Source organism: Rhipicephalus sanguineus, chromosome 11, assembly GCF_013339695.2.
Source record: "Rhipicephalus sanguineus isolate Rsan-2018 chromosome 11, BIME_Rsan_1.4, whole genome shotgun sequence".
Taxonomy (NCBI): Eukaryota; Metazoa; Arthropoda; class Arachnida; order Ixodida; family Ixodidae; genus Rhipicephalus; species Rhipicephalus sanguineus.
Window position 1 is genome coordinate 127,322,419 of NC_051186.1, and position 71,883 is coordinate 127,394,301.

Here is a 71,883-nt window from a genome sequence, read left to right on the forward strand (position 1 = left end):
GTAGACTCCACCAATGTCACCCTCAAGGCAATGCCTGACCTCGCGTCTGTGCACCTACAGCCAAACAGTTTCGAGAAAATGATGGTGTTCATCCCCTTTCGGCTGTTTGGAGACCGCGTGATGAATGGCCTTCTGTTTTATCGAGGCAGCCTGGAGGCATCTTGGGGCGAAATTGAAGCAACGGTACAATTCTTCAGGTAAGCTTATAAAATAATTTGGTGCGAAAATCTTGATTTCTTTACATTACTGGTGAACAAGAATAAAGTGCTCGGCAAGAGGCTACCTTGGGTCAACAACTTATTGCTACCTTAGCAAAGCGACTGTCCTCGTGCACCAAGAGGGTATTTTATCCCGTTTGTGTTGGCGTTTTATATCCCTTCTATCATTGTTGAAAATTGGTGCTTTGAGCACTTATGGTTTTTGCGCTATTTCAGAAGAATCAACCGTCTGATCAAGATAATAATAATATCTGGGGTTTAACGTCCCAAAACCACGATACGATTATGAGAGACGCCGTAGTGGAAGGCTCCGGAAATTTCGACCATCCTGGCGTTCTTTAATGTGCACCTAAATGTAAGTACACGGGCCTCAAACATTTTCGCCTTCATCTAAAATTCTGCCGCCGCGGCCGCGATTCGATCTCGCCACCTTCGGGTCAGCAGCCGAGCGCCGTAACCTTTAGACCACCGTGGCGGGGCATGATCAAGATTGTGACTTCTACATTCCCGGCTACAGCTCTCCGACAAGGCTCCAGAAGCGTGCGTCTGCGCGCTTCTGGAGCCTGGCCGGATTTCCTTGACTTCATGGTAATCTCGTCCTCAAGGATTTCCTGTACTTCATGTCCTGCCGGGAACGCCATACAGATGGAGTTGGCGGATTCCCGAGTGCCTCGACAGCCGATGGACTTAGGGTCACAATTTCAAGCACGTTAGCTCTACCGCATCATCTAAAGCAGCACAATTTCAAATATCTGATGACGGCCAGGATCAATTAGCATTCGCTAGAAATCTTTTTCGTGATAGTGAGACAACCATGGGGATCAAACGATCATCCCACACCAACGCCATTTTTGATCGTTGCAAACTGCTTGTCATTTTACAACCTCGCAAAAGCAGTCAGCTCGGGCAATGCAGAGCTTGGGGTAAAAATGAGTTCTCTTCTTGAACCTTGTCATGGCTCCACCCGAGAAGCCAAAGTTAACGATTTGGACAATGCTGTTGAAACAGAGAACCTGCACTTGGCATACCGCATACTCCAGAGGATTTCATCTTATCATAAAGAATACGTGGAGCAGAAAAGTGATGATCGGCTCGTATATTATATGGCCGGTTATGTGGCAGAAAAGTTCCTAAAACGAAACGACTGCACAACGTGTAGGAACCTTCTTTTGCTCACCACAACCGGCACAAAATTGTGAGTTCACCGGGATTTGTGACACAGCTGAGCTTCTCTACCCTTCTCATGCCCTATTTTATGCAGTCAAGAAACTAGAGGGTATATTTACTGCCTTTTTCAGCAAGGAAGAGCTGTGCAGCAACAGCGTCGTTGATGTGATGCTGCTTGCAAAAAAACACTTTGACTGTACCACTGCCAGCACGCAGACCTACTGACGGCGGCAGTGGTAAAGTTCTATGTGCTGACACGACTTCATTTTTTTGCCAAGAGTGTCAACCAGTTTTGAGAGGCAAACCGAAAAAAAAAAAAGCTGCACGCAAAAATCAGTCGGTGTTCATAAAGGTGCCACAGCGACCAATTTATTATGAACTAATAACTCTTCGGAATGACGACGAATTCGATCAGTGTTTCTGCTCTTTGCAGTATTCGCACACATCTGTAAATAAACAGTTTGATCCTACAATCCGGTTATCGTGCCCTGTGATGTTTGCTTTGACTGTACAGTCGAGCGCGATTTGAAGGTGATCGCGCAAGGGTCGACCGAGAACTACAACAGCGCCACGTCCCAGAATCCTCTTTCGAGGAGAGGGAAGTATCAGGCAAGCTTCACTCACTCTCTTTGCTGGTCCTCAAGCTGTTGTCCTCAAGTTCGTCGCGGGGGCAATTGTTGTAGCATGGAACAGCCAACGAGGGAGAGACGAATGCATAATCTTGATTTTCACTATTCCGAAACGTGCCGCTAGGTCCCTGGTATGCTAGGCCGGTCGACGCTCGCGCGATAACCTTCATATCGACAGTACAATGCAAAATCCAGGTCACGGCGGCCGCATTTCGGCGGGCGCGGAATGCAAAAACACCCGTGTTATTAGATTTAGGTGCACGTTAAATGACCCAACGTGGTCACAATTATTCCCGAATCTTCCACTACGGCATGCCTCACAGTCAAGGCAGTTTTGGCACCTAAGCCACACAATTACTTTTGCATGAGGCAACTATCGACGAAACGTTGCCGGGCGCGTAACGAACAAAGTCGAAGCTGTCGCAGGGTGCAGGCTACGACTCATTATAGCAGTATTTTATGAAGGACGTTTAGCGTTCATAGATCCTCCTTTGATCCATCGATCTCCTTTCTTTTTCTTTTTTGTCGTTCATCGACCGAGTTGTAAAGAAGCTGCATGGAGTTTTGTTTCCCCAGCTTTGCTTCGTGGTCATATATATTCTTGTCCCGGCTTTTTCATTCGAACAGTGCGTAGCAGCTTTATTGCAGTTTGTTTTGTTTGGTATGCATATCCGACCACACCTATTCAGAACGCTTGTCGCTGACGAGTATGCAATTAAAAACATGATTATTAAGCGCGACGTATCGAAGCACCGAAGCGCATCGGGAGCGATGCGTGATGTGACAGCCCATGCTGTGGTGGCGCCATGTCACGGCTTTCGATATCAACTGCGGCAGCCTTGGCTCCTCCCTGAACACACTACCCCATATTCTAGTACACTACCACCAGGCCCCGGAATGTCTCAAGTTTCAGCGATCGCCGCAGAGGGCGAAAAAATCAAGCGTGGCGAGTTCCGGCTTGAACCACCGGGAGTGGATCTACTAATCTCTGCGTCAGGGTCGCATGGGCGCCGCCATTCGCGCTATTGCGCTTTTTACGTAGGGGCGCCCTCGACGGGACCAGACTTGAAATCAAAATATTCTTGAAATAACGGAGTTTATTTGTTTGCTTACTGTTACATTTCAATAAAACAAATTGCTGTTTATACGATGTCGCCTTGCCTTGCCAGGTACCGCGTCATCAATCTTTTGTAATAGTTTTTGCTCCAGCTGACTCGTAGTTGTCAGCAGCCTATCAGTATCGTTATCTTCATTTCAAAATATACGGCGGCAGATGCGGCGCAACGGCAGGTAATGGTTCGCGGTGCATTCGGATGGGTCTCGCGCTGTTTCGTTTTGCTGTAAATGTTTCGAGCCACTGCCGGCCGACACACTCGCTTTCGTTCTGTTTGTTTTGACCCGTTAAAATGCTTTCGCGAAGTGCATTCAGCTAACTTCAGGGGAACGAAGGAATCGTTGAAGCTTTCACCGGCTGACACTCGTTTGAAGCCCGAGAATATACGGACCGACGAGTAAAAACCCAATGCTTCAGTTATTTTTTACCAATGGCTTTGTGTGGGTGTCACACGGAGGCGACGCACTACAATATTCAATTTTTCAGCGTGATGCTCTGTCGATGAGAAAACGTGCGTTCCTTCGGCGTGGCTTCACGTGGGAGAGAGTTGCTGAGTTTATCGTTCGGTTTACATTAACTAGGCCGCTGCAATAAAGAAAGGCAACTGCATCATTAACGCCTCTCATGTATCTTCGTAACTAGACCGTATATCAGTGCAAAAAACATGCGAGTCATAGTTTGCCGCAGTCCCATTTGAGAAGCCAGGTTTAGAGATCTCACTTCTCCTGTTGTCAGTTTAGGTTATTTTTGCTACACATTTAGTGCAACAAAAGATTCACATAACTATGAGTGTACTTAACACCGTCACTATATTCAGAAACATTTTTGTTCTTGTTTTTTTTTCTGCCATAGCCTCCTGGCCTGACAAGGACCCAGCTGTGTGCAATGGGCAAGGCACCTGTTACATGACATGCCTTGTAAAGAAGCTAGCCCGAGTGATACAACATGCATTATAAGGTACGTTTACATATATGTATAACAAACCGCTGTTTATTTGTCCACTATGTTTATATCATAATCCACTTTACTTCCAACACACTTGTTGGGGGTCCCCTCAGGCAAAAAGCTGTGCAAAAACAGCTTGACAGGACCTGGGGGCCTATAGAGGGCAGCACATGCAGTGGATTTCACACAGATGTACACTTGTAAGCAAAACAAACAGCATAATACAAAGAAAATATAAAATTCACTATATATGCATTTAACATCAGAACACTCTTTCTGTATGACGCACAGAACATGAAATATTTAGTTTTGAGCAAAGAAAAATATTTATGGCTTCATAAATAATCACGCACATTTGATTTGAACACACGGAATGGGGCACTAAAATTAATATGGGTTTTTAAGCAGTTTTAAAGTGCTGGTATGCAATATTCAAGTCTGGCTCTACCGTAGTTTGTGCGAGTATGTGGTATTGGTATTTTCTAGAGGTGTGCGAATATTCGAAAGTTTCGAATATTCGTCGAATATTACAATCGAAATATTCGTATTCGATTCGAAAATCGTGTATTCGAATAGTTTCGAATATTCGATAACTTCGAATATTCGAAAAATTCGAATATGCGATTCGATTATCATGCATAAAATAACTCGTCTTCCACATTTCTGCTGCGTTCGTATAGCTAAAAACGTTGCCGAGAGGAGCAATAAATATCGTAAGTACACGGAAGCACGATATCTGCCTGCGACGAACGCCCCAATAAGTATGATTTATTGCTGGTGGATCTCCGACGTGCAGCGCTGTTGGCGATCATGTAACCGTACATTTTCAATATTATGTGGCCGTAACGTGCCGCACTACCACTCGTTCACTATGCGGGACCACTTCTGAAGAAAGACAGTGACCCATTTGACTGGTGGCGGACTGTAGGCACCTTCAGATACCCCAGTCTGGCAAAACTTTGCCCCATGTACCTCCCTATACCAGCCACTTCTTTTCCAAGCGAGCGTGCCTTTTCAGTGGCAGGGGGGGGGGTGGCGTGTCTCTGTTAGAAGGGAGCGCCTGCTGCCTGATCATGTGGAGCAACTCATATTTCTTCATGATAACATCTATTCATTACTTTCATTGTGCCGTGATATTTGCTTGTGTTGTGATGTGCATTGTGCTAGCCTGGACATTGTGTTCTCGAGATAGCAGTGTATGTTGTGTGGCCATTTAGGCTGTTAACGTTTTTTTTTTTTTCATATAGCTACATGTAAATAAAATATTGTTACTGTGGAGGCATTTTACCTTTGATATTCGATATTCGATTCGATATTCGAAGGTGGATATTCGTATTCGATTCGTATTCGAAAAATTTGATATTCGCACACCCCTAGTATTTTCCTGTTACGTATGCTGTAGTCATGACGGGTGTGTTCTTCGTCTTTTGGAAGCTTGTTTTTATACATATAAAGAGACAGTTTATAGTGGTGAAGCTTGGAAGCTTTTAGCATATTATGTTTAATGAAGAGGGGAGCAGTGGGTAGTAGGCTCGGGTGTCCACTGAAATTCTCAAATATTCTTAACACCTTCTTTTGCAGCTGTTCTAGTTTATTATAGTTAGTAGTAGTTGTTGTACCCCAGACTAAGCTACAATATGAAAGATGTGAATAAAAATTTGCACATTATATAGCACTTTTTAAACTTAAAGGGACTACTTCTCTAAGTTTGTAGAGACATCCCACTACTTTGCCCAATTCAACCGTTAGCTTGTTGACATGCGTGTTCCAAGACATTGTATCTTCGAACCAAACACCTAGAAACTTTTCTGATGAAACACGCTGAAGGACCGTTCCTTGAAAATTAAGGGCGAGTTCAGAGTCACTTTTTTTGTTGAGTGGTTTAATTATATTATATTTTGTCTTCTTAACATTTAGAGTTAATCTGTGAGAGTCCAGCCATTGTTCAAGTTTAATTAAGTAATTGTTTATTGTAGATCACTTTTTTGTTGAGTGGTCTAAATATATTATATTTTGTCTTCTTAACATTTAGAGTTAATCTGTGAGAGTCCAGCCATTGTTCAAGTTTAATTAAGTAATTGATTACTGTCGTGTTTAAGCTTTTTTTTGCAAATTTTTTTTTGCAAAATTTCATATTCATTGATTATGCTTATCCATATGTGGTGATGTCATTACTTGTTTTTTCCAGGATTGCCAGGAAACGACAGGATGACTACCCCCGAATGTCCACTCTGCAAGTGCGGTGATAGACGAAGAATAAAAAACAGCGCTATACACGGGACGAGAAGAGGACACATACACGGCGCTGAACTGGTTTAGTTAGGTTAGTTCAGCGCCGTCTATGTGTCCTCTTCTCGTCCCGTGTTTAGCGCTGTTTTTTTATTCTTCGTGTACCATGCAGCACCAACCAGCCCAATCAAGCCCAATCAAGCCCAATCAAGTGCGGTGAAACGTGTGAACGTCTGCTACAACAGGTCACCTTGAACCTCACGCTTGCAATGCTGTATTTGAGAATGGTTTACCAGGCATCTCATGGAGAGGTGCTTACAATCGTCCACAAGCATTAGCTGTCTACTGTGTCATGCAATGTACACCGCAATAGCGTTTAAATTGAACATAGCTCCGTGCATGAGTTACATCACGTGGCACTGCTGAGCTCAACGACGCAGGTTTTATTCCCAGCCACGGTGGTCACATTTCAATGGGGGCGAAATGCAAGGACACTCGTGTGCTTAGATTTGCGTCTGAAGTACAGGGAAAGACGAAAGCTTGAAGAGACGAAAAATTTGTGAACATGAGGTGTCACTGGAGCAAATGTTTCGACAAGCACTCTCGTCTTATTCAAGGCTACAACTGCGTTTGTTTAACTCCAGGCAATTAGAATCAATCTAAAGTTGCCCACTACTGTATGACGCATAATCATATCATGGTTTGCATGTGAATCATAAGAAATTATCAATTTAAAGGCAAACATATTCGACAGAAGTCTGTCTGGCGGGGCAAGATTATAAGAATAAAAGTACTCTCCAGCCACGTTTAGTCATTAGTCTTCTTAATTTAAACAAACTAAAAGACCGAACGGGTCTCGAAACGTAGGGTCAGTTTTTTTTAATTATAAATTACATTACAAAACGAACATCACGGCAGTGAGGGGAATTAAAGTCTTTCGAACATTTAATAATATCTGGGGCTTAACGTCTCAAAACCACGATATGATTATGAGGGACGCCGTAGTGGAGGACTCCGGAAATTTCGACGACCTGGGGTTCTTTAACGTGCACCTAAATCTAAGTACACGGGTCTCAAACATTTTCGCCTCCATCGAAAATGCAGCCGCCGCGCAACATAAATGCAACATTTAGTTGTGCCTTATGAGACAGTTTACAAACTACGCTCAAAACTCTTTTGCCTTAAAAATCAGTGCTGGGCAGTATCGAAGATACATGTATCTTAGATACCATCTTAGATACTCTATGGGTACCTTGTATCTGTACCGCGATACTTCTCGAAAGACGAGTATCTGTATCTGTATTTCCGATACATTCGATAATGTATCGGGTATCTTAAGATACAAGATACTTCTATCGCAACACAACCGTGCGAAACAATAATCGCTGGCCAAGCTCCGCTTCTCAAGCTGGTACTGGTGCCACTAAGCCATCTGAATAAGTCTTAGGCCAGTGACGCAATTTTATTTTTCCGCCAGAGTACCCCAGTGAGGGCAGAAGATGAGGAAGACAAGCGCGCGGACGTCTACGCCCAGCCCACGTACCTTTTGTTTGCTCGATTTCTTTCCTTTTTAGTTGCGTCAATGCCGCGACACTTGCTCTTAGCCACTGTACTGCGGTGCGTCTATCGCACAAATTCTGATGTTACTACAATGTCGTTATTGAAGATTCTGTTGCGTCTTGCGTCTTGCTCCGTAACGAAATGTGATGCGTGCAAGAATGGGGTTCCCTTGCGGCGTCGCGTCGATTTCACATATCAGCGATTTGAAGGATCTCGTGGATGTAAATTTGATTTGCATGCCATGAATTAACTTATATGCAAATAAGAATCTAACGACGTTAGCACCACAGGGACTGATGCTGGATCTAAAAGAGCAAGCGCTTAACAGAAAATATCTTGGCGTACCGTATTTTTCACTTCTTGCTACATGTATTCAAATAATTTATGAAATCATAATTTGATTTATCACCAGTGTTTTCTTAGCTGTCATTTTGCATCCCTTACATTACCTAAGTCTCTGCACTGTTTTTCCGGTCTGGTCACTGCAGTATGTCTTTTGTAACGCGCTCCCAAAATAAGATCGATCTCTGCTTTATTCTCCCGTCTACTTTATTTCTACTACTGTTTATACATTTACACGTTGCCAAGGCCATTTTGAGAACAAATGTATAATTATGTGGGCATATTTTGAGTAAGCAGTACAAAACATTCTGCTTACCGCTTAGGAAAATAGCGAAATTGAGTTTGCATTATAATAATGGAACTTATTTGGAGCCATCTTAAAGGTGTTAGGAAGGGTATTCGAGAAACTTTATTTTACTGAATGCTCTGTTTTGCTCATGAGCGTCCCAACGAGCCGTTTCAGGCCAAGTTTCCATAGGCACCGAATTTTCTATTGTCTCAACAGGTAAGTTGACAATACTTCTTGCTCATAGCTATTCAGGGTGCCATCTGTATTGTGTTTCTGTACTCATTCAATGTGAATGTTTGATACACAACCACCTCTCTATTTTACTTATGTTTGCTTTCCTGTTTCAGGCTTTCTTAAATATTTTTTGCATTACTAATCGCCACGTAATGGGAGCTATAAGTGGCAATAACGCGAATAGCGGCGGCGTCCTGCGACGCTTTATGGAACTATACGTCTGAGACGTTTCTGTGTTACACATGTTCTCTCGTTGAAGAATAATTGCTAAAAAGATTGCACGTTAGTGAGTATATCAACAAAGAATCATTTACGCCAGCACATAAGTGGAATAGTATGACAATTCATTGCAGTTTTACGTCATCTTCGTATACACCAGGGCTCTCAAACTGAGCTTGTAGCCAGCGGGCCGCAGTCGCGAAATTTAGTTGCAAGCAGGGGCGTAGCCAGAAATTTTTTTCGGGGGGGGGGCACCTCCTTGATCTGAGGTGGGGGTAGGGCAGGCATATGTGATCGAGTGTCATTTTGAGCTCTCTATGTCAAGGCAAAAAAAATTCGGGGGGGGGGGGGGAACATGGGCCCGGTGTGCCCCCCCCCCCCGGCTACGCCCCTGGTTGCAAGGGCCGGGGAAGTGAAGTTGGTGGGAGAGAGTTTGAACAAAATGACTTTTGAAAGGAAGCCTTTCCCATATCTCATATATAGGTAATTTCTGAAGGGGATTTAAAGTCAGAATTCGAGAAACATCGATAGCGATGTACAGAATAACTGATATCTCGACGCGGATTCTGAAATATAGAGTTTTTGTTCCAAGGTTATGTTTTAGCACATAGTGACCACATGTTCCTCACGAAAGGAATGCTGGAGACCAGTCATATGATGTATGTGCAGCTCACGAACATACTTATTTAGAAAATAAAAACAAATGAGACGAAGACGGTCATGTGTGCGGGCCGGGCCGCTAGTGAATTAGATCAAACCCTTAGTATACACCAAGCCCCCCCCCCCCCCCCCCCCAAAAAAAAAAAAATAATAATGTCGCTACCAGCGTTGTTGCCGCTGTACACCTGTCCGGATATACGGTATTATGCAAGCTGTCTTTTACGGACAAGGTAAAAGTCCACACCAGTATTTGCGCCGTCGTGAGAAGGCTTCCTATTGAAGTTATTGTGATTATATGGCAACCTGCTAGATCGTCGGCAAGCTGTGCAAAGCAAGTACCGCTGTCAGCGAAGTGTACACGAGTTGTCCTGTGAAGCTAAAACAAACCCCAATAAGTTATTTTGGAAGGAAACTAATGTACTTTGAGCAAGAAGGGCAAAACTTTTGAGATACAGAGAGGCATTTCATTCAAATCAAACAAAATAGGTCGCAGTTAAGAAATTTTGAAGCAGACATTTTCGTGCATAGGTGTTTGCTGCTACATTATATGGATCTATAATAACAAATTTGAGAATGTATCGAAGTATCTTAAGATACAATTGCCAAGTATCGTATCGGATACAATTTCTGCGCCAGTATCTTGTATCTCTATCTCCAATACTTCTTGCATCAGTATCTTGTATCGTATCACGATACAATTTCAAAGTATCTTTGCCCAGCCCTGGCCTTAATTGTGTTTAGATCGTAGAAGTTTACAAAAGGATACGGCAAAGGTTTACAAGACTGTGCTCAATTACATTAGCCTTTGTACATATGTTCAATGGGCTCCTTCAAATTATTTACAGCTAATATACAAATTTTAATGTGAGGAGCACTTCTTGCAGTACAGCGTCACCAAGCACGTTTACGTTCTCGTGATGAGTGAGATTGTGTTCATTTAATATGGTAGTGTTTTTTTTTTTTTCATAAAGCAGAGCAACGTCCCAAATTTATTTTAGCACATCTAGTTGTGCTGTTTCATTAAATTAACATGTCACACTATGAACTGAAAGTCTGTGAACTACTGTCACGAAAAAAAACCTAAGAAATCGAAGAGGTAATTTAAAACATACATGAACTTGACCTATCCACAGCCACACTACAAGTTTTTACATATTGTCACGGGGTCGTGACGTCGACGAAGGCAGCTGTGGGCGTGTCCAAGATGATACTTTTTATTTGGCCGAACTTGTGGCCGGGAAACGAAAAGTCAAACTACAGCAATACACACTGCACACTGATATCGGCGAACAGAGCGTTGGCCGTCGATAAACTGCTCGGTGGCAAGACACGTCGTCATTTATACCTGCGGCATCGAGCATTCGAGCCTTATCGCTGGTGGCTACGTTAGTTCGAGAATAAACTCAGCCGTTCGCGATTGCGCGCTTCAGCCCAACAGATCCTAAAATAATCTGGAATGTTCCCAGACATTTTGGCGCGGTTTGCGCTACGCAGTAACTACACGCGCAATGGGCCGGTAACATACCAACACGCCCAAGCAACCACTTTAGCTATAGAAGAAAGGAGCGCGTCTGGCAGTATTTCAAGCCGGAGCTTCTTAAAGTAGCAGGGAGAATACATACTTGATTATATATATATATATATATATATATATATATATATATATATATATATATATATATATATATATATATATATATATATATATGTGACGTTTATTTATCCAGCATTGGCACAGGTCCACATCATGATCTACCAGTTGATTTCGTGAGTGTGCTTGCAATAGAGCGCTCAAGTTCTATCGACATGTCTATGTGATACAGAAATTGTGCTTATGGCTGAGCAGTTGTTTAGTGTTCTGTGCGAACACCAACAAAAATGTTCACTGCATGCCTAAAGCTTATTTTCTTAGAATTGTGCTTCGGAATCTGTAAGCACTCGCCTTATATCTGTTTCTTTAGCATTCAACTACGCTGCATACTCAGCAGTCCGATTACTATTAGCGCCAAGAAATTATAGCTGTAGAGACTGTGTAACTGAACTATAACGAGGAACAAAATGAGCCTGAAATATTTTCTTCCGGTCGATTCCACGAAAGATCGAAAAACGGTGTATATTTGATGTTTCCGATTTTCCTGATAATTTTGTATGTTGTGCACATATGACTGCACAGCACGAAATCGCAGTTCGTTTTAAATTAAAAATTTTTTTTCATCACAGGAAAATTCGACAAGTGTCGCCGGTTGACGACGACCATTTTACGAAGAGTGCGTTTTCGTAAATTGGCAATCATGCTGGCAGCTACTGAAGCTATATATTACGAATATCTTTCTTTTTGACGGAAGTAGAAGTAAAGAGGAAATAGCTGGTATGATTTCATAGAAGTCTGAGCAAATTATGTATTTTTAAACATTCACGAAAAACTCTGCGTTTTTGAAAATCAGTCAAATGTGGGACGCTATGGCTACTTCTGTGAACATCTCAGCTTGTTCATATTTGCAGTATGAATAGGCCTTTATGTGAATAATGAAGCTCTGCATTTGTATTTCTCTAATAATTTTCAAAGTAGTAAATTTTCATGCTCGAAACACCAAAAATAGAACAGTGCTCCTCGATTCAAAGATCTATAATAAAAAAAATCCAATCTCAATTTTGCTCAAAGTCCCCCAAAATGTTCTCAAAGGACTGCAGAATGATATTATGAAAAAACATGGTGCATCATTTTTATTAGCACAAAAGCAGAAAATGTCAAACATTGTGTTTCCAGAGCGTTGTGGCTACTGCGTGAAGGACATCTCTAGTAACAAGAAAATACAGTAACACGTCTTTTTTCTTCTCTGAGCTTCGCTAAACAACAGTAATGATCTATTGTCGGAAAGTGGGAACTGTTTTGTAAAGAAAAAAAGATCGTTCCAATTAAATGCATTTGCGTGGTTTGCGACTTCACGCCAGTGTTAGACATCCCTCAGTCCACAGTAGGCACTTTCAGTTGTAGCCTCCTTTTCTTTCATCTATTTCAGTTGAGTATAATTCATATCTTGAGTGCTAAAGAACGCATTCCCTCCATGCGTCTCTTATGATGATGTGGTGCGCCAGAATTGAGAGATTGGTATAAAAGCCAAGGTCTCTTCATGAATGGAAATGAATTTCTGGAGAGCGGTCGCCAAGACATGTGGTTTTTGTTGGCCCAAATGTGTACGTTGTCAAACCTTATGTGATCAATGCAGAGTTTAAAAAGAATCGATTACGTGAAGATTGGTGGCAGCAGCTTTGGCCACGGACAAAACACGTTTTGTTTGCATTGCATCTGCTTTGTTTTGCATCTCCTTGTATGTCTTGAAGCAGTGCTGGCAGATCTGGTCTCCCTCTTGAATTGAGCGCGCATCCTACTTCATGACCCTCCGCAAAAGAGGCTCGATACGATATCTTCTACATAACGAAAATTCCGCTGCAGCGGAATTTTCTTTTTGTGCACCATGAGGCAGTCCGTACAAAATCTCGGTCATGGCTATAACGCCTACCCGTAGCCACCTTCAGAGCGTAGGACAGTGACCGCGTCAAGGTGAAGCACAATTTGGATGCTTAACTTCTATATCAGGTGGTGTTTGGCTGACTGGCACAGCCGTGCTCGTTGCTGTCGTCTGCTGAGGCGGGCGTCTATCGCGCCGCCCTTTGCACCTGTCCGCCTAACGCATGCTACTCCGTTTACACGAGTGCTTTTAGCGCGGGCCACTCGATCCGCCACACGATCCGCACGGTGCGGATCCAGAGACCGGGCGGGAGAGCGACGAGCGGTGAAAAATGTATCGTGTAACCAACGCAATCGACACTCCAGCATTTTCTCGTGCAGAGCGACAAAGCCTGGCAAACAATGTGTGGCTGAGGTTGCACTGCGGTACTCGCCGTTCACCACTGTCGCTATTTGCGATTTCTCACATTCTTACAATGCATGATCGACTCAGCTACACAGATTTCGCGTTTAGCTTCGTTGCTTTTATATAGGTAAGCGCATTTACTTAAAAAAAATTATCCAGAGGAATGAAAATGTCCGTGCTGCCCGTCGACGAGGAATATAAGTGGTGTCGCAAATGCATTTATTTGGAACGATCTTTTTTTCTTTACAAAACAGTTCCGACTTTCCGACAATAGATCATTACTGCTGTTTAGCGAAGCTCAGAGAAGAAAAAAGACGTGTTACTGTATTTTCTTGTTACTAGAGATGTCCTTCACGCAGTAGCCACCACGCTCTGGAAACACAATGTTTGACATTTTCTGCTTTTGTCCTAATAAAAATGATGCAACATGTTTTTTCATAATATCATTCTGCAGTCCTTTGAGAACATTTTGGGTGACTTTGAACAAAATTGAGATTGGGTTTTTTTTATTATAGATTTTTGAATCGAGGAGCACTGTTCTCTTTTTGGTGTTTCGAGCATGAAAATTTACTACTTTGAAAATTATTAGAAAAATACAAATGCAGAGGTTCATTATTCACATAGAGGCGTATTCATGCTGCAAATATGAACAAGCTAAGATGTTTAAAGAAGTAGCCATAGCGTCCCAAATTTGACTGATTTTCAAAAACGCAGCGTTTTTCATGAATTTTTAAAAATACATAATTTGCTCAGAATTCCATGAAATCATAAGAGCTATTTCCTCTTTACTTCTACTTCCGCCAAAAAGAAAGATATTTGTAATATATAGCTTCAGTAGCTGCCAGCATGATCGCGAATTTACGAAAACGCACTCTTCGTAAACTGGTCGTCGTCAACCGGCAACACTTGTCGAATTTTCCTGTTATGAAAAAAATTTTTATTTGAAAGCGAACTGCGATTTCGTGCTGTGCAGTCATATGTGCACAACATACAAAATTATCAGGAAAATCGGAAACATCAAATATACACACTTTTTTGATCTTTCGTGGAATCGACCTTCCACGTATTACCTGAATACGTGATACCTATGGTATGGGCTCACTACCGAGAATGAAAAATTCGTGCCTACCCTGTCGACACAACGCCATATTGCATACTTGTAACGCATTCAAGGTGACATTGCAGAGCGAGAAAGATGCAGAACTGTACGCATCCGCGATTGTTTACGTAACAAATTTAGCAAGACTACATTGCTCTCACTGCGCCAACTATTTATCGGCGTAGAGCACGTTTCGTTTCCGATTCCACGCCATGCACTCACACCAAGATCAGCACAACCTGGCAAGCGCCGCATAGCTAACGGCAGGATAAGAACCCTGTTCTAAAGCTACGCTATTAAACTCGGACGCCGCAGCACAATGAGAGCAATGCTCGTTCAGCGATCTCGATGTTCAGTTACGTCCACATATTTGTCTGCTTTCAGACTCATTGCACACGTACGGGTTGAAAGCTTTCGACGTGTTTGAGTGACCTGTTTTGCTTGGATCTGACTGTATACACTGCTTGTACCAGCTTGGGCACTCAAACCTTACATTATTGGCGTTTTTTTTTTGCCAGTCGAGGCCAGTTTGGTCACCTGGCGATAACTATTACGCACGTGAACCGCGTTTTAGCGACGACAAAGAACAAAATACCAGAGGTAGCAAAAAGCGCAGTAGCACGACGAGGGCGAACCAACAGCAAAAATGCGCTTGTCTAATGATGATGATAGTACTTGCAGCGTCATCTCGCCTCGCTCTATTGCAGTTTAGTACGTTGCCGCTACCCTCATTTCCGTACTACAGCCAGAGGTACAGTTTGTGTTCTCTAAAGTGGTAGATGCTCTCTGCTATCACTATGGGTGTGTTCCAATACTCGCCGTAGACAGCTAAATAGACAGCTAAGGAGAGCGGCCATCTTAAGCGCCATCATGGAAGAAGAAATACTAAAGAAAGGCCCTATCGTATTTCAATGCATTGCGAAAAGTGTGGCGGAAGTGACGTCAGATTTATGGGGCAAACAAACCGGTATGGGGCAAACAAAACAGCACACGCCCCACGACGTGCTCTCCGCGGTGGTTCGCTTCTGCGCAGACTTATAGTCCCGGCGTAAACTTAGCGCGTATTGTGCGGTTCGCACGCAGTAAAATGTTGCCAGCAGACTTTTACCAGGCTGTTCGTGCGTGGCAGGCCCGAGAGCTGCGTGCTGAAATTCTTCGTGGAGCGTTTTTGTGCAACAGTACAGAATACCGGTACGTGCCGTGATCAAAAACGTTCAGCCCTTGGATCATCGTATTCGAACTCACCTAGCAGTGACTTACGCGTTCTGCTGGGCATTAGGCCTTCCCTTTCTCGTAGCCCGATTTCCCGATCTGTTGCCGGATTAGCGGTTCTTTGTTCGTGTATATGGAGTGAGCGTAGTAGCTATTCGGCGCAACGCCAACCTATAGGCAACCGACAATGGTTAGGTGGCGCTGCGATCGGCCCAGCCATCAGCGCCATGGTGTCGATTCCGCGTAGCGTCGAGGCGGCCAACGAGCCATTTCTACCGTGCATGGCGTGTGTTTGTCGTGCTGTTTGAAGCATGTCGCTGGTTTTGTATTGCGGTTTTAAGGCGATTGAAAACATCGATGCCCATTTTCGACCACCGACGCTTGAAAAGGGACGCGCACTGTACGACAACGACCATGTGTATGGTGTTAAAGAAGTGAACATCGCAGCGAAGTGCTTGTCACAGCAAAGCAAGCATGCTTACGACGTTGAACTACAAGTAAGTTGAAAAATAATGATCTTATCCCACTTAAGCGCACAAATACGATCGTATACGTTTCTCGATCAGCTGTCACTTGTTTTATTACTAAGAGCTTGCCTAATATTTGCTGGGTTGGGAAAGATAAGCGAGAACAGAATAAAGCAGCGACACGTGCCTTCGTTGAATCTCTTTGGGGTTATTTTTCTACGTATAACCAGTGACGTGTGTCTCCGTCCGTCCCTTTATATCTATACTGTTCTACTTATAAGTGAACTTGCACCTCGCGTAAGACAGGCATTGCCACGCTCATGTTGACAGCCGCTCGCGATGCATACGAGTGTTGTTGTTCCAGCATGTGTCATGCCTGATGATCATCTCTCCCTTTTTCTCTTTTTGCGTCGTTTCTTTTTTTTTCATGCAAAGTTGTCGATCACGCCCCGAGAAATTCTCAGCGCCAATTGTACGTGCCGTTACGGCGCCCTGGGCAACTGTAAACACTGCGCAGCGGTGGCACTCTACGTAAATCTACACGAGGACTCTTCGTGTACGAGCTGCCCGCAGACGTGGGGAAAGCCATCGAGGAAGCCCCAGCACGACGACAAAGTGCCCCTGCGAGAGCTTTTTGGAGGTAGGGTACTTACGCTTGCTGTTATAAGGGCTTTCTTTATAATGTTTCGTCATTTTAACGTAGTTTGTTTTGTACATGCTCAGAATTTTTATTTGTCGGCAGTCTACACATGAGGAAAAATATCTAAATCTTTCGCTAATGCATAACCGCACGCCGTGTTCATTACTACTTACACACAGTATATAGGCCTTTTTTGTCTAGAAAATTGCAATTAAACCATGCCTTCAAAATTTTTTTTGCTTAAACGAAAGGCTGGTCACTTATGAAGCAAGCTCTCATCATTTTTACTGTGCAATCGAGATGAAAAACAAAGCAGTCTTTTCCCTTTTGCTTCTCTCTAAATCTACTCCTGCACAAAGTCAAGAACAGTCTTCCTGTATATCATTGTAATGCCCTGTGCTGTTTCCTGACCCCCTGTTTGCAGACAACAGCAGTCCTTTTGTGGGAAACAAGCAGCCTGCAGAACAACCACCATCATACATCATCAAGCACTTTGGGGGCATTGAATCGCCTTTGACTGCGGTTATTAAGGAGATGGAGAGGAGTGAGGAGGAAATTAGGCATGATGAAATTATTCGTGGCATTTCTGAAGAGGCCAGGAGATCACTGCTGCGTGAAAAGCTCAGCGCCCTGGTTCCGCTGCCTCACAAACCACTTCACATGTTGCAGCTGTCGGGTACTTTCCCCAAGCTAACCATGGCCCCACGAGACCACCTGAATGACCGTACTCCCGAGGAAAGAGCTTTCTACAGAACGTCGGTGGCATGCGAGTCGGTTCACGAGCTTTGCATTCTGACTGCTGGCCAGTCAAGTTGTCCGAGGTAACAACGGTTCTGAAAGCATGGCATAGGTGTACTGCTGACAGCGTTGTTTTTATCATGTTTATATTGTCTATGTATCTATGCAGGTGGTACAAGGAACGAAAGGTGCGAATTAGCAGCACTGGAGCGCATACCATCTTACGCACCCGCTAGGCCCCAAAGATGTACTGCACAGCATTCTGAAGTCCAGTTTTTTTTCGTCTGAGGCTACGATGTATGGTAAGTCTCAAGATTCTTGGATCTAAGCAGTATGAATTACGTATATGTGTTTTATAGGAATACGTATGGAGCCGGTGGCTAGGAAGGACTTTGAGCAGCAGCATGGTGTGACAGTGACAGAGGTAAGCAGTTCACTTACGTTTCATTTTGAGTGCTATGTACAGCCTACCTTGCAATACAAAAAAATATTAACATAAAAGTTGAGTCATTCTGCGACAAGTGTCCCAGCCTTGGTGCATGCACGTCACATATTTTCCTGTTAACATTTGCCCCTTTTTATTTTGCCACATTGAGTATTGTGGCGAAATATATCTGCTCGAAAAATATTTTCATGGCTGTGTCACCCTCTCAAAGTTCACTTTATTTTACTAACCTGTTCACAATGAGAAAATGTAGACATTAATTTTTTGTATTGAGCTTTGAAACTGTGCTTGTTCTACTACAGTGGTTCTAGTATTTAGTTGTCCAATTGAATAATTCCAAATTTTTTATGTAAGTGCCAGTTCCACATTTTCTAAAACAATGGAAATCTTTGAAGTTCATGATTGAGCGAAATTCAACATTTCAGGTGGGCCTGTTCCTTCATCCGCAACAGCCATGGCTTTGTGGAAGCCCCGACGGAATCTTTTCCCTCTCCGGCGAGACGTGTTTGCTGGAGATCAGGTGCCCTTACCGATGCAAGGACAAGGGGATTTTTGATGATTTGGGGAACAGCATTGTGGAATATGTGCATCATATTCATGGAAATGCCGCACTGAAGAAGTCACACAGGTATTACACGCAGGTCCAGATTTTGATGTACCTGATAAATGCAAAGCTCTGCTATTTTTTTGTATATTCGGGCAAACAAAGCGCGAGCATCCCTGTTGCTAGGGATGATGCCTTCCTGCTAGAAGCTATACCAACACTTGAGCAATTTTACTTTGAATGGATGTTGCCTGAACTTTTGAAGCGGCAAAGCTTGTAATAGACCTCTTCCGGGGTACGTCACAGCGTGACGTCACCGCTGCATGTGCAATGCGGCGGTTGGCAAAACACTCCCGCCGGTGGCTGAGTGGGGTGCAGTCGCTCGGTGCTTGGGGCAATTTTTTTTTTTCTTTTTGAAAGCTTAATCTACATCTCACAGTGGCAACATTAGCTGCGGTATGTGTCAGAGAACATCTAGGTGTGTGGTAAAGTGCGTGATGAAATATTTGCCACGCTGGCTAGCTGTTTATCTCGGAGAAGTGAACACACGTGGCGGCCTGTGCGAGGAAGAGCGGCATCGTCTTCGAAAATGTGCAGTGTTGACTGTGGCGTGTAGTGTGCGTTGAAAGGCATCGACAATATTGGTTCACCTTTACGGACGGTGAAACTGGGAATATTGTGCGTGGTGTGTGCAGTGTTAATAACGCGATGTGTCCTGTTGGCGAAAACACTGGTAATCGTTGTGGGCCGGTTGCAGTAACCGGTTGTCGATGGAACTTTACGATCTGACATTTTAGTCAAGGTAAAAATGCATTTGATGCGATCATCTGTGAGTGGGTACATCTCGGCGTATGTGCGGCGTGCAGAAAAATAAAACTGCATGATCTTCGGGTGATATATACGACTACGCGTGAGCTATAAGCATGTTGTAGCGTTGCCGAATCTGCATATACGCTTCACCATGGCTATAACTCGTATTATCTGATACCTGATACATGTTAGTGGAAACAGCGGAGATTTTCGTTTATCTATTTTGTACTTTTACGGCTCAATCCTTATGAAGTGACAATGCGCATTAGAAGTTTGTGTATCAGGCCTAAAGGAGTAATATAGGTACGAAAACACGTTATAGGTGTCAAATGCAGCAAGGTAACTGTGCCAGATAATATTATATGTTATTAAGTTGTCGGGTTTTACATCACATGAATTTTCACTGGGTTACTGAGAAACGCAGTGGCAGAATTTCACTTTAATTTTCACGAGGATATGTTAACTTCAGCCTAACACACAGCAAGAAGTGTTTCTTTTCTTTTTTTTTTTTTTCATTCATCTACGATCAGACTTTTGCACAGTGAGTGAGAATCTTATCCGTGACGTCGCGCACAGCAGCCCAAAACCATGCTGCCGCCAATGCTGTACCTCGTTTAAAACTGCATTGCACATGCCACGATGGAAATTGAATAAGTTTACATCCATGCCATGCAAATACTTCTCAAAGTGCCAGTCACCGTGTAGATTCAAAACGTTCACTTTCGAAAAACATCAGATTTTTTTATGGCTGCCATTTACGTGGGTGAAGCCCACTGTGTGCTAGTCGCGTCTCTCAGTACTCTAAATAAAGTTTCTCCATCCATCCATCTACGACAAGCAAATTTCCACTCTATGAGCAGTGACACTTCCGCGACCCCCTTCTTTCAAAAGCTGTGACTTTAGGACATAGCAATGTAGAAATTTCTGTCGAAGGAATGCAGACACGCAGCTCTGCTATGCAGAAATATTCCGCCGGCGGAACTTTCTTGCCAACCAGCACCTGCTCTGAGAGATGGTATGGTGGGCGGGGTGCCCGCAGTGACGTCACACTGTTTACAAACAGGGAGAGGTCTATTGAAAAGGTTCCTTCAAGCAGTAGAGCATAAAGACTATTGAAGGTGGCTACTGCCTCCTGGCAGCTTAAAGAGGCCCTGCGGCACTTTCGTAACTGTTCTTTTTTTTTTAGGACTGGAGTGCGTGTAGTAATGAAAGCCCACACGAACGCAAAAAGAATTATGCAAATTGGTGCACTCGAAATGAAGTTATTCATCTTCAAAGTTCAAAACTCTAGCAGACTACAACGAGAAACGGTCCCTCTCGCATTTCACTCTGCCGCTGATGTCAGTGTCTGTTTTCAATCACCGTGCGCCTTTTACAGAGGCAAACCGGAAGACTCGCCTCGCGGTGGCCAATGTGCAGCGCTCCTAGCATCATTTTGTAACTAAGTTTTCAGGTTTAAAAGCAGAACTCCTTTTGTATTTCATGAAGTGCTTCAACAGTGCTTGCATAAATTTTAGCCCTCAGTTGTGTGCCATATCTGGGACTTATGAATATTACATGCGACATTTCGCTTCAACCAATCAAAACACACGAACAGTGTTGTCACTTCCGGTCGTAAAAATAGCCAGTGTGTGTCGCTCTATTCTGAAAACAATGTGGTTTCTTCGTTGAAATATACATTATAATGGCTCTCTTTTGGGTGTTGCCGCTTGCACAACAGTATAGGTGCATTCCGCATTTCGAGAAGCGGTAAAACCTACACGCTCAATTTGTGTCGCAGGCCCCTTTAACTGCAGCGCAATGTTTGTATGTAGCGCGGGACTTCTTGAAAATTTTTACTCCTCGGAGTGCTGCTTGTTCATATGGGCCTCCTTCATAAAGTCCTGTGATAGTGTGTGATGGTAGGTGATGTGTGGCACTAGTTTTGCATTTCACTTGTGTGCGTTTTTTTCGGGCATTGCTACATTTATTGAAACTTTATATGTTTATCTGTGACAAGTGTCGGATCAGTTGTGGAACCAATGTCGTTGCCTTAATGCGAACTGTGATGGCCTAGTTTTGGCATTTTACTTGTGTTTCCTGGTCAAGCGTTGCTGTATTTATTGAAACTTTATATGCTTATCTGTGACAAGTGTCGGATCAGTTGTGGAACCAATGTCGTTGCCTTAATGCGAACTGTGATGGCCTAGTTTTGGCATTTTACTTGTGTTTCCTGGTCAAGCGTTGCCGTATTTATTGAAACTTTATATGCTTATCTGTGACGAGTGTCGGATCAGTTGTGGAACCAATGTCGTTGCCTTAATGCGAACTGTGATGGCCTAGTTTTGGCATTTTACTTGTGTTTCCTGGTCAAGCGTTGCTGTATTTATTGAAACTTTATATGCTTATCTGTGACGAGTGTCGGATCAGTTGTGGAACCAATGTCGTTGCCTTAATGCGAACTGTGATGGCCTAGTTTTGGCATTTTACTTGTGTTTCCTGGTCAAGCGTTGCTGTATTTATTGAAACTTTATATGCTTATCTGTGACGAGTGTCGGATCAGTTGTGGAACCAATGTCGTTGCCTTAATGCGAACTGTGATGGCCTAGTTTTGGCATTTTACTTGTGTTTCCTGGTCAAGCGTTGCTGTATTTATTGAAACTTTATATGCTTATCTGTGACGAGTGTCGGATCAGTTGTGGAACCAATGTCGTTGCCTTAATGCGAACTGTGATGGCCTAGTTTTGGCATTTTACTTGTGTTTCCTGGTCAAGCGTTGCTGTATTTATTGAAACTTTATATGCTTATCTGTGACGAGTGTCGGATCAGTTGTGGAACCAATGTCGTTGCCTTAATGCGAACTGTGATGGCCTAGTTTTGGCATTTTACTTGTGTTTCCTGGTCAAGCGTTGCTGTATTTATTGAAACTTTATATGCTTATCTGTGACGAGTGTCGGATCAGTTGTGGAACCAATGTCGTTGCCTTAATGCGAACTGTGATGGCCTAGTTTTGGCATTTTACTTGTGTTTCCTGGTCAAGCGTTGCTGTATTTATTGAAACTTGACATGCATGTCTTTGACAAGTATTAAATCATAGTTTACACTAAGAGTGTGTCCATCGAATGATCTCATCAGAAAAGAACACCTTTTTTGTATGGTGGAATAAGACTACTCGCCTGTTTGTGTAACAGTGAGAAAAATGTGGGAAAAATAAAGAGCAATTTTAAAACTTCCACACGCTTAAGATTTTATTGGTAGATTAAAAACGGGTCACTCTTCTGGTGCCTTGAATATGTTTAAAGGCATGATACAGACAAAAGCCATGAACAATGTGTCAACAGCACAAATAGACATGTGGACAGGAAACTGATCATAGCACTCATTAAAGGGCCCCTCACCAGGTCACATTTAGATGCTGGAAGTTGTGTGCCCAGTGAACAGCATTATGCCGCAAGAATTTTTCAGATCTGTGCATTATGAGCCGAGAAAAATATTTCGAAGCGGCCAAAAGCATGATGCGAGGTAACGAGTTTCAAACCCTGGCCACTCGACTAGCGTAGCCTTCGCAAGCCAAATTCCTTCCTTGCCCCCTTCGACCCGCATGACGCATACGCATGAACACGTCATGCACACGCAAGCGCACGAGTCCATAACGTGCCCGAACCAGCCCGAGACCCGAGTGGTGTTGTGTCAGCGATCGCTCAGCAAGCTATGTCGAATGCGCCCACGCCGATCACTGTGAAAGCTGCGACATTTGTGTGGGCACGAGACTAGTGGTATCATCAGCCAGTGCCAAATGAACATTTGGTTAGACGAGGGAGAATAAATAGGCCGAATTAGTGCTTGAACGCGGTAAAAAATTACTTTCGTTTCCAGGGCTGGCGTCTGCTCAACGCGCTAACCGCGTGAACACGAACGCATGCAAAGCGGAGGCCCATTAGTTTCACATCTCGCTTGGATTCGCGGAAAAAAAAAAGAAAAACCCGCATGCACTGCATTTGTATCTTGATATTTTTCTCAAATTTAATTATTCTACAAACGAAACTAATTATGCATGCTACACACGTCGTGTAAAATGTTTATCGCAGTGTGACGTGCTACTGTGTGCTACGCCGGAGCACAAATGTCTACGTATACAGGAGCAACGTTGGAGCACACACATCTACATAGGGCGATTTAATGATGTACATCAACCTTTCTTTCTTGGGGCGTGTGCCATCGAGAGGAAGGAGAGTGGCGTTCAGCTTAAAATTTGACCTCTTTTCGCGGCGCGTAGCATCGCGAAATTTGGCAAGCGTGATCGTGAGCCTCCAGCGTTTGCATTGCGCTTGTCACCTCAAAATGGTCAAACCTGGTGAGGGGGCCTTTAAGTGCCAAACAAGTACATGCGAGTGCACTGTTGTAAGATGTGAATGCGTATTTTGGCATCAATTTTCAAGCTTTTAAAAATGCAGGTATACCTGAATGGAAGGCACTGCAGCTGTTTTGAGATTTCCTGTTAAAATCTTTAACAGAGCATACATAACTTCCCATTGAAGAAATACAGTACTTCAATATAGGTGCAAAATAATCGAAATGTTAAAGATTAGGGATATCTCCATACAAGCAGCACCAAAGTGAGAACAAAAACTACCATATCAAGAGTGTAGAATTGCAAAGCAAAAGTGGTTACAAATCTAGAAACAATAACTAGCGAAATAACTTTATACATCATGCAATGTATTGCATGTCTCGCTGTAAATGTGGCGACAGAACATGAGTAACTAACTACATTGCACTTTGTGCAGTAGTGATACAATCAAAAAACCAGAGAGGACATAGCTCTGAAGTTTCTAACAATAAACGTACCAACTGAACATGTCATTTGAAGTACAACGCTGTCTTCCTCCATTTGTGCCAAAAAATGACTGCATATTATTCAGAGGATTCATCAGTGCAGACTACTCTGCTGAGAAGCATGAAGGTGTGGCTACCGTTTAGTAACCACTCATTTAACAGTGTATGGAAATGATAATACAGGGGCTTGTTCAAGTCCACCAGGTTGCTGTAGTAGTGATAGTGCTCGGCTGCTGACCCGATAGTTGCGGGCTCTGTCCCTGCATTAGCTGTTGCATTTTAACGGAGGCAAAAGGCTAGACAAGTGTACGTAGATTTGGGTACACGTTGAAAAACCCCAGGAGGTCAGTATATCCAGAGTCGTCCACTACAGCATCCCTCGTAATGTTGTTACGTGGAGAGAACAAGTCAGACGCTAGCTAGCAACAACACAGCTCAGGCAAGAACGTTGACTTCATCTTTTCAACCAGACTCCCTTCAGGGTCTAACCCACTATGCACTGTGAATGAAAGAACCACGCAACATAACCCTTGACGGTCGGCGAAAGCGCCGACCCGGCACATCTATGGGTCCACAGCAGTAGAGTAGTGAACAGGATTGGCATATCCCTGTGTATGCGATGCTGGACAACGGACATCTGCCCTAGCGGTCGGTCACCGAAATCAAAAAGATATTGGTAAGACCTGAGTAAGACCTTAACAATATTGTGGTTGCACATGTAAAATTCTACAACTTACTAACGGCCGATTCAGACGCACATCAAAAAGCTGCAACTGAAACCTCTATCCTCATGCCACCATGGTGGCACAGTGGTTACGGTGCTCGACGACTACCGATCCAAACGTCGAGAACTTGATCCCTGCCGTGGCAGTTGCTTTTCGATGGCCATAAAATGCTAGAGGCCTGCATACCTAAATTTAAGTGGATATTAGAAACTCCAGGTGACCAAATTTCCAGAGCCATACTTAATGATGTGCCTATAAGCATATGGTGGTATCGGCATGTAAAACCCCAAACATTATCATTATTATTATTAGTACTAGTAGAAGTATTAAAAATTTCTTGAAGTGCTTAGTAGGCCCAGTCAGGAGGTTTAAGTGCTCCTTTTGCCTTACCCCGTGGGCAAACCATGTATATGTGTTATATGAATAAATATGCTTGCTTGCTTGAAAAAAAAAAAGCCAAACTGGTCTTAGTTTAAAAATTGAATTTTTTTCATTAATGGTTTGCTAAATGTGGCAGTTGCTAGGCTGGATGACAAGATCTGAGCAAATTACTTTGGTTTAATTATTGGAGCCTGAAGATTAGCCAGCACACAGCACATGTGAAATACATCAGTCATCAAAGGAATCATTTCTGTTGGCACCCTGCTGTTCAAGATATTGTGCACTTTAATTCTCTGGATTGCCCTTTCCACATGAATTCGCACTTGGGCAATGTTGTACGTGTCCATTACTTCTTGGGCACTGAACTGACGGCCCTGCAGAAATGGGGGCATGACAAACACAGCATTGCGTTCACCCAGAACCGTGCGTATTCCGGGAAATCCTTTGTCTGCAAGCACCTTATCGCCGGCCTTAACAATATCAAGGAAAGTTGAATCTACCGTGATATGTGTGTCAGACACCCTGCCCCCATATGCGTCGGAGTGGAAACAAATCATGCCACCGGGTGTGAGTGCAACGAGGTACTTCAAAGTATAACCACTTTTGTACTGAGAGTACAGAGTCCTCTGCTGCTGTACAGTTGGTGGCTGCTCAGTGCGGATTTCTGTACAATCAATTATGAGTGTGCAGTCAGGATAGTGCACCCGAAAACATTCTGGCATGGTAGCCTGAATAACTCGGAGCGGAGGACGAAAAACCCATTTGCTTGTCGCAAATGCCAATGTCTTCAGGACACTTTTAAAATGCCGTGAGGCCGACCTTTCATTTATGCTGAAAAGTGTTGCAAGCGATGAATAACTGATTCCTAGTTTTAGTTTCGTAAGAAACAGCAGCAGTCTGTCCTCATTAGAAACATCGCACTTTCGCTCACTGAAGGCTGGAAACAAGCTCAATAGTAGAGAAAACACCACAGAAGTTACATTGCACAAGTCCTCAAGGGCACTAGTGCATTTTGAAACACTGTCATAGCCAGCGAAATAGCTCGTCCGATGGTCTGGACCACAGTGCTTGCTGGCGACGGCAGGAGTGTGCTGCACTTCACAGTTCCTTGTCTCCTGGTGGGAGATCTGGGTGGATGAATTGTTGCCTTGGGTGCAGCAAATGAATACAGAAAAGCTTGTAGTTGATTCACTTTCCTCTGGCGTTTGAGTTTCCTAAGAGAAATTCCGTGTTTATTAGGAAACTGCTGCTGTCACAATTATTACACTTGACAGGTACTGAAGTTTACATAACATACTAAAAAACTATGTGTCAAACCTTGTACGCATAAATAAAGTAAACAATTTCAATGCACCAGCTAATCTGCTTTGTCTATAATGTTGTATTCTATTCATAGACTCATGTTTTCCATATGCAGCTGATCCATTTTATTTTCATGATCCCAATTTGTCAGCTTCTACAATGATTTTAACTGTGTACAGGAAAGCACTACTTAGAAGACTAGGTACTAAGAAAAATTTCGTCATTATTTCAAAATGTGCTCGAAAACTAAACATTGAGGCAGGTGCTTAAACTACTGTCAGTGTAACTGACTCCACGCTTTCAGATATGTTAGAGCTTAAAACCTAAAATAGATTTTCTGAGGGAATCATGCTGATCCAAATGGGAATGCTGAAGTATATACGTATGATGCAAAGCTTCATAGGAGTGGTTAACAAATGCTGCCCAACTAATGGCACCACATGTGCCCGAGTTGGCTTCGATCCTATGCAATTCATAACCTTGGGCAGCAGTTAATTTCACGTATCGCAAACATCACAATATTTATATTTCTTGTGCCATGTTGCCACTCAATAAATATACATTTCAGGATTTCATAGTTTTGTGCTCGGTGTGTCATAGTGGTACATATACATCCTCGACAATTCGCCAATAATGGGAACATAGTGAATGATTGAAGCATAAAAATTAAACTGAAATAAGACTATCAATATAATGTGCTATTCCTAAAAAAGACTGGTGCGCTTACAATATTACAACATTATCTGCTAATTTATCATGTAAGAAAAAAAGTTTAATGCACAGAGCAGAGATCCACTTAGTTACAATATCTCATCAGTTAACATACTGTGTATAGAAGGTTGTTAACTGACACTACAATGCAGAGCATATAAGCTTGATGTATGCATCCACAAATACATCAGACAACAAACCGTAGAATGAAAGAAAGGGAATTTCAAGGGCTCGTTTTTCCTTGTTAGACACAAATTAACTAGATCTAACAGACCAGAAAACCCAAGGAAAGTATAGGGGATATTCTTTGTAGTAATTGTAGTGTAAGAATGTAAAGTGGACGAAAAGATAGTTTGTCGCTGGCAGGAACCAAACCTGCGACCTTCAAATGTTGCAGGTTCAGTTCCTGCCAGCGGCGAACTATCTTTTCGTCCACTTTACTTTCTTCAGATTTTACACTACAATTACTACAAAGAATATCCCCTATACTTTCCTTGGGTTTTCTGGTCTGTTAGATCTAATTAACAAACCATGAAGTCATTTCAAATCACCAGAAAAGGCAAAGAAAGCGTCAAATCAATATTTTTTGCTGATGAAATGTATTGAGATGCTTCTGCTAATAGACATTTCCTGATAAAGCTCACCACTGATCTCGTTGCTCGGTGGACCTCGGCAGCTTCGCACAAAAGGTTCAGAGCATCCCATGCTGCTGAATCTGTGCAGTCATCAACCTGTTCGGCTGGTACAGAGATGGAACTACTGTCGCTGTCTTCAGCAACAACTTCCACCATCCCTGGCGCTCTGTGCATCCACCTGCAAAAGCAAAGGAAGTAAAAGTGTGGAAACCTATCTCTAGGAAATTCGGGCTGTGTTCAGGTCAGCTATAAAAACTGCGACCGCACCTGTATTCTGAACTAAGTTATACTAGATGAAAAGTGATGTCACAGTAACAAATAATAAGTGAACAACGGTGATGCCAACAACTTGAAGGCAATTATAAACATCAGCATGACAAGTTAAATGCGGCTGAAGTTCCCCTTTCTGATACTGTTTTTTGTCCCCGGCAGCAGTACCCCATCCCATGGCAGGAATACATTTCACATTAAGGGACTTCAGTTGGAAGTGGGCTCTGTGTTGACTTGTCACTCTTCGTCATGCCATTTCTTGTTAAAATTTTTAGCATTACATATCAGTTAGACCGACACCGAACTCTACTGAGGCGCAGAAGTAAGCACGTGCAAAAACTGATACGTATCACATATAATTATTTTTCACAGCATGAGAATTCAGCGGCTACCTGTTGAACCTCGAAAGCTGTTGAGCAGGAGCTGTCGACCGCCTCTTGTATACAGGAGGAAATATTGTAGGAAGGTAACCAGGATGATGCTCGATGGTGCTTTTTTCGCCGTTGACGAAATGCCTCGAGCATATCCTGGTATTCTCGTTCGGTTGCCAAGATGACAGGTCATCGGCACTGAAACATTGAATTGAGAGCAATCAGCTGACACTGAATAACGCGAAAACAAAACGTGTGCAAGTGTGCGCGAACAAAACGCAAATATCCGAATACGCGACGAGTGCTGAAGCAATCAGCTGACAAGAACAAGAAAACAAAAAACGTGTGCGCGAGAGAAGCGGTAATTTCCGAATACTCCACGTGTTACGCGGTGCACTCCAGCCTTATTTCTGTCGTACTAAGCGCGAGAAAGCATCGGCATTAATGAGCCCGTTCCAGCAGTCTAGTCATCGTCCTGGTGCACAAAGGAGCGGCAAGGCACGTTGACAAATTAATGCTTGGAAAAATGCGCCGTGCGTCCAAGCTTTTACGACGTTAGTGACAACCACTGTGCGTGTTTTAACACACGCTTGTGAGCAGTTGTAACGTTGCCGTGCGTTGCACGAATGCTTCCCGTTATTGTTTTTGCTCTGATGTCGTTTAACGAAAATTCGCAAGGGCGACACTTACTTGACACGCCGAACAGCTGCGATCCACTTCTGCCACCGAGTTGCTTCCCACGGTCTCGATGGGAAACGATACATCATGATGCCGACATCCCCTTCTTTATTGTGGCAATCTTTAACGCAGCAGTATCTGCGTTTGTTCTTTTTTTTTTCACCTCTGACGACGGAGTTGTCAACGGGCTGCGGTAAATCCATTGCGCCTGTTCGCAATGCGCACAACGGTGGAATGGCGCGAAGGGCCGCCCCGTGGGTTCTAATCACCGCTGCTAGGCGGCGCGACGTGTACAAGCGAACTGCATTGCCGGGTGCCTATAGTTGACGTAACTTCACGTCGAAAAGAGGACACCGCTGTATTGTATACGCGATCGTGCACCTAAAGTTTGTAATTCCAGTACGCACACAACAACAAGCACGCAGCGAGCACCCACCGCACAATACATACATCACGTAGTCCGATAACAACAACATAAGTTTATTGCCCTTTCGTTGAACGACACAGCCTCTAAAAACGTACGATGCCTTCGGCGAATGTTATGTACGGCGCGTCAGACGCCAAAAACAAAAGTTCACGTGTATTCTGAGTTGACACAATGAGTAAGAAGCAACAGAGCGCACATCCGAGAGCTTCGCATGCAAATATCATGCATTAGTAATCAGCAATGAAGCGGACGTGTACGTACACATGAAAAGTGACACCCGGTACTTTCCGCAGTGCACGCGATTTGCACCCGGTATACGCAACCATACGCAACAGCTGGGCCTTGCTTAGCTTTCCTAACGAACACACACACAAGGAGCACCATGCGTGAATTGACCGCGCCGCGGCGCGCGGCGCCGCTTGCACGGCGAAAAAAAAAAGGGCTCGAATCGCGCATGCGCTTGCAAACGACACGACGGAAATCGCGAAATATTTCGAGGCTCCTTCGCTAGGAGGCGATGCGGGTGTTTGCGATCTGGAGGCTTCACAAATGTGACGTCAGGGCCTATCCTTATTTTTCCTTCCTCCATGAGTGCCATTCCAATTCTCACGTAGCCGGCAAAATAGACAGCTTCGAGAAGACAGCATCGAAGACGAAAACGATGCAGGTTACTTTGCTGTCCAAACATGATGGCGGCTCAGCGAAATGCTTGCGTATACTTGCGTAGCTCGGATGTCGCCGGTATGGTCGTCTTTACACCAGTAGGCGCTTTTCCAGGCGCTCAATGTAAGCTACGTTAAATTTTTCATAGGTTTGAACACGAAAGAGACTAAAGAAAGAGCATTTACGTTTGTTTTTCGTAGCTTTCTCTGCTCGACGCGAGGTGGCATCACGTCGCTTGGTAGGACGAGGAAGTTAAAAGGGCCATACACTCTAAGACAAAATCGAGTATTTTGGGAGTGTTTCTGCCACACAACAACAATCGTCATCTACCTCGCGTGCTTTCCTCGCGTTATCACCGCGGTCGCGGCACTTCCTGGTCATGAATGGCGCGCGCGTTATCAGCGTGACATAGCATTCTTGACAGGAAAGTGACGAGAGCTGGGTTTTTAAGAAAGGAAACGCGAGCAAGCCAGATGACGATTATTGTTGTGTGGCAGAAATCCTCCCCAAATACTCGATTTTGTCTTAGAGTGTAGTAAAACGTCAGGAAGCCTCCAAGGAACACAGATACGCTAAGCAGAGGGGGGAACCGGAAGGAAGATGATGTCGAAATAAAATTGGATAACTTCTTAAGCTGCAGAAGGGAAGCATCCCATCTTATCAATGAAAAGATTAGAAGAAAGGGGGCCCCTGACGGCATCCAAATTATGCTCATAAAGAAATTGGGTCCAAAGTCTAAGCACACATTAAGAGAGGCAGCGAGCAAAACAATAATGGATGGTGAGGTCCCCGATGGGTGGAAACTAAGCAGGATGAGCGTGATCTATAAAGGAAAGGGGGACAAAGCAGACATAAACAACTACCGCCCTATAACAGTGACATCAGTAGTTTACAGGCTGGTGATGCAAATTATAAGGGAAAGGCTGCAGGCATGGGTTGAGGATGAGGGGGTGCTGGGGGAACTGCAAAACGGGTTCCGGGAACAAAGGAGGTTGGAGGACAATCTGTTCTCATTGACGCAGTGCATTGAAATTGCAGAAAAAGAGCACAGACCCCTGTAGCTGGCATTTCTGGATATCAAGGGAGCCTACGCTAGTGTGATTCAAGAGGACTTGTGGGAAATACTGGACACACTAGATGTGGAAGATGGAATAACTAATCTCTTAAAGGATATTTATAATGGTAACACGGTAGTTATAAAATAGGAAAAGCAGGTATCCAAGTCTATAGAGATACAACGAGGGCTAAGACAGGGGTGTCCCCTGTCACCCTTGTTACTTATGCTGTACCTAAGAGGATTAGAAGCCAAATTAGAAGAGAGTGGACTTGGCTTCAGCCTCTCTTTTGTAAAGCAAGGAAAACGCATTGAACAGTCATTACCAGCATTGGTGTATGCAGATGATATAGTATTAACGGCCGACAATAAGGAAGATTTGCAGGGATTGATAGCCATCTGCGGTAATGAGGGAGATAGGTTAAATTTGAAGTTCCGTAAGGAAAAATCGGCACTCATGATTTTTAATGATAACCAAGGCAGTGAGCGTAGGATACAGGAGGTCACGCTGGAAATAGTGGATAAATACAAATATCTTGGTGTGTGGATAAGCAACGGGGCTGAGTATCTAAGGGAGCACGAAAGATACGTGGCGACTAAAAGTAACAGGAATGCAGCTGTAATGAAAAATAGGGCAGTGTGGAATTACAATAGGTGTGATGTTGTGAGAGGGATCTGGAAAGGGGTCATGGTTCCTGGCCTGACGTTCGGCAATGCGGTCTTATGTATGAGATCAGAGGTTCAACTTAACACAGCGCACACACACGAACACAGAAGAATAAGGAAACGACGACACGAGCGCTGTGTCGTCGTTTCCTTATTCTTCTGTGTTCGTGTGTGTGCGCTGTGTTAAGATGAAGATTTACCAACTTGCCCAAATATCCACTTTACCAAGAGGTTCAAGCAAGATTAGAAGTTAAGCAACGTGGCATAGGTAGGCTGGCTTTGGGAGCACACGGGAATACACCAAATCAGGGGGTACAAGGTAATATGGGATGGACATCATTTGAGGGCAGGGAAGCTAGCAGCAAGATAAAATTTGAGAAGCGATTGAGAGAAATGGGGGAGGAGCGTTGGGCTAGGAAGGTTTTCAGCTACTTGTACATGAAGAATGTCGATACAAAATGGAGGAAGCGGACCAGAAAATTGGCAAGTAAATACTTATAAAACGGCAGGAGACCGAATCAAAGGGAACTATCCGTTAAGAAGAAGGTGAAAGAAACTGGGAGGGACATGTGGAAAATAGGGATGAGTACGAAATCAGCACTGGAGACCTACCGAACTTTTAAGCAGGAAATTGCCAAGGAAAGGATCTATGATAATACTCGGGGTAGTTCTCTACTGTTTGAGGCCAGGACGGGAGTATTGCGGACCAAGACGTACCGAGCCAAATACGAAGGAATAGACACGTTATGTAGTGCGTGTGGAGAGGAGGAGGAAACTGCTGAACACTTGATACTGGTCTGTAAAGGGCTTCACCCTATAGTTCAAGAAAATTACGCAGAATTGTTGAAAGCATTGGGGTTTAGGGACAATAAAGGTAAAATAGACTTTAAGCGGGTAGAAATAACGAGGAGGAGGTTATCTGATTGGTGGCTACAATCAAGGCGCGAGTGAAAATTCCTTCACCTAAGGAGGAAGTGCTAGTACATACATAGTGCTAGTATTTAACTGTATTAAGGCTAGGTGGCGTGAGCCGCCGCGCGATCTAAAGGGTACAGCCTTATCCATCCATCCGTCTTCTAGACGCATTCCATTTCTCGGACAGCATGAGCTCGATGCTGTCTTCTAAGCTGTCAGCGTAGACTGTCTACGATGCTGTCCAGAATTGGAACACGGCCTATGTAAACACCGCCATTGCCTTACCATTGTCATTGTTGCCTTCGCAGTTATTTACAGATCGGATAAAATTGGCACTATTCAATGTTAGGAATACTGGCGATATAAATCAAACACGGGAATTTTGACGAATTAAAACATGGAGACAGTGCTTAATGTTCATTTAGAATATTTCTAGGAAATATTCAAGGCCATTTAGGATATTTACTGTGTGCGGAACCACTGTGCGGAACTCGCAGCGCAGGAAGATGCGTTTGCAGTCACTTTCGCTAGATGGCGCCACTATATCCACTTGAGTTCGAGATCGCAGCCGAGTGCGTGTCTCCTGACTGAGTTTTGAGTCGCAGTGCGTCGTCGTCTTCGCTTTCTGTTTACGCGTACTTACAGCTCTACTTCGCGTTAGCTCACTTTCATTCATTACGGTGAAGACTAAATGCCAGCGTCAAGTCTAGCACGTGTCTCAGGGGCTGGTAACGCTCGCCCGGTAGTGTAATGGCTGCTATATGGCAGCGCCCTTATTGCCGGAGATTCTAATGCATGGGCCCTATGGGGAACTTTTGCTCGCTTTGTACTAACTGTATGACCGGCCTCTCCGAAGAGAGTGCTCACGGAACTCTAGGAAAAGAGGGCGCCTGAGAAAGTGGCAACTTCACGCTCCAATTCTGTCACTTTGCCGCGCGGCTGAGCTGTTTCATAGCAGTGTCGCTTTCCGCAGGATGTGTTTTTCCACCAAGCTCGAGGAGTGGCTCATGACCGCTTGAAACATATAAGCGCGCTATCTTGAGCAACGTACTACTAATGGCGTGCTATCACTCTTTTTTTTTCGGTAAAAGAAGTCCCGCGAAATAAGAAACTACCACGTGACTATACTGGGACAATGGATGGATGAATGAATGCTTTCGCCTTCGACTGTTAGATTGTAACATGCTGCCGACATTTTTTTTTTTTTCACTGCCCGCTGTTACTCTAACCACAGCAGACGCATAAGAAAGAGAAAGTTTGATGATGATGATGATGATGATTATGATAATTGTGATGATGATAATCATAATAAGAAGAAGAATATGATGGGCCTTTGACGGGCCTCGCCTTTCGGTAGAGTAGTTTCTCTTCTTATTTTTTTAAGCATAGTTCAGTGACGAACGCGAAAAACACGGCGCCCGCAAGCGCTACGAATTGCGGTGCTCGAAGGTACGCCGGTCACATGTGTAGATATTTATATGCGCGGTTTTCCAATGATTTATGCTCTCTCGATCGTGGGCTTGTCGGCAATCAGCCGTTTGTGATATGGCAATGTGATCTTTCATCGAGGTCACTTTCCATTTGATGTTGCCACATTTCATTGTTACCTGGATATGAAGGCATGGCCGTCGTTGTCGCCTGTAACAACTGAAGTGCTGCGCTCAGCTAAGCACGTGGAATTTCCGCATCGAGGAAGGCAACATTAAAGAGGAGGGAGCATGGCGCAGTGCGATAGAAAGAAAGAAAAAAAATACTAGTACGTCAAGCACCTAACAGGGGAAGGGCTCTCGAGTTAGGTAGGTAAATAATATCAGTTATTAAACAATTACGCACTTGTGTTTTGTGTCTTTGTTCCACCAGGTGGATAACAAGGGTCTTGCTTGAGCGTAACCTTTGCTTCAGCCTTTTTCAAACTGCCTGCCAAAGACGCAGAATAATCGATCGGCTAAAAAAAAAACTGCATTTATCGTTTAATGGCTGAGCCGATGAAATACTAATTTTCAATCAATGAAATAAGTTAATGAGCCATCCCTAGGCCAGAGCGGCAGACCGCCGGCTCGCTCTGGCTTAGACGTTGTCGGGGCCCCGCGCCATCTATGTAGTCAATCGCCTGCCAACGTACCGTATATGACCGCTGGTTTTCCGCAAGTTCGGTTTTAGAAACACGTACGCATTCGGCGCTGCATATGCAGCGGAGTTTTCTGATGTGGTTGCAACGCCAGAATGCACAGCCTAGCGGACATAACCAGCAAAATTGAGCCGTGATATAGGGCAAGATGCGAAAGCGACGCGCGCGTCTCTCCCCACCATAAGTAGGCGAACCATAACCACAATTTCTTCTTGGCTCTAGAGGAGGTATTCACGTGACGTCATCCGCAAGGGGCTCTAGCGCGGCAGTCGCCATACTCGTGGCCCTGCTCGCGGACGTGATCGTTGAACTGCAAAGCTCTCGGTAGCACGTGTTGTTTTGATTAGGGGCGAAGCACATTAGGGTCGAGGCATGTCCCGTGTCCGGCGAGGTGGCGGCGTCTCTCAGTTTTGCATAGACCGCTAGGGACGCTGCGGTGCACAAGGGCGTATCATAATTGCGACGAAACAATATAAAACACCTAGAAGCACGAACCCTTTATACTAGTCGGTCATTTCAACGTAGAAATTATAGACCTTAGGACCTAGCTTTGTCGTCGACGCTCACTGTCCGCGGTCATGGTGGTTAGAAAACCGTCGCTATAGTGGAAACATATGTGTGTATGTGAATCAAAGAAAGGTTTACCATAAACGAACAACAATCGTAATTTTGAGAGAACAATATAAACCACCTACAAGCACAAACCCTTTATACCACTAGGCGACTTCAACGTACATCGACTCTTTATGTCCCTTTAAATTCACGAAAGGACGCTGCGGTGCAAATGCGTATGTAAGCGCGTTCCAGACCACACACTCTCTTTCTGCCATGGATGAAAACGTACGTAAACTTTAACGCCGTCTACTGCCGTCTCAGATTACTCAAAGACTGTACGAACCGTTTGGGGGATTGAATATGATTCTGTGCGGCGATTTGCGTCAATTGCCGCCTGTCAGAGCCAATGTAGTATACAAGAGGGGCGGGAAGAGTTGGAGGACTCTTTGGGTCTACGATAAAGTGGCATTACATGCAGTGTTGGCGGTAACGCGTTACAAGTAACGGCGTTACCGGTAACGCGTTACTTTTTTCGGTAACTTAGTAACGTACTCGTTACAATTTCAAAACTGTAACGGGTAACGTACTTACGTTAACATTTTTCGGTAACGTGTGGGGTCACGTTACTCGTTACTTTTTCATCCTGCAGGTGCCATTTTCCTAGAGCTCGCCCCGACGAATTCTTTTGTCGCAGCGTCGGACTGCGTTCGGCTTGCCGGGCATTGACAAAGCGTGCCCGGGCGGAATCGCTTGTCGCCACACAAAGCTTGAAGCAAGCCGCGGAATCCGCCATGAGAAACTGCTTTTCGTGGAAGTGGATTGTAGCAGGTGGATTGCTTGCTGGCACCTGCGCCTTTTCGTGCCCAAAAGACAGGCCACCCGAAGAGAAAGCGCAAGGGCTGGTCTAGACCATACCATGTGCTGATCGTGACGCTTCGTACGTGGGGGAAACAAAGACTTTCCCCGAGAGGCTGCGACAACATAAAAACGACGTCCGCAAGTTCGAGTGACAAGAGTACACTCGCCGAGCACAGCGTGGTGAACGAACACCGCATCGAATTTGACAACTCCCGTGTCGTCGACTTAGAGGCCAATTACTATAAGCGGCTTTTTGTGGAATCCTGGCCCATCCAGGAGACAGCCGGTAATGTCAACTGGTCTACAGGTGCGCTGCAGATCGAGAGTCTGCCTCAACGGAATTCTTCACAGCATGGAGAATAGGCGTGACCGCATGGCAGCAAGAAAACCCTGAAAAAGAATGCGAGTGGGACGCGAAACGTCCGATTTTTCTTGTTACGCAAAAAAAAAAAATATTTTTGAAGCCGACTGGGAAGAGGCACTCCGGAGCCCATCGCTCCAGGCACAAATCCAGGCAATCCAGAGGGCCCAAGAAAGGGCGGAACATCACGGTGTCCCAGCCCCGACTTGGACGCGGCCAGCGGCTTCCGCGGGTCCCCGATAGGGGTTCTCGCGAAAGCTCCTCAGGATCAAATAAAGTTCATTGTCTGTCTGTCCTTACCTTGGTTGGCGTCCCTCTGTTTCAACTAAAGCCCATTAATACCGCTGTCACACGAACAGCCTTAACCGCGGTTAAGCAAACTACGGTTACGGGCTAACCACGGTACAGGTAGCTACACGGCAGACATAACCGCAGTTAGACTCCTAATCATGGTCATCGCAAACGAGTGAATCGTTGTTTGGGTTAGAAGATTTATGTGAAACATAAATTTGAGGTTTAAAAAATTCTTATTGTGGGTTCCTGCAGCAATCACGCGTTGATTAAAATTTATGATTGCGGAGTAACGGCAGAGGTAACGTCCGTTACTTTTTTTCGGTAACGGTAACGGTAACGCGTTACATTTTTTTGTTGGTAACGCAGGGCGGTAACGCGTTCCTTTTTTTATAGTGTAACGAGTAACGTATTTAGTTACTTTTTTTCAGTAACGCCTACAACACTGATTACATGGTATACTGTACAGTCGTGTTTTTGCTCACTTGCATGCTCGGGTGGGCTATGCACGGGAGGTTCACGGTTACCCGAATGATCCCCCGGTGCTTCGTGGATGTGCTGTGATTTCTTTTTTCTAAGAAAACGACGTAGTGAGGTGCAGCGCCGCCAAGCATCAGACTGTCTTATGCCGGATGACTGAACGACCACGGCTATGGCGGCGGACTGGCTGGCGCTGCCTGGCGGGAGGAGCTCAGTGAATACCTCCTATACCAACGTTACTAGACAAGGCTCAGGTTTCAAACTCTCCGCCGGCGCCGTGTTTCGCTTGTGTCTCCGTTTTCCGTTTGGCCGACAGGTGGCGGGAGCGTTCCATCGAGATCCACCCTCGCGACTTGCAAGGCTGTGCTCGCCGAGCACAGCCTTGCGAGTCGCGAGGGTGGCGAGTCGCGTGCACACTGGGCGCCGGACGCCCAGTGTTCACGTTTATTTACATATAGCCGTGTGGAAAACTTCAAATGAATTGCTGCAACATATCTTAGCCACTGGCGCTTCTTTTGTGCTTACTTCAAAACATGTGAGCGCGGCATGCTTTACAGTCTCGAGTCCAAAGCTCCCGGAACATCAGGCGTTTCGCTTTGCGTGCGTGCGTGGTTTCGGTACCATTTAGTAACCTGCCCTTTTTTTTTGCATTTCGCCTAAGGTTATAACGAGCGTCAATTGAACAAAAGATTTGGCATTTGTATTTCTATACAAACGATTCGCATAGAAACCCACGCGAGTCGCAAGTAACGGCCGTGGCTTCCGTGCTCGTGAGCACCCCCTTTTTCAGCGTAAATGCTGTTTCATGCTAATTCGGCGGACAAATCGTGGCCACTGCCCTCACTAACGATTTAGCATGGATTAGAAAGTAACAAATCAACGGGGCTTTCATACATCAGTTTATTCAGGTGTATTCACTTCTGTCTGCACCTACTGCCACGAAATAAAGGATAAATGCACTGGTTGTCCTCTCACTTTCCAGTAAACTCAAGTTCACACTCCACAAATCTCAAGTACTGGCGGTATATATGTCCACCGCAGTGGTGTAGCGGTTACGGTGATCGGCTGCTAACCTGAAGGTCGCGGGTTCGATCCCGGCCACGGCGGTCGCATTTTGATGGAGGCGAAATGCTAGAGGCCCGTGTACTGTGCGATGTTCATGCACGTTGAAGAACACCAGGTGGTAGACCTCCCATGTAACACAAAAGAAGCTATTTGCCGTCTAAAAGACGTCTTGAACGGCTACCAAAAAGGGCTAATAGACGTCTTGGTCAAGACATTCCCGTAGCCGTAGACGTCTTTTCGACGTCTGATAGCTGTGCTAATGTCCCGCTAGTTGACGACTTTAAAAGACGGTTTGACAAGACCAAGTTAAGGCGTTTTCTAGAGGTTTTTGTTTTTTCGGCGTTTTCGAAATTTTGGACTTTCGAAATATAAAACAAACTATTATAACTGTCTTTACAGCATGTTTGGTCGGCAGCCTGACGGCTACCATAGGAAGATAGAGAATGAAGGGACCGAAAGAGCTCCCGCGAGAGCTCTTTCCTGTTTTTTCTCCCACTTCCCTATATCAGTCGTCGAGCAAGTGACCAAACAATCAAGCAAGATCACTAACATACGTACATACCTGTTCACCCACGCATGTCCTCACTGTTGCATATATAAATTTTCGACGCTGAGTTTACTCCTGTTTATTGCGGACCGAATCAAGTTGTTGCGGTAACTCATATATGCCGCGTGAATTATTGGCTACTTCAGCACACCATATATATATACATATCCAATTTTCATATAAAAGACATAGGTTTATAATAAATTTGAACACGTAAGCAGGGGATCAACACGTATACTGTACTACATAAATGACGTTTAGCGGATGGCGCGCAAATAAATAATCTTGCTTCTCAGCAACAATAAATTATCCCATGATGTTGTCAAATCGGCTTTATTAATGAATAAAGCATAACCAAATGTGGCACAAAACACGTCGGAAGGTGACCGCACAAGGTGAAGCTGAGTGGCACGGCAGCGACGTAAATAAAATTCTGCATGAATGCACTCCAAGTCTCGTCAAAGAAACTGCACGGGCTTCCGCATTAGCTGGCGTGGTCTCAGGCCCAATATCTTGCACAAACAGCAGTGAAGAAAAGCTGCATACAGAGAAAGCAAGTAAGCTACGCAGGATTTACAACAAATAACAGATCATCAAGTCACTCTAAAGAAACATTTCCAATTACAGATATGATAAAATGCTGTCATGTATTAAGAAACGACAATCAATCATAACCACACCTACAGGCGAGGCGCCTATACGGTAGAGGCTTTGCACTTTGTCAGCGACAGGCCGGCATAGTTGTAAGCATGCTTGCTTGAACTATGTCGGCTGCGTGCGTGGAGCCACGAGCTGTAACGCGCAAAACATAATTACTAAAAATAGGGCGAGTCGCACCGGCGCGTATAGTTTAGCGTTCGACCACGCGGTTCAACCTAGCAAAGAACTGTTCACATTTTAATCACAATTCTAAAACCTTTCAGTAAAAATGACGAAAAGTCAGGTGCACTTACCGAAAAAAGCACTCTATCCGAACGTGCACACGTTCTTAGATGTTTGTCTGGCTGCAACGAAGGTGGTGAGCAGAACAATCGCTTCTTGAAATGAACGTACCGACGAACGTACCGTTCGCAAACATACAGTAAAGCTTGTTTCACCAAACACTGATGGAAAATATGCGACAGACAGTATCACCGTTACTCCGTTACTTGATGGCAAACAGCCCGTAATCCGTTCATCCGTTCACAAACAAAAGCTGACAACGCTACACAAAACACAAATGACCGCCGGCCGTCGCCTAGCTCTGCTAGCTCTGCTGCCGATAGAGCCGCTACGAACTGGTGCCTGGCGGCTGGCGCGAACTAGTGGAGGAAGAGGGGAAAGGGGGAGGAAGGAACAGGTATTCTGAAACAAGCCTCACCCTTCACTTGACCGAGCTGAGCACAGCGTCACCATTCAACAGAAAAGACACAACGATTTTCACAAAGTGATCCCGCCTATTGCTCAATATTTAGTGAACATTCCTGCCAATAGGTGTATCTGCCATCGATATTGAGTCAAGGTGGAGCGCCGAGTGAAAAGATGTTCTTGAATGCAGGGGTAAACCACTGATCTCCACTAGGAGCATGCGCGCTTCGACAACACCACAACACCCGCTTCGAGCCTCCGACTGCGCAGCATCAGTAGCATGCTTGCCTGGCTTGCCTGCGTTTGCTTCTGTTCTCGTTCGCTGTTGCGCGAGCGTTGCGCGGCCTTAGCCGCCTGCTGATAGAAACCCGCGCTACGGAGCGAAACCAATTATTTTGAGGGCTTTGTTTTCTGCGTCTCTTCTTTCACTAAAGCGACAGTCACCGCTCTTTAGACATATCGTTTTGGCGTCTTTGTGCTCGTGGACAAAACATTTGAAGAATCATTTAAATAGTCGTTGCGCGCTCACTTTCCCCCACAATGTCTAAAAATGTCTCAAAGTAGACGTTGTGGACTTCTTTGGCAGAATACACTCTGGCTATGTCGTAGCTGTTGAAAACTGTAATAAACAGTACGCAGGCATATTTTAGAGGCGAGTGCTTTATTTTGCAAAAATGTCTATTCTTGATCTTCTCGTAAACCAAGACGTCTATAGCCGTCCGTAGCCGTTTCGAGACGTCTTTTAGAGGTTTTGTGTTACATGGGCTCCACTGCGGCGTGCATCATACCATATCATGGTGTTCGCACGTAAAACCCCAGATAGCATTGCTTCGGCCGGTACTTACAAGAGCTTTGCATGCTTTCTGGCAACTTTAACTTACACACTCGTGTCTTTGTGTTGTCGTAGAAACTTTGCATAGAAATGCATGTGAGTTAGTCAATAAAACTTTTAAGATACGTGCAGAGAGCTAGGAGCGAGAAAGAAATCGCGGACCGCCCGGCTTGTGTCGTTCCGGTACCCGCTCGTACAACCGCGCACACAACACGTCGGCATGACTTGGTGGGCTTAGATGCACACACAACACTTCATCGAATTAGCAGTCATGTAAACACATGAGCTACGGAGCACCGGCAAAGTTCCGAAGACATGGCAACAGAAAAAAGAATGCGGGAGGTTAACCGCCACAAGCAGTTCCAGCGGAGACTACACGGAGGACTACTCGAGCTAACTGCAGCCACGGCCGCTGGATGAAAAAGCGCTTTTGAATCCAGCAGCCGTGCTGCAGCTAACTGTGCAGCGTGGGCAGCGCGGGATCCCGATGCGACTGCAGCGCCAGTCGAAGCGGAATCTGGCGGTTCCGCGTAACGCGGCGCAGTTTGTAAGCTGAACCTGGTCTAGTGATCGCTGTCTATATCAACGTTACTAGTTTGTTCTAGTAACGTTGGTCTATATTACGCTTTTACGCCACGGCGCCACGGCTTTGTTGCGACAGCGGGTGTCGCTCCATGACCAACGTGATGCTCCCACATTACAACAGAGTCGAGGGGGAAAGTAGTAAGCCCGGTAAGCCTTCTCTAACGGTGTGTAGAATGGAAGTGAGATAACGAATCCACCGGGAGGACCGCTAATGGAGCCAATTGCACTACGGTGCAACTTTAGACGCCATTTTGAAAAGCCTTCGTGCTTGATCTGGTTGAATTTGAGTGTTCGGCTATCTATCTAAATGGCTGTACTTGTAACATACGCAATATAAAGCGCTGTAAAAACTAAACTAACTTTTCAATTTACTCTTTAGGCAAACGACCACAACAAACAACATCTGATACGTGCCCACGAGGTCAATAATATCTGGGGTTGTACGTCCCCAAAACACGATATGATTATGAGACACGCCGTAGTGGAGAACTCCGGAAATTTCGACCATCTGGTGTTCTTTAACGTGCACTGACATCGCACAGCACACGGGCCTCTGGCATTTCGCCTCCATCCATAGGCGTGCGCACGGGGGGGAGGGTCGACCGCCCCCCCCCCCTCCCCAGTCAGCTTAGAAAGAAGAGGGGGCGCAAAGTGTGCGTGTGCCGCATAGATTGACTTAATAGGGAGGGGGGGGCGCCGCGATGAACCTTCGCCCCCTCTGAAGGGGAACCCTGCGCACGCCTATGCCTCCATCGAAATCCGACCGCCTCGGCCAGGATCGAACCCGCGACCTTGGGGTCAGCAGCCGAGCACCACAACCACTGCTCCACCACGGCGGTCCCCAAAGGTCATCATTGCTTCAAAGTTCATGTACCTTCGCAGCATACTGTCGCCTACTAATATTCGTTCTTGGAACCGTTGGCCAGTGTCACTATACTCCATCTTGCTTCATCTCACAAGCTGGTTGCAGCAGGGTGGAAGCTACGAGGTGTAAGCCAATCACATGCTTGCGCAGCAAAACATAGTTCTGTTTGTAACTGCATTGTAAATAGAGAAGGTTCAGACAATTGCGTTAATTGTTTGGCACGTACTATGTCTCAGCAATACATGATAGGGTAACAACGATTTGCGTTTACGTCATAAGCATTTAATTATTGTGTCGGTAACTTCTGCTAATTGAGATAGCGAACCAACATGGCAGCGCCCATGCAGACGCTGTCGCCCGCTTCGATCCGAACTCGCGCTCGCTACTTGCCCACTGTCCCGATAGTAATAAAATCGTGGAATCGGCGACCGCTTTGTGTCTTCTCACGCTGACAACAAGGTATGAGGTATGTTTTGTCATTGTTATTGTGATCAGCTGTTTGTTCAGCCACGCCTGCTAAGCCTTTTCCCAGAGGATTTGAGAATGAATCTTGCAAACAGTGCAAAGTAAAAACAAATACATTGCTGTCGACGCCTCGGGACGCAGACATAGCGCAAACACAAGCGTCCGTTTAGAACTTACGGCCGACACAGCTCACGAAGGAGACTTTATAATTTGGAGGCGCAAGGAACCAGCTTCGACGGGTGCCGCCATGCTGTTGTTTTTAATCCAGCGCTACCGTTACTGCCCAACGCTAAGAGCGCATGGTTACTGCCGTTCGCTCGCTCTTCTCGAACAATGCGTACCCGACGCCGCAGAACGCGGGACGCCGCCGACGCGGGACGCAGCAGACGCCGACGGTCAAATCTCGCGTTTAGTGAGGCATATAAGGCTTTCGCCTTAATAATAAGATGACTTTCGCCTTCGGGTCGTCTTAGGCGAATGCATAAGGGACTGTGTGGCTTTGCTTTATTTGCGATCGGGGAAGAAAGCAGCAAAGCATAGAGAGAGAGAATAGGAGGGTGTCATGCTGCGGAGGCCGAAATAAACCCGACGCGCGAACCCCTGGTGCGTCTTTCTTTCTTTGCGCTTTGAACCACGACCAAAGAAGCTACGCTGGGCAGCCGTCTCGCTGTAGTTGCGTCAAATAGAGGAACGGCGTTATTGGAAGCAAACCTAGTACATATGTTGTTCCCAGTATATCGAAGTTACTAACGGCTATAACCGTCGGTAAGTTTTTAGTTACTGAGATTCAATTCGTTAATTATACATTTTTAACCCGATGAGTACTCACCTAATGAAACGTCAATGAGGCACATGTAGCCATTCTTAAGGAATAGCTAACTGCGCTATTTTCAGCAACGCGATAGCTGCGCGCTTTTTTTTTGATGCAGGGGAAAGGACGTGACTACACTTCAACAATGGATGGATGATTGAATGCTATGAACGTCCCCTTTATAACGGGGCGCCAACGAGTGCGCTGCCAAGTTCTTTGTTTTTCGCTGTTATTGATATGAATTAATTTTTTTCTTCCTGCACAAAAAGGAATATGAACTCAAAACTTACAGCTTTCTGCTGCGTTTTAGGTTAGAACCACCACGGTTTAATGCTATTATTTTTCTGCTTTCTCCCACGTTCTCGGCACCAATCAGGGCGGCGCCAGCGCACGGCATGGAGTAGGGGGTGGGGGGAGGATGTGTTGCCGCTCCCCTTTTAGGCTTCTCCCCCTTGCCCCCCCCCCCCCCCCGTCTCCCCGAACAGCAAACAGTCAAACTAATATCCAAATCAAATTTTATTCCGGTGTACAGCGAACACTGTATACCGAGGAAATTGGGCTAAAGGTGTGGTAATACACCTGACGAGGGCCCAACTTCCCTACGGTAGGCACATGTTGCAGCATAATTTCATAGAAGTGTTACACAGTTATGGTACAATATTATACAATGTTACAGTTATACAATGCGTAAAGTCACTGCCTCGAATCAAAGTATCTCACATGCTAAACGCAACGATAACAAATACAAAATAAAGTACATTCCAATCAGTCACGTGTACATAACAGTAGTTTAAGACATCAATGAATAGCTGGTAACTATTTATTGGACATAAAAGATCATGACAAAATTACATAAAGAAAGAAATGTAGAAAAGCTTTATAAGGTTGTCTTAAGACAACCTTATAAAGCTTTTCTACATTTCTTCTATTAGCAAACTGTTTAGCACATTTGAAGGAATGTTACAATTTGAATATTCCCTTATCAGAAAATCAATTTGTGGATAAACATTCAAGGTACGAGGTATGACAGCCGAAAGTTTCTGAAGGCCATAATTTGTTCGTGTTGTATGGAAGTCATAGTGTTTATGTCGAAAATCGTATGATGTGTTGACATTTAGATATCGTTGTTCAAAACTCTTTTTATCATTTCTGACAAGTTGGTGTATATGAATTGATAGTTTTTTCAGATATATTTGAGAAATGTTCAACAGGTTGTGTTTACGAGATGCACTTTTCGTGCTTTCACGAATTGAGATACTTTCGATAGCACGTACAGCTCTTTTTTGGAGTACTGAAAGCTTCATTACGTTAGTCTGTGTAGTCGCTCCCCATACAAGTATGCAATAAATAAAATGAGAATAAACAAGCGAGTAGTACAATAACAGCTTTACTCTAACCGGAAATGCATGACGTAATTTATTTATTGTGCCTATTGAGCGAGCAACTTTAGTGCATAAGTAATTGATGTGTTCCGACCAAGACATATTCTCGTGAAATACAACCCCAAGAAATTTGATTTTTGATTCGCGTGTAATTTCGTTCCCGCGATATTTCAAACAAAACTGGTTATTAATGGTTTTATTTTTTTGTCTGAACAATACATACTTTGTTTTTGTGATGTTTAATTGCAACCGATTTGTTTGTAGCCATATTGATAGTTCGGATAACCGTGCGTTTGCTGCATACTGTAATTCTTGGCAATCCTGTCCGGCGAAAAGTACATTCGTGTCGTCAGCATAAATCACAATGTCCTTAATACCTTGTACGTTAACTATGTCGTTGATATAGAGTAAAAATAGGACGGGACCAAGAATACATCCTTGTGGTAACCAGTTGAGATGAGTCCTGTGTTTGACTTAATATTATTAACAAACGTGAATTGCTGGCGATTATTTAGGTAGTTACTGAGGAAGTCCAACGCAACTCCTCTTATACCGTAAAAATGCAATTTTCTCTTTAATATGTCATGGGCTACTGAATCAAACGCCTTGCGCAGGTCTAAAAGAATACCTATTGTTATTAATTTATGCTCGAAGTTGTCTAGCATTTTTTCTTTTATATCCATTAGGGCGGATTCTGAATTATTGTTTTTTCTAAATCCATACTGTTGATCAACCAAAATCTTATTATCGGAAATGTAACTATAAAGACGATTGTTAATTACGTATTCAGCGACTTTTGAAAAAACTGACAGCACAGAGATGGGCCTATAATTATTTAGGTCATTTCTGTTACCGCCCTTGTAAATCACACTGACTCGGGCCAGTTTCATGTCATCAGGAAAAGATCCAGTGGTCAGCATAACGTTTCATATACGTGCCAGGGGACCATCAATAATATCGGCGATTACTTTAACTGGCTTTGTCATTATATTGTCTGCACCAGGGGCACACTTGAGCTTCAGAGAATGTATGATATTGTTACGAGTGATTGTGTTTATTTATAGATGAGGTGAAATGGCATTGGGAAAGAGCAGCGTACTTCTGGGACAGGCCTAGTCCGGTTCACCCAACCACACAATCCAAGCGCCGGCTCCACTACTCTTCTTCTTCTTCCGCGACCCGTACGCTCGCGCATCTTCGTTGCAATATGAAATATTTCTTCGTCACTGCATGGTGATAAAAATATAGATTTGGAATACGTTCCCTTCATGAAACTCACAGGATCTATGGAATAGTCGTGTGGTTCCTCTAGTGCGCCTGCAGTTAAAAAATGCGCATTGATTCTATCAGCTAAATTGACACCGTCTAAAATTTCTCCTCCGTGTGTCAAGGGTGTGTCAATGCGATTTTTATTACCACCAATTAATTGGTTTAACATAGACCAAGTCTGCTTAGAGGAATGACATGTCTGGAACTTATTTAAATAATATTCATTTCTTGCTTTTTAATGCCGGCTCCCAATTTATTTCTTATTTGCTTATACTCAACAAACAAATTAGGCTCTTTTGTCTGTATGAATTGCGCAAATAAACGGTTTTTCTCGACGATCCTTTTATAAAGTCTCTGGGAATTCCATGGTTTCCTCCTTTTCTTGTGTTTCCTGAATGGTTGCTCTGGAAAGGCTTTATTATATGTCGCTGTAAAGATACCCATGAACAACTTAAATGAGATATTTGGGTCTTTTTCTTGAATGACACTGGTCCAATCAGTGATGGACGCAATATCTCGAAAATGTGTTAGGCTTTTCTCATCAATCTTCCTGACAAAAGTAGACAGAGTGCATTGTGGATTGGACTTTGAATAGCAAGGAAGTATGCAAAAGATTGGCATTGAGGATAATGAGGTAAAATAATGAGGATCTCTCGAGGGAGTACTGACTGCACTAGCCCTGTTTATTCAATTTCTAATTTTCAGTTGTCGTCTGTCAATACTTACAAATATCTAGGTGTTCGCATAGATAACAATTTAACATGGAATAATCATATCAGTTATGTGATTAACAATGCTAACCGCACTCTCGGCTTCTTGCGCCGTATCTTTTCATTAGCACCCGTTTCATTAAAACTTCTTCTTTATAAAACCCTAGTCAGGTCTAAACTCGAGTACGCGTCATCAATCTGGGATCCTCATTCGTGTTTACTTGTTAATGCACTGGAAGCCATCCAAAATCGCTCAGCTCGCTTCATTGTCGCTAATTACTCCCGTACTGCTAGCATTTCATCAATTAAAAATTCTCTAGACCTTCCTACCCTTTCTAACAGGAGGAAGCAGGCCCGCCTATGTCTGTTCCACAAAATTTTTTTCATGAATCCTGAAATAAAAGGTACATTGTTCTCGCCACCTTCTTACGTTTCATCTCGCATCGACCATAACTTCAAAGTCCATGTGCCATTCTGCCATACCAACATATACTTCCACTCCTACGTGCCGAAGACTTCATCCGAATGGAACCACCTTCCTGCCTCCATCGCCAGCAACCCTGATCATGCATCATTCAAGACTGCCATCTCTAACTTGTAACCACTCCTCTCTGTAACGCCGCAAATGGCATTGAGAGTATTTAAATAAATAAATAAATAAATAAATAAATAAATAAATAAATAAATAAATAAATAAATAAATAAATAAATAAATAAATAAATATGATCACTTAACCCTAGTGTTAGGGTGCCTGAGAAAATGTTGTCTATGCTGTCATTCGTCAAACAAACGTCAAGAAGACTTTCTGATTTATATGTTTTTCTTGTCGGCGAGGTTATGCAATTTTCAAATCCATGACTGTGTATCATGTCAAGAAAATCGACTGACAACTTTTGATTAGAGAGTAAATTAATGTTGATATCGCCAATGTAAATAGCTTTCCGGTTATTTGTCAACGAATAGTCGAATGTCTCTTTAAGGAATCTGTAAAAATCTCTGATGGAACCGGATGGTGGACGGTACACAATAATGATGACAGTATTATTAACTAATAATGCAAGGCACTCAACGTCCGGACTAGTAAACACAATTCAGGTATGGTAGAATGAGCAATACTTGTCTTGATATACGCGCATACTCCGCCTCCACGCTTGTGTGTTCGAGACATGGAAATGTTTTTATAGTTATCAATGATTGGCATGTCACAGTTCTCATTATACTACGTTTCTGTAAAAGCTAAAACATCGAAAGATTCATGAAGCTCGTTAAGGTACTGAGTTAGTTCATCAAATTTGTTCCCCAGACTGCGAGTATTCAAGTGAAATAGAGAGAAAGAGCTTTTGATGGTCTCTCTGTAATCTGAGACACTCTTATTGAACGAGTGAACTTCGAAGCTCTCCATGATTTACAAAAGATGTAGAAAATAGCAGCGCTGGCAGGTTATGTAATTTTAGTGAGATCTTCTTCACATTTGATAACAATAGCCTTATCACCTGCTTGTTTCCTAGTGAGAACTTTTCCGTTTGATTGCCAGGTGTACTGATAACCAATGTCAGCCGCTTTCGTGCGCGTCAACCAAAGTAGCCGTTTATTGTAAGCGGTGACGTTATCGTAGAAACGAACGCCTCCTCGTTTTTGTTTTATCTCCTTGGATTTAGCTTGCCATTTATCTTTTACTGCCCGACTGACAAAACGTACCAAGATAACGGGCGGCTTGCCGCGTTTCTCGGGCAGTCTGCATAAATTGCAATATGCATTTCTCGGGAAGTCTGCAATATGCATAAGTTCCCCGCCTCCCTCACAGTGTGATCGTTATGTCTTGCACGAAGTCTGGTACCCTATTTTCGGCTGGCTTTCGCCTTCAGTATTACAGAGAGTGTACCAAGCTACAAACACTTTCTTCTGTTTTCTTTCTTCTTTTTTCTTTTGACGGCGCCAGCTGTTACTTTATATCAGAGTATACATTTATTTGAGAGAAGTACTGATTGGCAACAAGGAAGGAAGCCCGCTATTTACCCTGTTTATCTGTGGTGGCCCCAAAGGGACCGACAACCAAGTTTCATGGTACCTGTTTTCATTAGCGCAATGGAAAGCTTACCGGTCAGAGTGTCTAATCACGGCAAGTTAACGCGGAAAACGGCGTGAAGCGTTCATAACAAAAGCTTTTCGTTCTGCGCCGACTGCGACGTCGTACACACGCAACACATTTTGCAAACAGTGGTAGGTGAGCGCGCGAGCGGTTCGTGTCTGTCGGTAGCGGCGGTTTGCTGTTCATGCGTGTACGGCGCGCGCATGCGCCGCGGCTCGACATGTCGCATTAGAAGCCGCGAAGGCAGCGCCGCTTCTCAGCGTGCAACTCATTTTGCCTTGTTAGCAGCATAGGAATGAACGGGGATGTATAATAATGTATCATGCTTCAATTCTGAGCGCTAATTCTGGTGCTCAAGAAACCATCGGACTACGTACAGCGAAGTGAGCGACTCCATAATGCAGTTTCAAGGCTTTTCTGCTTGGCTGCGCGAGAAACCCGGTTTGTTGTGACTTTTGAACGCGATTTAAAGACATACATCCTACTGAGATCGTGAAAAGGATGCTTGAATCTGTAACTACAATTCGCAGTCTTTTCATTTTCACCAGGCGTTCTCGCCATGGATATAGCGTCACACTTAATGAAAATTTTTCTTGCCTGGTTGCAGAAGATCGCAGTGGTCTGGACACCGTCGCCGAAGAGCGCGTACAGCGGCAGGTTGGCGTGGTCCCGGCGCAGCGTCGTCGCGAAGGCGTCCACCCCGTCGGGACCTTCGTCCTCGACGCCGCGGTAGCGCACGCCTCGCGACGTCGGCTCGACGCAGCAGTAGAGCACCACGGTGCAAAGAAGCACCGGCAGGTCTTGGAGATGGTAGTCGCGACGGCCGGGCTCGAACACGCACCACAGCTGGCGACCTCCTGGCGAAGCAGTTCCGGAACCGCGGTCCAAGGCTTGGGAGGCGCGTGGAACCCGCGAAGAGTCGGTACCGACACGATCGTCCGCGTGGCGTTTCGCCGCTCTGGCCTTCTTCTGCTCAGACAGTACGTACGCGTCGATGTAACACTCTGGCACACTACGCAGTTTCAAACTCACTGAATCACTCGTACTGGCGTAACCTATAGTCGGATAAAAGTTAAGAAGCCCGGAGAGCCCCGCATAAAGAAATAGCCCCGCTCAGGCACTTGGCCATGTTCTGGAAGACAGAGTCACCGGCCGCCCGGCTCATGACGTCATTCCGGAGCGCCCGCCCATTGGCCCAGGCTAGTATGCGACATTTCCGCCTTTCAAGGGGAAATAGCGCATACGTCTAAAGTTGTATGCGACTATAAGTTAATGAGCGATAAAGCTTAAGATGCAACCGCTGCAGTGGTTTAGTGATTATGGGATTGTTCTTTTTTTAATGCGAAGCATTTCTTAGTGAACCCTAGCCACTTTGAGCGTTTCTATCTATCTATCTATCTATCTATCTATCTATCTATCTATCTATCTATCTATCTATCTATCTATCTATCTATCTATCTATCTATCTATCTATCTATCTATCTATCTATCTATCTATCTATCTATCTATCTATCTATCTATCGAGCCGCCTACGTCTGGGTGCTCTCATGATCGCCTCCTTAACTTGGTGTGGACTATAATTGGCATGGGAGGGTAAGAAGATTTGACGAATATGACTGTCGGGTCATGACATGAAGAACGTGCAAATCCTCTCGCGTACGTCGTCAAACCGTTTCCTTCAGGCACGTGTGGCACATACCCATTTAACGAGGGCTGTGGTATACGGGTACGTGACACAGGTAATTGACAGTCTATACCCAGGAACGGCGAGAACAGACATCGGTAATTTAAATGTGAGATCGTTAAGAAAAACCGACATGGGTAGCGTTGACCCGACGAATGGAAAGGATAAAAATTAGGATCCCAGCAGGAATCGGACCCAAGCATTCTGTGTGGCAGTCAGGTATTCTATCACAGAGCCACGCCAGGTCTAGAAACTGCATTAGAAAAAGACCCTATGCATGTATAATGTCAATACAGTGTTGATTGTGGTTGTAGTGCTGGCTATCTAATTTTATAACAAAGAAATAAACAGTACATATGTACTCCTATAATACAGGCGTTATGGTGGTTCCAGTGTTGGCTCCACTTTCATAGAACTCTAATAAACATTACATTTGTATTCCTATGATTCAGCAACCTACATTCAAGCGTTGCTTGACCCCGGAGGAATAGGCTGACGAAAGTTACGTATGATATTCACATCATCGCACCAGAGCGTGCACTTTGTTTCGATAACACAGACGTCCGTGCTCTAACGTGAGTGGTGATGTTACGTCAGACCATAAGTTACCATTCAAACGTCAGTGTAGTCGGCGTGCCTGGTAAGCCCGCAATGTGAACGCAACTCCTCTATTTACAAAGACACATCGATCCGGTCCGTAACGCTTGACTCAAAGCCAAGAAATGCAACATAGAACTACTGGCTGCTTGCTTCGCATGAAACCGATTCCCACGAGCAGTGGGATCTGCCGAACTTTTTATTAAGACGATATCCTTAGAAGCCTCATAAAACCCGTAAATTGACCGTCGGCGTCAACGCGAGTGACGCAAAAGCACTGAACGACGTCATGACATCGCAGGTCGCCAAAATTTGTGACGTCAACATGAAGTCACTCCGTAACGTTGGATGATGACGTCATTACGTGACATCGTCGTTTGTTAAAAAATGTGTGCCGATCACGGAGGCAGTGCAAAACCATGTGAGGTGCAGAAAGCTTGCGGAGCCTCCTACCGTGGAGACAGTGCAAAAGCACGTTAAGTGCAGAAATACTTGGGGGGGGGGGGGGGATAAATGCATCGATTCAGAAGAAAAACAAGATGTATTTCGCCTTCCAGTCGTCTTAGGCAAATGCAAGATGGACCTTGTGATTTTTTTTTAGTGCGTCCGCGGGTCGTAGCGCTGCCGCGTTTGGCGTGACGGCATCCTGAACGCAATGCACTTGTTTGCTTGAAACGTTGTAAACAATATTCTAGTTGACTTAGTGGCTTAAACGAATACCATAAGGAAAAGAAATTGGCAGACAACTCAGTCATTGGATTCAGAAGTCTGAAGGAGTCTGGGCTAGCCGGTGCATGTCAATGCAGTCGGCCTAGACAGTGTAATCGATCGAGAATTTCAAAAAAAAATTTAACGAATTTCTAAGGCTAAGCAGAACATGGGCTTTCGCCTGTGTTCTCCTAAAGGGACTGTCAATATTTCTGTTAATGCAAGAGCAATAAAAAAAACGAGGCCTCACCGAGATTTGAACTCGGACCGCTGGATTCAGAGTCCAGAGTGCTAACCGTTACACCATGAGACCCTAAAGGAACATTCCGACACCGGGAATCGAACCCGGGCCTCCTGGGTGAAAGCCAGGTAGCCTAGCCACTAGACCACGCCGGAACGGACGCCCGTTTCTTGAAGCGATCACTTGTATCGCCTTCAAAACGTCCGGAGGGATGTTATGCCGTTTTACAGCGAAAGCTGTTATGAGATCATTTCACCGGCCGTTTTTGGTACCGTAGTTGTCCGCCGCCGCCGCCGGTGTCCGTAACCAGTATCGCTCGAAATAAGAAAAAAAAAAACGAAATAAGAAAAAAATTCCAGGATGGAACGAAGTTCGAACCTGCGCCCTCTGCGTGGGAGCCCGGTATTCAACCTCTGAGCCATGCCGGTGCTTGAAACTGCTTTGCAAAAGGTCCTATACAGGCTTCATGTCGGGAAGGAACCACATTAGCATATGCAATATAGCGTGGTAGAAGAGTAAAATAAGCACCAAGCGACGCACAACGCGAATTCTGTAACCAGGCGTCACACAATGCGAATTGCGCAACGAGTAGGTTGTTGAATGCTTCCAACCCGTTACAAAGGGCTCTGCCATAATTCTTCATCGTCATCAGGCACAGCATCAGCGAAGTGCGCATAATGCATTACATGCGTTTAGCAGGTACCACGGCTGTCCGTAGAATGACGAAAAATGGCACAGTGCCTGCTGCCCTACTTCTCAAAAATTAGAATGATTTATAGCGTAGTGGGTTCCTCGCAAGTGCACTTGTATTGGTTGCCAAGGAAGCCCATAAGCGCATGATCCGTTTCCTCGGGATCTCAGTAAAATTACAATGATTTATAGCATAGTGGATTCCTCGCAAGTGCACTTGTATTGGTTGCCAAGGAAGCCCGCAAGCGCATGATCCATTTCCTCGGGGTCTCAGTAAAGTTCTTCCCCCCCCCCCCGTCTCTCTCCCACGTCAACGTATGTTATACAGCATGACGGGAGAGGGATAGCGACCGGGCGTCACCCAATGCAAATTACATAAATGGTGGGCCGTTTAAAGCTTCCAACCCATTACAAAGGCGTGAGCCATAATTCTTCATCGTCGTCAGTCGTCGCGTCAACAAAGTGCACATAATGCCTTACAGACGTGTAGTTGGTGCCTCGCTTCTCTGCAGAATGACAAATAATGGATTCGTACACTGCAAACCGTTTCACACCCTTATAGGTGTATTTGCGATAAAACACCTATCGTACACCCTTTTTTTCTGTCAATATTATCCGAAAGGGTGTAATGTCTTCTTTGCACACCCTTCGCACACCCTTTTTTCATTTTTGGGTGTACAATGGGTGTATGTTCTGTTAAACACCCATGGGTGTTCTTTGGATTTTACACCTATGGGTCAATTCACGCAGTGAATTGACCCATAGGTGTAAACAGGTATCGTTGTACTGCTGAATGCAATTAACTGAGACATTGAACACCACGGGCAACGCCTCCTGAAACCACGGGTCACCACCCTGTTCGACAGAGCGTCTTGGCACAGGATACTGTTTCACGGGGCACCTGAGTGTGAAGCTACCTGCTCGTGAATCAGTAATGGTTCACCTTGGTCTGCTAAGCTTGCCACTCAATTTTCATTCTTTTAGTTGTGCATCACAAGTCTGCTGTAATTGCAAAGACGCATGTATTTTGCCTACTTTATTAGGCAAATGGTAGTGAAAATAAAATATAGCATTGTCGTGCCTGAGGTTCTGAATGCAGTGAGTCAACTGATGTTACTTATTTTGAGCTCACATATATTTAAGCCTTTACATCCAGATTTATTTTTGAGAAATCATTTCCAAAATAATTTCATTTATTGCTTGATTGGATTGACACGTTGAATGAATGCCCGAAATACATTCGGAATAATATATGTATTTGTTTAGCATTCATAAGCATTTGTTCAGTTTAGAGACAGTTGGCTTCACTGCTCTGTGATCATCGCAAACACCTCTCCTAACGCTTAATCTATAGCATACATATACAGTGAAATCTCGTTGACACGATTCTGCATAATACGTTTTTTAGCCTAATACGTTTTCGTTTTTATTTCCTGCCAGCATCCCTTGAAAATAATGCATTTTCATGAGTTTAATACCATCACATTTCTGCCAAAACTGGATAATACGACCGCGAAAGTGGATCTTGACCGATATATCGAGAAATCCTGCGTTTATTCTTCGCTATGACAGCTCGCACCGCGTTCCAACAAGCCACGATCTGCGCGTAGCAGAGCCGCTGAGACCACAGCAGCACCAGTTTAGCGGCGAAAAGATCGCTGCTAGGCGATCTTTTCTTTGAGATTATATATATAAATATATATTGCCGCTTTGTGAGGGCCTCCCCTCCAGTGAAGGGAGACTTTAAGCCCTGCTTGTAGTCAAGCAGCCCTTACTGTGTCGTCGCAATGCTTACTGCGATTCGAATACACTGTGTAAAGCATAACAAAACATAACACTGCCGCAGAAAGAAAGCTGCGCCCACGCGAGCCAACAACGGCCGGGGCGCCGCCTCCTCTGCCGGCGCAGCCGCCGCGCGTGCGCAGCGCGCGGAACAGCTCTATCACCACGTGACCTAAGCAACGCGCTCAGACACGCCGCCGGACTCCATCGTTTTCTACGTGTGTTGTGCGTCGCCTCCCGATCGGTGGAGTTTTGCAATCGGTGTGTTTCGGTTGTTTGAAGTGTGCGTGCGCTGTGTGCTCGTCCTTTACCTTCTGCCAGTGCTGCTTATTACGAAGATGCACTATACTCAAAGGGAGACCTGCAGCTTCATATCGTGGAGCACTCGAACTGAAACGGTATGTACCACTATCACGTTGCTACGGCCAGCGCTTTTTTAACTCCGAGAGCGCGATCTAATGCGGTTAACTAAGCTTTTCTTAACTGGTTGACGATCGGTGAGCATTTGTTAACGTAGCGAGCATATGTGAGTGTATTGTTTCATCGGGATGAAGGCAAAGTTGTGTGACATTAGGCGCGGGCAAGCTTTGCTTTGTTTGGTGTTGAAAGCAGTGTGCGCATGCGCGGCTGTGATTCGGAGGGGGATTTGAACGCAGTTGTGGCGGTGCCCTCCTGTCGGCGGTGGTGTTGGAAGGGGGCCCCGCTCTCGATGAACCACTATTTTGATTTAAGAATAGTTGGGTTGTGACGGCGCCTGTTACCTCTAAGCGTCAAGCGTGTCTAAGGCGTGTATGCTTCGGCCTGTTGGTAATTCAAGTGCATTTTTTTCGCACAAGAAAAAAAAAAACAGGACAGAAAACAACGACGTGGTGTCCGCGTCGTTCTTTTCCGTCCGTGTTCGTTTTGTGCGCTAAAACTACCGTGATGCTCGGTTTGATGCGTGTGGGTCATTTTAACGCAGCATGTTGCTTCGTTTTAGGTACGCCGCGCGAAGCTCGCCTAAGTGCTAATACATTCCGTTTCGTTAAATTCGTACCGACGCTTTAATTCATCCGTAACATAGGTTTCCTGATAATGCCGGCACCCGTGCACGGGGAGCCGTTCGTTAAACTTGACTTGTGTTCGAATGAATTTTTCATGTCTGTGTGTGGCCGAATCGCCTTAACTACCTGAACTGTGCAAGCGCTAGTTCGAGCATCAGTGTGCACTTAGACGTGCGCAGGGTTCCCCATCAGGGGGGAGGGAAGTAGGAAGGTTAATCGCTGCCCCCCTCCCCCCGCCTTACTAAAAAGTCAAAGTATGGGGGCAGACTTTGCGCCCCCCCCCCCCTCTGTCTGAATTGACTAGGGGGGTGCCCCCCCCCCTTCGTGCGTACGCCTGAGTGCCCGCGTTCGAGCACAATTTATTTTATTCTATTTGTTTCCATTATGCCTAGCTTTCATTATTTTGTTGTGGTTATTAAAAGTTATATGCGCCTCGCCTCGCTTTGGCGTTGTAACTTCGCTAAATACTTTTACGTGTACAAACATTAAAAAACGCAGTTTGTACGACCACCTCCAATGATATTATTTGGTAAAAGACAAGCCTAATGATTTATAAGACATTTGATTATAAGATTTATTGGACATTCAAGGCTGCAACTTGCAGCCTTGAAGAGAAGTCCTTGTGCAGAGTTTTGTTTTATATGCTTTTTATCGCTGTGCAGGAATCCTTCATGCCACTAAAGAATGCTCCTTTTTCTTTAAAAATGCGGATGATATTTGTCAAATAGTACTTTCTCTTTCCCAAACAAGCTAATTGCACGTAGAAAAGCTGTTAATTCTCTCCAGTTCCATATGGGCCATGTTATGAGCTTCATTTTTGGATGGTACTATCGTGAACAATATGAGCTCGAACACGCGAGCGCGTGGCGAACAGCCTTCAACCTTACGTCGGCTGATTCGCAGCGGCGGCTGTCGGAAACAAAGCGGAAAGGGCGCCGCGCTTCCACTAGCTGTTGACCCTCCCACTTCGATATTGTTGATGCGAAACAGCATCTTAGAGAGTGTCAGTGGCCGCTAGCGGTGATATGAATTCCCATCAACGCGAACAGCCACATCAGACTAGGTAGCTGCTGAGATATCGGCTGTGACGTAGCCTGCCACGATGCGCAGGCCATGCTTGCGCATCGGCATCTCGGTGGTGTCGGCTGAGGATTTTGGTGCGCCTCATTTATTTTAACGCGATAGCGTTAAAGAGCTCGTATAGCAGAAATTGCGCTGTCGGCGTCGGGGCCGTTGGTTGTGAGCGAAAAATCATCATCATGTCCGTGACCGAAAAATCAAAAAAGCTGCAAATAAATAATAAAAATGTTGGGTCCGAATGAGAATCGAACCCAGGCCGTCTGCGTGGCAAGCAGGTGTTCTACCACACAGCCACGCTTCTGCTTGGAGCTGCACTGAAAGTAACTTTCGTGCTTCCCAAAAATACGCGTCCTGTATACAGGTGTCACAGTACGAGATGTAATATCGCAGTAGTATTGCGTGGTACAAGTGTACATTGCGTATAGGGCGTCTCACCATGCCAATATCATAACGACTTCGTGGTTTAAAGACAGCCACCCATTACAAAAGGCGCACACATTAGTGCGCGTATTCCCTTAAGACCACGTAGTGGGTGCATCGCAACTTCGAAGAAGTTTCTCGCGCATAATTGCTCCTGGTTTAAAGCATGCTACCCATTACATAAGGCACACGCCTTAGTGGGCGCATTCTGTTAAACCCTCGTAGTGTTCGAACTGCGCAGTGGGAACAGAATATCGCTATCGCGTTCAGCTCTTAAAGGCGAAGCTTAAGCGTCCCCCAATTTTTTTGTTATCATTGCTAGCGGTCATTGGCACGCAATCAGCCGACATCTCGCAGCAACGCTAGCGAGGCGGGAGTACCAACAGTCAGCGGAACAGCGCCCCCCCCCCCTCACCCCTCCAGTTTCGGCAGCGCCATCCACGTATCACCCTATCTCAGTTTTAAGGCTATTTTCCACGTGCTCTCATGTTCGAGCTCATATTACTCACGATAGTACACGGTACAGAAACTGTTATTTACTGAAACAAATAATTGAAGTCTGCGTACCGCTTTTCAGACAATGATCTTTTTATTTTTTATCATGCAGGGAGCGAGCGTTCCAATAACACCTTGCATTGTGTACGATGACCCCGATCTTCCCTATGCAAGCAAGCTTTTCCTCCATGTGGACAAAGAACTGCTCTTCAGTGGGTCCAATGCCGAAGAATGAGTAGCTGCACTCATGACAGCACATTGGCTGTTAAATATCGACTGCCATCACAAGGCGTTCAACGTTCTCGTCGCTTTTGAATGGCTCCTTCTTGGCCAGTGGGTAATGGCTCCGAGGACACAAATAGTAAAGCTCCTGAACATTTTCAAGAAAGCCTAGAAAATAAGCCTTAGCTTCTGCTTAAAGTATGTCGCCACCTGTAATTAACTCGAGCTTAAGCCATAAAGTTATATTTTCATATGGCAACGAGTAGTTATTTGTTTTACATTATACAGAAACGAATACTATGGCGGTACTAGTATTTCATTTCAATTTCTTGCTCATTTTCTTGTGACATTTTAATACAAGCCATATTGTCTCTGCCGATTTCAACATGTTCTCACACGTCATTCCACTTTGTGGTTATTGGCTTAGTTTTTATATTCAAAGGAGTTTGTGACTTTTTTGCAGTAGTTTTAATAATTGAGATCTTTTGCTATTGAAACTTTTGCTTAACAAAACTGCCAGTACTTGTCAGTGAAATCATTGCATCGAATATTGTTTTAAAATTTATTTTTGAGCTATATGACAAGCTTGAAGTTTTGTCAATATTTTTAAAGGAAATAAATACTCGTTTTATTCAATTACCAATGATTCTGTTGTCTTTGCTTGGAAAGGGATAATCTTTAAATTTCTCTGAACATGCCCGTGTAAAATTTGATTGAACTGTTGTTATGTAGGTAATGCTTCTGCAGGGCTGTCGTGGTCATAACGTCTCTATTCCCATGCATTTCCTGCATATTACCGCATTCAGCATGCGCTGCAACGTGCGCGTCATGGCCCGATTGCTCACTTTTTTGTGTTGGAGCCACAATCCATTGCTTTTGAGAAAGTGGGAAATATTTCATAATTCCAGCAATTTGCACAGTTTTCTACTTCACTCATGTACTTTCCCAGAAAAGAGATAATATGGAGGCCTGCTGTGGAAAACGACATTCTGAGTCCTTAAAATGTTGCGTGAGTTGTCACGGAGCATTGATACCCTGCTCGTGTATCAGCTACAGCTGTGTGATGACAGTGTTTACCCTACTAAGAAAGTCGACAACAGGCACAATGGTGTGGGCACTGCTGGAATTTTGAAACTTTATCAATCCACTTTCTCATCAAGGGATTGCACATTTCTGAACTATCTCCTTAACAGGAGAACCACCAGACCGTACCTTGTGTGTTCCAGTTGATTTCAAACACATACACTGATGTTATGCAGCCCATTTAAGACGATGACACCTTATTTTATCAACTGCATAAGTGCAGGTATAAGAAGTGGCACCAATATTTCCCTTCTTGGGAAGGGCAACTACAGCGGGAAAATTCATTCTGGGGTGCGCCCGAAGGGACCAGGTGTCTGTAGTGCCCCAAGGGGGCTGACAGGGAAGAAGGTTCATTTGTGCTTCTCCCTGTAACTGCTTCCTTTTCGAGGGCGTTATTATCTATTACACCCCACTCGCACGGGTGTAGCTTGTTCTAAGACCCATACTGCACTATACGCCTGTGTTACAATGAAGCATGTTAAATTGAATTCCTCATTATGAAGTGGAAATAACGCCCTTGCTTCATATTTTGACACAAACGCCTTGGTCATTTGTGCTCCATGTCATTTGTGCTCCTTGTTCGGCGGCATACGCGATGCCGCTCCGCACACTCGAGAAAGGTCATTGAATACCGTAGAATTTGTCTCGGATGTACGAGCTTTGTGTTTATAAAAGCTTGACTTTATTTTGTACTATTGGATAACTGTGTGAACATCTTGCAATGTGTGTCAACACATTTTAGGTAATGACTTTGTATTCAGTCACGATTGCACTGTATATGTAAGGGCCATATATGCCGTGCTTCATATGCACCATAAAATCAGTGCTGCTGCCAGCATTTTCCTTCTGTGGCAGGAGCCACTATAATAGGTCATGCACCCTTGAAAGGACTGGCTAAAGGGTAAGCTTTCTAGCGTTTCAATGGGAGCCAACTGGGAGGGGGGAACCACTCGAATTATGGAAATTTTTGCCTGGGTGTTTGGGTGTAATTGTGCATAAACACCCTAACGCCCCTTTTCTCGTTTGGGTGTAATGTGCTTTTACGCCCTACACCCTTTTTTTTCATTTGGGTGTAATATGCTTTTACACCCAACCACACCCATTGGGTGAAAGTTTTAAATTACACCCACTGTATAGGTGTAATCCTGCTTGGTACACCTATTTTTTGGGGTGTAGGGGTGTGAGTTATAGACACCAAGTTACACCCATACGGGTGTAAAGTGGTTTACAGTGTAGGTGCTTCCCAACTTCACAAAAATTGTTATTTATGGCGTAGTGGGTACCTTTCTAGTGTACTTGTTGTGTAGCCCCAAGAGAGCTTACAAGAGGCTCTAGAAACGCCGCTCTTCCAGCTTTCGCTGTGACTGTGCTGCGGTTTTAGCGCAGGCCGGGCGTTTTTTTTTTTTTTTTGTTAGAAGTCGCCGACACACTGCTGTGAACTGAGCGTAGTGGCCGTCTCGTTCATGGTCTCCAGAATCAATCGGCCACGCGATTATTTTTTTCTGTAGTCCCTCTATTCGTCATGAGATGGCGCCACTGAAATTATATTTTCAGCGAAGCGAAACTGAGGCGCGAAATTCGATCACTCTTCGGCAACGCCTCGTTCCCATTTCATTTTTAGCCAATAATTATGAACTTAATATTCTAAGGCACATAGTTATACCAACGTAGCTACTCACGCAGGGATGAATAGCCAGCGTTAGGCTGTTTGTTTCAGAGGGAGCTCAGGCAAGAAATACGTGAAACGTAGCCTGGTGGGGATGATGCACGGATGCTAATAATAATATTATTCTTATTATTCGTGACTGCACGAATAATATTATTAATAAAGGCACACGGCCTTTATGTATTGGACGACTGGAAGGCGGAAGCTGTCTTCTTTTTCTTCTCATTCGGTTGCATTTTATGTTATTTATTTCTTAAATTCCTGTGTTGCCTCTGAGACATTATCGCAGGGAAGATAGTTTGAGTACTATGCGTTACATGTTTTGCAGTAATAAACAGCAAATATATATATAAAACAAGCATTGACTATATCGATTATTTTTAAAGCTCACCCATACAATTACTTGCAAGGTCTGCTGCATCATCAATATGCTATATGGTGTGGATGTGCGCTAGTATGGACAACGTGACCCCAACGCAGCACATAGCAACCATGGGCGTCAGCAGCATTTTGTCTTGAGGAACGCAAAGCCGTGTTGATATCGCAGCGGGAATGGGGGGAGGGGGGGGGGCAAGTGCCTCATTTGCGCCCTCCCCCCCCCCCCTGCCGACGGCCATGAAGAGTAGTGGCAATGGCCGGCTCTAGGCCAGTCCGTTTCCCACGAGTATACCACGAGTACGGGCTCGCAGGGCGGCTGAAGCCCATGGCTTTCAGGAATGAGCAGGACATTCACCTTAGACGATGACGATTCGCTTACTGGCATTAATAAAGTTTTATCATCTGTACAGGCCCAAGCGCAGGGGCCCTAAACCGAAAGGTTGGAAGCCAGTAGAGGACGTCAGCATCACTCTTAGGACAGGGGAAGGCTGCTTCATCCCCAGGGTGGACTCCCTCCGGGTTCTGGGTATGACATAGAATCGAACGGCTCCAATAACCTGACGGTAACGAGACTCGCCAGAAAAACTGACAATGCCATCAGACTTATAAGGAGGGTTGCCAACCGGCAACAGGGACTTGTGGAAGACAATCTCGTAAGGCTGGTGCACGCCTTTGTGATGTGCCACTTTACCTACGTTGCAGCCATGCACAACTGGCAGAGAGCGGAGCGTGACAAGCTCAACACGTTAATCAGGAAGGCCATCAAGAGAGCTCTCGGGCTCCCTGTGTACACAAGCACGGAGAGACTGTTTCGCCTCGGAATACACAACACGCTGGAAGAAATTGCGGAGGCTCAGGAGAGGGCGCACTTCGCCAGGCTGTCCACCACGCGTTCCGGTATACATTCTGCGGGAGTTGGGGACTCCAGCGACGAAAATCGAGTCTCGCTTCTGCAGCATTCCTCGTGAACAGCGAGGACGAATCGCCATTGTCCCCATCCCGCGAAACGTCCACCCCGAGCATAACGAGGGTAGGAGGCGGGCCAGGGCAAAGGCTCTTTTAGAAAGGGCTCAAGATCAGGCCGGTAACTGTTGCTTCGTCGACGCGGCCCGGTATCCCGAGGGGAAGGCGTATGTGGCAGTGAGCATCAACCACGAGGGGATAATCACAAGCTCAATGACGGTCCGGACGACGGCAGCCGAAATAGCGGAGCAAGCTGCGATTGCGTTGGCATTGCTTGACAACAAGAGGTCCACGATTTACAGCGACTCCAGATTAGCGATTAGAGCATTTGCCAAGGGCACCATCTCGGAACCGGCCTTGCGGATCCTCCGAGAGAAGAACATCGAGCCACACACACTCGTCTGGCTCCCAGCTCACATGGGACAGATTGAGGGAGCCCCGTCCAGTCTCAGTGAGTCGGCCCACATAACTGCGCGAGGACTAGTAGACCGCGTAGCTACCGGAGGGCGCGCTGAGGTTTTGGAGAATCGGGACCCTCCCACCTCGTATTACGAAATCACTAAACATTTTTACCTGGGGCGGAGGCAGTACCCTCCACCACACAGAAAATCAAGCAGACCACAGGCTCTGACACTGAGCCTACTTCAGGTCGGGACGTACCCTAACCCCGTGCTAATGCACAAGATTTATCCGGAAATACAGCCATCTAATGCATGTTCATTATGCGCGGATACAGCGAATCTAGAATGTCTGCTCTGGCGGTGCCCTGGGTTACGCGGCGAAGTCATCACGCCGTCAAAATGGGAGGCTGCCAGCTCCGGACTCGAAGAACAGCTTTGGGCAGTCCAACGGGCCCGCGACGCAGCAGAGAGACTTGGTCTTTCTGTTCCGACGTGGGAGCGGCCCGCAACGTGTGAGGGTGCGTTCCGAAGGACCGAAATAAAGTTTATTCATCCATCATCATCATCATCGTCATCTTCATAGTTGCCACAGCGTGACCGCACTGAAGACGAAAAGGAGGACGTTGCGGTTGCTGGACAGTCGCCATCTCATCGTGTTCCAAAGACGTGTTCCAAAGCTACACGTATATATGGCCGCTGATGGACGATGGTCGTCAGTGAACATAAGACCTACACCAGCGATTTTCAATCACCCTGTCTTGCGAGATACCATTTCATCGTTACACACCTGCAAGCTTCTCGATTTCATATGGAAGCTTGCAGCCGTGACATGGAGTCAATATAGGTGCAGCGCATTCCTTTCTTCTGTATACACTCAAACCCACATATATCGAACTCGCGAAATGCAGGAATTACTTCGATATATTCTATGTTTCGAAATGAAACTTTTTCAGAAATTTACCGCGTTTTCGGCGCGCACGTTAGCTTCACGGCACTGCTTCAGAATAGTGCGAGGGCTGTGGCTTCTCGAAAATACGCGGGGATCCTTTTTTCTAGTATTTAGTTCTTGGGAATCTGTAGCATGGGACGTGGTTTTCATGCAGGGGAGGGTTATACGCGAGAAAATGTGGTATCGATGTAAATAGCTTATTGCATAAGGCTGCTTTTTACTTTCAAAATACGTGCACCGCAGGCAATTATTGGCACGGAAAATAGTCTCCGATTGTCTTCTTTTTTATTCTTTCTTATTTTCATTCTTTTCGTGAAGCGAGCCGCGACAGCGCACGACGGGCCGACGGCTGCGATAACGAGGAAACATGGGAGAAAGCAGGCGATGGCAAGCGGCAGCTCCTATACTCGCTCTGCGCGGCGCCCCCACAATCACAGCGGCCGCTCTCCCAAATGCATGCACGTAAGTCCTCCGTCAGGAAAAGCGAACAACTTCCGAGGAGAAGCCAACTTATTGTGGCATTTCGCACTGCCCCTGTCCGATGTATGAAGTGTTCCGGACATTTTTGTTCAGTGTAGCTGTATACATTCCTTTGCATTGACGCTAAAGCATTGTGGTGTCCTAAAATAGTCCGATATAAAGGATATTTCGATTTACCCAGGTTCGACATAGACGGCCTTTTTATAACCTCAAGGGTGAAAGACAGACAGACACAGGACGTTACATTCGGAACATGTTCGATTGTATTGGTCATTTTGCCTGTCGCGTGCGTTTTCCTCCTTTCGTGTGTGCATTGCACGCGCCGGATCTCTCTCCGCTGATGGCGCAAAGCGGGACCTGGTGATCGCGATCCACGGTACGTCGGCACCTTTCATCGAAGCACTGTGCCGCCGAGGGTCTCGAGCACGAGCGCCGCCGCTTTGTCAGTTCAACGTATCGAGATCCTGCGCAGTTGAGGCATGGATCAGTATTATATATACCGTGTGTTAAAGGGGCCCTGCAACACTTTTTGAGCATGGTCAGAAAACTCTGCCGACCGGTAGTCGAGCCTCCTCAGAACATATGAGCCAAACATTATAGCGCAGCACGCCACCTGGAATTTACATTGAATTATCAGAGTCAGCTACAAATCGCTCCCTCTTCTCTCGACAAATGATGCCATAAACCCCATTGACCGCGTTATAGACGCAAAGTCCACGGCCTTTGGCTGACTTGAGCATCCTGAGATGCATAGTTGCCGCGAGATGCCGCGACGTACTAACGTAAATAATAATTTATGTCAGAGTGAAAGTTCAATGGGTGAGAACGTCTAAAACGCCAATGTCATTATTAGCGGTGCTCTACTAATCGAGAAATTAAGGTAAACGTAGGACACGATATGCGCCACCAGTGGGACATTTTGTAAATGATACCATGGTCCCTCAATAACTTCGAGGGACCATGGACCGTCAATAACCATGGTCCCTCATAGAGGGACCATGGTCCCTCAATAACTAAAAAGTATTGAAGGACCATTGTTGAAAACAGAAGAAAACGGCCGCCGCATCTGGGACATACGTATCATCATCATGGGATTAGGGTGTTACATTAAAAAGGGGAAGGAAACGGGGCAGCCATGGCATCAGTCTCATTTCTTTACATTTGGTGCCGAAACCCGGGACCACGACTCCGGCTGGAACTGAGACCGCTAGGAGCACCCATGGACTGAAGTGACTGGAGGTTCGCGAGACGGGAGCCCTCATGTTTACTTTGGCTCCCTACTGACTCGCCCTTCACGACGATGGCCCGATGTTCGCAAGGCAAGACAGTCCATGGAGGTCAGCAACGTGTATGCAGGCGTCGTCTGGAGGCTCGCAAGACCAGAGTCCTTACGTCTACTTCGGCTCTGTACTGACTCGCCCTTCACGACGACGGCCCGATGTTCGCAAGGCAAGACAGTCCATGGAGGTCAGCAACGTGTATGCAGGCGTCGTCTGGAGGCTCGCGAGACGGGAGCCCTCACGTCTAATTCGGATCTGTACTAACTCGCCCTTCACGACGACGGCCCGATGTTCGCAAGGCAAGACAGTCCATGGAGGTCAGCAACGTGTATGCAGGCGTCGTCTGGAGGCTCGCGAGACGGGAGCCCTCACGTCTAATTCGGCTCCCTACTGACTCGCCCTTCACGACGACGGCCCGATGTTCGCAAGGGAAGACAGTTCATGGAGGTCAGCAACGTACATCTTGACAGCCCAGCCACGTGACTCCAGGCGTCGTCTGGAGGCTCGCGAGACGGGAGCCCTCACGTCTACTTCGGCTCCGTACTGACTCGCCCTTTACGACGACGACCTGAGGTTTCCAAGGTCTTCGACGTGCACATAGAGAGGAACATATCGAGAGCCCTGCACCCCGACCAGTCAACGGTATCTCCGCCCATCGCAAGATTTTCTCACCAATGAGAACTTCGAGACGTGCGAGGCCAGGGCGACGAATATCTGTCCCGACACCCGTCCTGTAGCCCAGCCTTCGAAGCAGCAGGAACATGAAGCGCAGGTGCAAACTACCATAACGAAGGCGGCTTCGATACTCAAGACCCTATAGGTGATTAATATTCTGAATCCTGATCACGCAAGGTCGGCCCTTGAAACCACCTGCTGTGTACCTGCCTGCCTGATGAAAAGATTCGCGTGGCCAGAATGCCCAGTTCCTTTGGTAGCCCAGGAGGCTTTAAGAAGGAAAGGGGAAGTGAAAGCTGTACATCGCCAGCAGACGCATCACAGCAAATGTTCTACAAATGCAGCAACGTTAGTGACCATCGGCCTGAACATCTAACTACTGAACTCGATGTAAGCCAGTTGACGACGTTTCGAAGTGCTGAGGGACAGTACTCTTCTTTCGATTCAGTGTGTTCATTTGGCGGCGGCGGGAATGTGTTGAAAACAGAAGAAAACGGCCGCCGCATCTGGGACATACGTATCATCATCATGGGATTAGGGTGTTACATTAAAAAGGGGAAGGAAACGGGGCAGCCATGGCATCAGTCTCATTTCTTTACAACCATGATGACACCGATGACGCCAAGAGTTCCGAGTACAATTAACCACTAGTGAAGAAACTAGTTGCGATAAAAAAAGAGCCTTCCGTGCATCAGAAGACGTAATGAAATGCTGCTCGTTCGTTTCTGTTTGATTCAAGGAAAAATCCTCCTGGCGTTACCATGGGAACGGCGCGAACGGTTCAAAAGCTCCGCTTTCGCCGAGCTGTGCTTCGCTCACACGGTCGCGTCTCAGTCGTTGTTTCGGTGCCGCTACTGCTGCGTGTGCTTGGCTCTCGCTATTTTCGCACTGTTGATACTCTACTTCTGCTGCTGACCAAGCTAAGCTCCGTTGCAGTGAACTATAAGTTTTCGGAGTGGCCCGTGGCTGCGTCTTGGCAAGGCTGATGGCTGCTGTTGCACAAGAAACCGTAGCGTCGGCGGCCTGGCAGTAAAGGCGGGCAACGTTGGGCACGGCAACTGCTACGTCAGAAGGACCGTTCGGGCGGGTGATTTGAAGCGCCCTAACGCTGTGCGGACCACTACACACTATTATTTATCAAAATAAGCAGTTCCCTGGCACGAAACAAGCACCACGAGGTTTCTGGAACGCTATTGCAACAACCAACGTCGACTTAATATTTGCCTTTAGTGTCCATTTAAAGCAATAAAGCAAGCTCCGCGCTCGAAGAAAATAAACCCGAAAAGAAAGTACTCCAGGTCATGATGCGCTGACGAACGGACGAAGCTTCGTACCCTCCTTGTCATCCTCACCCCCCCCCCCCTGCGTAGCTCTTAGCGCGCTCTCTGCTAAGAAAGGAGAGAGAAAGCGCTTAAAGGGGCCCTGCAACACTTTTCCAAGTAGCCAAGAAATGGCTTCACTAAATGAGCTTATTGCCTCACGAATCGAACACCGCAAAAATTTTTAGAATCCCTCCAGTACGAGCGGAGGTACAAGATCTGTCGCACGCTGTAATTGCTTTCTCTCTTCTCCCGCGCCGACGAAAGTGCTGGAAGCTAAGCAGAGGGGGAAGGGGGGAGGGGATGGCACGGGGGATGAAGGTACGTCACGCGCGCCACCTGACCTTGAGCACATTTTCTTTTTTTTGTCTTCGAACGCGTGGCTACAGTGTAGCGTGGCGTACTTTCAGTGCGATCGCCCGTGCGCGGGCGTGTGGCGGTCTCTCGCGGCGGCCGCAGTAACTGCCGAGCACGCTATGTTCAAATCAGCCAATGGCGTGGAACCTGCCTGTGACGCCGTGAGCATCATTTTTTTGTCGAGAGAAGAGGAAGCGCTTTTTAGCTGACTTTGTGAATTTATTGTAAATACCAGGCCGCGTGCTGCGCTGCAATGTTTGGCTCGCGTGTTCTCGGGAGCCTCGACTACCGATCGGCAGCGTTTTCTGACCATGCTGAAAAAGTGTTGCAGGGCCCCTTAAAGCGTGCGACAAATCCATGTAACTCCGCTCGTCCTTGACGGATTCTAAAAATTTTTGCCGCAGTTGATACTTGAGGCTATAAGCTCCTTCAAGGAAGTCGTTCGATGATTACTTGGAAAAGGGTTGCAGGGCCCCTTTCACGGATGCTACTGTTCCGAAGCGCGAAATCGAACCAGCAACCTCTCACTCCACAGCGCGTGGCGCTAGCAACTACGCCACAAAGCGAGATCCTTCAGGTAGCTAACGGCGAGCGCTATATACACACCCTTTACCGCTGGCAGGACTCAGAGACGGCAGGCGCTTATAAGCGTTTCTGTATTACCAGCGAGATGGCGCGAGGAGCGCAACGGGCTTAGGGAGCCTTCACGTGCGCGCCTCCGTGCCTTCTACGGAGGCACGGAGGCGCGCACATGAAGGCTCCATTTAAAAGACGTCGGCCAGCACGCTCGCTTCTTCTAATATTTACGCAGGGAGAACCTTGCCCTTCCGCTGTCTGCTCGCGCGGTATAGGGAACCAGCGCTGGAGTTTCCGCGGTGTGGGCAGCGCCGCCCTGGCGGTCAAAGTGGGCATACTCCAGCCGCTCCCGCGTACGAGAGCGGCGACTGGTTCAGGCGATGCGGGCGCGTATCGCCGAAACAAAACTAAAGGATGCTGGCGGTACTGTTGCGCATTCAAGTGCCACAATACGTAGAAATGAGGGAGGACGTAGCTTTCTATGATTTTCCTTCTAAAACATAAGAATAGGAACGGATGTGGCGTTGCATCCCGGCAGTGAGGCGAGCACAGTATGTTCTGCTCTTGCTCTCCTGTCTAGTGGAGTCGGACTGGTTTCTAAACGGAATTGCGCGTGTCTGCTATATTTATTTCGATAGTGAGGCCACCAGTGGAAGCCGGGGCCCACGAGCAGAATTTAATAGGTGTTTTGTCGTAAATAAAACGTACATATTATGCAGCATGCGGCATATATAATCATTTTTTCATCTGACCACCACCAAGCTCCTTCTGATGCCACCGTGTGCAGTGAACATGATACGATAGGCAGGTAGTCTACATTATTCGCAAACAGCTCAGCAGAAGGAAAGCTGTCTGCCTACGAGATGCGTACGGGGGCACGTTCGCCGAAGCCGCTGAACTGTTGTGAGAAATACGCACGCGATGGATGCCTCCGTTGAACTTCACTTGTGCTACAGACAGAGTTTTTGTCACGAACAACGCAGTGCACTACTCGAAGCGTAGCTTTCTGGAGTCAGCCGATGCGGTAAAGCTTCTTTGTGCATTGGCTGCCGCGGTGAAGTGACCATCGCAATTTATGCCTCGCTAGAAAAAGGGTCAAATGTCTTGGATTTTACTTGCCGTTTAATTCGCCTATTATACTGTGTTAGTTTTTTCGCTTGCCTGTGTCCTGCTTAGAATAAACGTGCTTGATCAACATCGACAATTGCTGGCGTTTTACGTGCCAAAAAAGGTATGATTATGAAGATCGCCGTAGTGTGGGAATCAGGATTAATTTTGACCGCTTCGGGTTCTTTAATGTGCACATAAATCTCAGTACGCGGGTGTTCTTGTATTTCAACCCCATCGGAATGCGGCCACCATGGCCGGGAATCTATCCCGCGCCCTCGAGCATAACAGCGCGACACCATACACGCTATGCTAGCACGGTGATTTGCTTGATCAACGTCCGCGTACATACCACGGCAGAAAAACGTTGACGCAGCTACCCCTTGCCTCTAACTTTTTTTTTTACTGCAGTAGTGGGCAGCTAGTATCGACGCAGCACCGTACTTATCAATGGAGGCTTGTGAGCCTGCACTAGCTTGACACAAATCCCAGAACGCAAGGAGAAAATGGTCAAGACGGAGTCGCCACCACGGCAAAGCACTGTCTCTTCGACGCCGTATCTACACACGTAGTCTGCTTTGCAGGCCTTCTCTCCGTTTTCCAGTGCTTTCCTGAGAAAGTAGCCTTCAGACAAAGTCATTTGTTTCTACACCATAGAGCAGTATTACTGGCGCAATGGCTGCTCGAGCTGTTCGCGCCAAAATGAAGCACGGGAACAGCGCACGCGCGTGCGCTCACCGCGGTACAGTGCGGCCGGTCGTATAAGCGCGAGCGGCATGGCCTCCGAGATTAGCCGGCGGCGCGGAGGCCATGCGAGCGGCTGAGTTATGTCGCGACTCCCCGCCAGGCGCCCTTTTTCGGCGCGCTACCTATCCAGCGCTGGTCTCCCATACGGAAAGCTACGGGGTCGGAGCGTCTGCACATGTACTGCTACGCGAAGTAGTCCGGTTTGGCGCGCGTCTCGTAACGCCATGGAAAGTGATGGCTAGCGTTGCATTTCGACGCAAACGCTGCTTAGCGTCTAAGATACGGGTAAAAGGCGCGACTTTTTCACGCACTCAAAAACGCAAATTGACAACGTATGAAGTAAAAGAAATACATATATCTCGCTTGTGAGCGGTGCCTTCCATCTCAAAAAGCTACATGTAGAAAACGAGTATTTTATATATCTCATGCAGAAAATACGTACGCAATTGTGGGACTACATTCATTAGCGGTAGGATACGTGCATTGTGCCTCTGTAGCCGTCGCTTCATTGTCAAGAAAAGTTGTCCGCAGCCGGGCGGCACATTTTTCTGCAGCGTAGCAGCGCGTCCATCACGGGCCGCTTTCCTTGCTATCGCATTCATTGCATCGCGCTTGCGGCGAAACTGTGACTTTTTTTGTTTATCTTTCACCTGGTGATGTGGTGGGCAGTGTTGGTGTTCTGCGCATGCGTTATGTAGTTTCCAGGGAGAATTCTCCGCTCCATTAAGCACGGTTGTTGGTTTCAGCGTCGTGTACGTCTGTTTTTTTTTTTTTTTTTCTCGTGCCTCGTCTTCTGCTGGCATTTGCAAGTAGCGTTCATAGAGCCGAGTTTCTGCGTACGAGCCAGTACGAGCTCTCTACTGTGCAGTGCCGTTCGTTTACAACGGTTACAGATACAAAACCGCAGCGTTAACTACGCAAGGTAGCTGCGCTTAACCGCATCAAAAGGAGACTCTAAACAAGGGCAGCAATTTTCGCTCGGATGGTATGATAGGCGGGCTGGTTGGTATAGATTCATTAGAGAGTTTTAGTGCCGGGGCCCCAAAGCGGCTTGCGTACGTAAGCCCTTGCGTTCCTTTGTATTCTCCGTGGATGCGGCTGGGAGTACAAAGGAACGCAAGAGCGTGCGTACGCGGGCCGCTTGGGGTCCCCGGCACTAAAACTCTCTATTATGGAAACTTGGCAGCGCAAACAAACCGGTCAAAGAAAGAGCGGGACACAAACAAGCGCAGACTTCGTTTGTGAATAA

The 71,883-nt window shown here is 45.6% G+C and overlaps 1 protein-coding gene, 1 long non-coding RNA gene, 2 other non-coding genes and 1 pseudogene across 4 annotated transcripts; 2 read left to right on the plus strand and 3 right to left on the minus strand.

The window, feature by feature from the left end:
* The first annotated feature begins 17,977 nt into the window (after nt 1-17,977).
* Nucleotides 17,978-19,523, plus strand: LOC119374213 (uncharacterized). Its single transcript, XR_007414411.1, has 2 exons — nt 17,978-18,061; nt 18,508-19,523. It is a non-coding gene; the product is annotated as an uncharacterized LOC119374213 (long non-coding RNA).
* A 4,167-nt stretch (nt 19,524-23,690) lies between these two features.
* Nucleotides 23,691-27,527, minus strand: LOC119375392 (uncharacterized). Its single transcript, XM_037645572.2, has 2 exons — nt 27,486-27,527; nt 23,691-26,571 (listed from the first exon to the last, which is right to left on the minus strand). Exons 1-2 carry the CDS (start codon nt 27,525-27,527, stop codon nt 25,525-25,527), a joined length of 1,089 nt encoding a protein of 362 aa, XP_037501500.1. The 3' UTR covers nt 23,691-25,524.
* A 4,383-nt stretch (nt 27,528-31,910) lies between these two features.
* LOC119374214 (uncharacterized) lies at nt 31,911-33,085 on the plus strand (annotated as a pseudogene).
* Nucleotides 33,086-52,921: 19,836 nt separating this feature from the next.
* Trnaq-cug (transfer RNA glutamine (anticodon CUG)) lies at nt 52,922-52,993 on the minus strand. The gene has a single exon. It is a non-coding gene; the product is annotated as a tRNA-Gln (tRNA).
* Nucleotides 52,994-53,004: 11 nt separating this feature from the next.
* On the minus strand, nt 53,005-53,076 carry Trnae-uuc (transfer RNA glutamic acid (anticodon UUC)). Its single transcript has one exon. It is a non-coding gene; the product is annotated as a tRNA-Glu (tRNA).
* Between the last annotated feature and the right edge of the window lie 18,807 nt (nt 53,077-71,883).

Coding starts and splice junctions, on each gene's coding strand:
- LOC119375392 (XM_037645572.2), bottom strand. CDS start 27,527: ATGCTCTGCATTGTAGTGTCAGTTAACAACCTTCTATACACA. Junction 26,572..27,485: donor TTAACAACCTTCTATACACA/GTATGTTAACTG, acceptor AATTTCTCTTAG/GAAACTCAAACGCCAGAGGA.